At 34.3% G+C, this 72,089-nt stretch overlaps 2 protein-coding genes across 2 annotated transcripts in view; both read left to right on the top strand.

Annotated features, from left to right (window-relative positions):
- The first annotated feature begins 17,948 nt into the window (after nt 1–17,948).
- Nucleotides 17,949–55,627, top strand: LOC138693843 (neprilysin-11-like). Its single transcript, XM_069817666.1, has 6 exons — nt 17,949–18,432; nt 23,650–23,772; nt 39,388–39,585; nt 50,764–50,877; nt 50,988–51,129; nt 55,506–55,627. Exons 1-6 carry the CDS (start codon nt 18,280–18,282, stop codon nt 55,625–55,627), a joined length of 852 nt encoding a protein of 283 aa, XP_069673767.1. The 5' UTR covers nt 17,949–18,279.
- Nucleotides 55,628–65,504: 9,877 nt separating this feature from the next.
- LOC138693833 (neprilysin-1-like) overlaps nt 65,505–72,089 on the top strand; it is a 23,283-nt gene continuing 16,698 nt past the window's right edge. The window contains exons 1-2 of the mRNA XM_069817661.1: nt 65,505–66,113; nt 68,028–68,086. Coding sequence (XP_069673762.1) covers nt 66,064–66,113; nt 68,028–68,086 — 109 coding nt within the window. The 5' untranslated portion in view covers nt 65,505–66,063. The remainder of the gene's footprint in view (nt 66,114–68,027; nt 68,087–72,089) is intronic.

The raw sequence follows: 72,089 nt of genomic DNA, 5'->3' as shown, positions 1-72,089 counted from the left end.
TTTACGTGGAAATATGAGATAATATTGGGTAGCGCGGTGTGATGAAATCTAAACATAATAATGTTCGCGTTCATACGGTAAACACAGAGTGTGTCACTATTTTAACTGATGATTATTCATGTTATGGTAATTGTGAATTACAGGAGCGCCACTTTTTACCTTTTTCAAAATCGCTGAAATAAACTATAAAATTAAAGTATTAAAAAAAATCGTGTTAGAAGATTGAATTTGTGTATTTTTGGTCCAGGGAGCATCCGCTTTTTTGTGCAAAGTCAATTCGTTTGGCGTGTTTCTCAATTGAAATTATGAAATGGCGTTCCTATGCTTCACATTTAATAAGTTTACAATAATAGACGTTTTGCAACGTTGTTGGATGGGGAGGAGGGAGTTTAGAAGTACATAGTACAGCTCTAGCGGGTGGAAGGTGGTTTAGAAGTACCCAGTACAGCTCAAGCGGGGTGGAGGGGATCCAACAGATGCTTTGTTCTAATGCAGGAGCGACCGTGACAATACTGTTGTTTACATAAAACGAGCAGCAAATACAAACTTTCAATGTCATTAATAGAACATTATGGTAAATTTACATTTTATGTAACAATATTGCTCCTTTTTTTATTGTACGTCTAAAAATAAACTAATGATTTTCTGGACAAAATCACACAAACATTTTTTCTAATGCAACATTTTAATCTCTCCCGCTTCCGTAAATCAGTATCATTTTTAAACAAATTCCTGGTTGTGTGACTTTGGAAATGGGGTAAGCAACTCCTAGTTTTGAAAAATCGTTGAGAATCTGCTACAAAAGTTCTCCGATTAGGTAACCTTCTTTGAGGAAAACGTTGACGGTATATCTTCTTGCCTTACTTGAATTACGACGACTTTCTCCATAAATTAATAACATATGATATTCCTAAACTGTGAATGACATTGTAAATTGTTTATGGAATATCCTGTACCGAACTGTCATCCGCTCGGCAGTAGACCTATGCACAGGGAGCTTGAACTCAGCTGACTCGTACTTACGTCTGTGCAGAGTACTGCCTGCTGAACTCGTTGCCACGTCTCTCACGCCAGAATATTAACAAATTTAAGCATGCATTTTTATTTAATTTCACGAAAACGTAATGGAACAAACAAATATTTATTTAAACTAATATTAACTCTTTGCTAGATATACCTACTGATGTAGCCTATTTGTCTTCGTAATTTTACTAAAGATATAAGCAGTATAACGCAAATAAAATAAAAAAGAAATATTTTTTCTGGGACAAATATCAAGTTTTGACCCTATGTTGTATGGACATTTTTGATCCTGTAAACCAGCGGTCCTCAGCGCAGAACACCCTGGGGCTAGCGTCTCTTACCCGCGGAAAACACAGTGCACCATGGTGCACTCGTAGCTGCTAGCGGGTATGCTCTCTACCGCTTCCTGCTGCACGACGGTGCTCACGGGACGGCACCGCTTACCCTTTGCACATTCAGCGAGTGCTGACGACCACTGCTGTAAACTGTCCACAACGACTGTGAAAAGGACAGAACTTATACCCCTTACACTCTGTATTGATATTGCGTCCGAGGTTTAGAACCAAGCATTCTAATTCTTCTCTTCATTGTTTACGTGGAAATAGCCCATGAGATAATTTTGGGTAGCGCGATATTATGAAACAACCATATTAATGTTCGCGTGCAGTGTATATATACATGACACATTACACACAGGCTCGATTGACATAGACTAACAAAATCGCAAAGCAAGGAGTAGAACTCTTCTAAAAAACCTGGCTAAACGTGAAGACTTCATATGACGAATGTAATGCAGATACGCGGAAAGTTTTTAAATCATAATTGTTGTTTTTGTATAACATTGCTCGACGTAGCCTACATTTTGACAGCGAAAGGTTAATATCGAATAGCAGCAAAACTTGCTTTCATGATTATCTTTTTAAAATACTTCCTCATAATATTGTCGTGAGAGTTCTTATGACTAGGAGTTTATATCTCGTAGTAAATTTTAAGCTTTACTATTAAACAGAACTATGATGCAGTTTATTGTAATGATGTCATTTTGCTTGAAGCGTGATACTTTCCCAGTAATTTTGTACGAAGTCCGAAGAATAAAATACTGGTCGTACCTTTAGATCATAGTAGGCTTAAGTGCACAATACCGGAGCGGGCGTCTGGTAATTGCGTAGAAGATGCCAGCTGTTCACATGTGCCACTTTTGAACTACTCTCAAATCTCGTAGGCATTATTGTTTTTTTTATTACTGGGTTATTTTACGACGCTGTATCAACATCACAGGTTATTTAGCGTCTGAATGAAATGAAGGTGATAATACCGGTGAAATGAGTCCGGGGTTCAGCACAGAAAGTTACCCAGCATTTGCTCGTATTGGGTTGAGGGAAAACCTCGGGAAAATCTCAACCAGGTAACTTGCCCCGACCGGGATTCGAACCCGGGCCAGCTGGTTTCGCGGCCAGACGCGCTGACCGTTACTCCACAGGTGTGGAAGGCATTATTGTTAACTCTAACAATTTTATCTATGTTTGTTATGCATTATGTTGGTTTTTGACGTCTGTATAGAAGGGTTATGGCGAAGGTATCTTGGGGGCAGCGGAGGCTTGCCCCAGTTGTATCGTAAATGCAATGTGAATATCGTCTTTGCAGATAGAGGAAGCATTGACACACAAATATATAGGCCTATAGATAATATATAATTTTAGTGCCAGATAATATGTAGTTTTAGTCCTAGATAATATGTCATTTTAGTGCTCACCTTGTATCTAATTCACGTCTTCAGTTGTACTTTTGAATTGTCGATGTGATATTTTGTAGTAATAAAACACTATTAACATTAACCTATACGGATATTGTTCGTAAAATTGAAGTAGGTACACTGGACTGACGGTTCACTGCTCTCTGTTTACTGTTGATTTCACTCAAAGCTGGTTAACTGCGTCGTGTTGAGGGAACGTCTGCTTAAACCCTCTTTTCAATGCTCGGAATTAACATCGTTGTTGATGCCATCTAGTGTGGAATTTCTATTACTGAAAGTGTATTTATGTAGGAGATTTAGAGCAGGGTTGGGCAGAATTATGCACTCTGTGCTTGCACCACAGTCTACTATATACAGTCACGAAGCTTGAGTTTTGAGGGTGCTAGAAACAATAGACTGTGACGGTACTATTTTGCATTGCCTGTAATGAGGCGATATTAGCGATCCTAGCGGTGAGCAACCATCTAATGTTTGCATATTTACTACGTATTGAGCTTCGCGACTGTATATACTAGACTGTGCTTGCACGATGTAGGCCCTACTACGAGAAAAGTGTGCTTATATAGTGCATGAAAACCGGTTTATTCAAGTTGCGTACGTACTATATGTTTCAAAGGAAAATGTTATTCTACCAAACTGAATAAGAACACAAAGTAATGAAACACTTCCTTAAACACAAAACAAAACATGTCTGTTGCACATATTACTCAATTTCTCAAGATTTGGAGAAACTATTTTAGCACAAGCTATGCGAAGAACTGCCGTTAAAAGCCCATCATTTCTTGTTTGAGATTTGTTTATTTTCGTAATAGAAAATCACTGTTCACATCTATAAGTGGAACCAAATAAACACAAAACATTCTCACACAACTTATTCAGATACTATCAGTCCGCAAGCAATGATACGTATTTATTTATTTAAAATAACAATACAGTATGTAAAGAAATTCACTCATAAAAAGTAAGTTTTTTTTATTTTGCATAATGTGATTATGTTTAGTTTTTAGGTCTTCATGTTACCTATTATTTGCAATGTATTAGGTACTGGTAGACTACTTTTTATAATTGATAGCATTCCCTTTATTAATTGAAGAATGACTTATAAATGCAATGTAATTTGGCTATCTTTGCGCATTATATTTTGCGTGGTTACTTATGTCCTGTGGTCTAAAAGTACCGGTAAAATAATTTTCGATTCTCTAAAACTTAACGACAGGTCTATACTGATTATCACATATTTATTTCACTTAATTTGATTATAATAAGAATTTGTGTAATCAAGGTGCATGTATTTACGTCTTGTGATCTAAGAGTAATGTATGTTAATATAATTTTCGATTCTCTGAAACCTAACAATATGCTGATTAACGTAAAATTATACATTCTATAATGTGTATTGTGTAGGCCTATTTATGGATGTATGAGCATGTTTTCTATCAATTGCCGCGTACGTATTTTCTTTCCTTTAATGCTCTGACCCATATCATTGAAACTTTGAATATATTTATTTTGTCCTAATTTTACATTAAGCGTCGAAAATAGCCATAATCTGTCAATTTTAGATCATCACAGCGTTAAATTGTGTGATTTACGTACTGCTATTATGCGTCTGCTCTCCATCATCATGGCGGCAAGCGCAGCGTTCAATTTGTCCCGGTTTCCTCGTTCCGCGCAGCCGAGACTGTAGGGGCTTGACTTAAACTAATCTGTTGTCAAGCATTTTATATTGGGGAGAGTCGGGTGGTATCGGACATCGGGTTGTATCGGACAGTGCGTTTCTTTCATCTATCACCATATGGTAGTACCTGAATGACATGGTTACGTTTCTCTATGCGACATCACAGAAACGTAACCATGTCAATCAGGTACTATCATCGTGTGGTAGATGAAAGAAACTCACTGTCCGATATTACCCGCTGTCTCCCCTACTTCCGTTGTGTGAAGTGAAGCCTTCAGTGGAATGAGGGATGGACTTCAGAGTCTATTCCAAACTACAAAACTCAAACTTCACTGTCATTCACTTATTCAGTAGGTAATTACAACTGACCTATTTGCTTAGAAAATGAATTAACAGACCTATCGGTAAAGAAGAAATTAAAATGCATTCCAAATGATCTAAAAGTTCTTCAAAGTATTAAAAATTACCAATAAATTGCGAAAAAAATTTAAAATTGACTTATCAGTTCAAAAACATAAAAAAATGCAATATAAGAAATTATATTTTTACGTTGATATTAACATGGGAAGGATTTCTATATTAGACATCGTCCTAGTGTGAAAAATAAGAGGATGGCTTTTCATCAACATCCGCCCCCTACTTATATTCCATGATCACAGATTACTGCAGCACTAAAGTCCTCAGCATACGACAGGCAAACACCACCCCTCGCTGGCCTTCTACAGTCTACAGGCAGAAGTTATCAACGCAGACATTATGTAAACATCACCCTCTCGCTGACTCTATACAAGCAAAGGGAATCAACTCGGACGTTAGGTAAACATAGGTAGAAATCAGATCTGGAATCCACTCAGACGTCATTCATGAGGATTTGGGCACAGTCTACTATATACAGTCGCGAAGCTTGAGGTGTTTTTTTTGCATATCTCGTAATAAAGCGCTCCAAGCGGTTAGCAACTAGAAACAATAGACTGTCCATGGTCGACTTTGGACTGTGTCGTATTTCTATCGAGTGCTAGCTCGTTGCGTTTTTCAAATTGATGCTTGTGAAATGTTCGTTATTGGTTATAATGAAAATGTTAATGGCTAAAATATAATAATTGCAATAATAATATGGGACAAGGAGGAGACGTTTGTAGTGCTATAAACTGTAGCAACAGTAAGATAAAGAGGCCAGAGTTATCCTTTGTCCGATTTGCGAAACATTCAGAAAGGTTCCTGGGTTTCCACAAGAATGCTGTGCAGAAACAAAACTGTTAATTTGAAGTTCTTTGTGACTGTTAGAATACATTATATCCTTAAATTTCGCAATGAAATGTTTCAGTCTAACCGAAAGGACATTAGATACCGGTTAAAGTTCTGTCACTTAGGCTGCTAAATTTCCAGAGAAATAAAGGTTCGGTCTACTTTTTTTTTTCAGAGGATATATTTGTAATTGTAGCTATTAATTTTGTTATTATTTTTATGTGTTATTTTACTAAAGACGTAGAAAAATTAAGTTTGTTTTAATGAAATTTATTGATCACGTTTTATTTTCAATTCTGGTGGGATTATTTTGTTGTTATTTTTATTTATTGCTTTACTAGAGACGTAGAAAAAGTCTGTTACAATAAAATTTATTGATCACGTTTTATTTCCAATTCTGGTGTGATTAGTATTGCTTAACCTCATCCCACTTTTTTAACTACGTAAGCCTTCACTACAAGTACCGGTACACGTAAGTTACTCCATTAATTCATATTTCCATTATTATTGTTGTAAAGAGAAATGCAAATTAATATTTATTGGTTTCATAGTTAATTATCGCTATAATCTTGAATGAGTGAAGCTATTATAGTAAATTACAGTTCGTTTTGCACAAACAAAAATTATATTAACTTATTTCTTGCGGGTATCTTCGAAATTATGGTGGAATTTAATATACTTCATTAAAATAATAAATTAACTTTATGCATTTAATATTTCAATAATGGAAGGAAGGTGTTAATTTTTCCAAAAGAACACGACAACGAAAGTGTAACATATTTTGTCGGTTGCTAGGCGAGAAATCTGCGATGATGAGGCGATAGTAGCGATCCTAGTGGTGGGCAACTAACCGTGTTTGCATTTTTACTACATATTGAGCTTCGCGACTGTATATAGTAGACTGTGATTTGGGGATCAATCCGGACGCGGTCCTCAGAGAGAGGGGAGGCACCACAGCCCCGGACCCGTGCACGTCCTGTCCCAACGAGCCTGCTGTCACGGCGGGCAAGATGAGCCCACAGTTCCGCTCTCGGTTCCAAGTTTGCGCGCATTCTAGAATTTCATACGGAAAGTTTTTTTTTAATTGCTTATTTAACGACGCTGTATCAACTACGAGGTTATTTACCGTCGATGGAATTAGTGATGGCGAGATAATATTCGGCGAAATGAGGTAGAGGATTCGCCATATATTAACTGACATTCACTTTACGGTTGGGAAAAATCTCTGTAAAAACCCAATCAGGTAATCAGCCCAAGCGGGAATCGAACCCACTCCCGAGCGCACTCCGAATCGGCTGGTAAGCGTCTCAGCCGTCTGAGCTACGCCGGTGGCGATATGAAGTTCAAGGAATAATATAATACTCGTTTTATTTGGTTATTTAACGACGCCGTATCAACTACTAGGTTATTTAGCGTTGATGGAATTGGTGATAGCGAGGTGGTATTTGGCGAAATGATCTCAAGGATTCCCCACAGATTACCTGACATTCGTCTTACGGTTGGGGAAAATCTCGGATAAAACCAACCAACTAATCAGCCCAAGCTGGAATGGAACAGAGAACAGAAGAGAACAATGGAAAACTAAAAAAATGCCGAAAGTCTTCGTAAATATTTAAAAGTAAATACGAAACAGGTTATACAGGAAGGCCTATATACAGCACTACAACTTATTTTATCACTAATGAATGAATGTAAGTTCTTGTTTGCTATAATTTTATGATAATCTGTAGCCTAAGCTTCTTCCGAACATGAAGCTGAACAGAGGGTGAGCGGTGAAGGGTGGGGAGGGGATGGATAAGGCGTGGTTTCCCTACTTGGATTCCTGTCCCTCACTTAATCCCAAATTTCGATAATCCGAACAGGTCCCTGTCCCAATTGGTTCGAACTAGCGAGATTCTACTGTATAGCAGTAGCGGCCATTCAAATGAAGAAGGTGAAGAACATTTCACTTGTTAATTTGCGAACCATTAGATTTATATTTCATGTATTAAATTATTCAATTTAAAAACTACAGCGCTATAAAACAATAAATGTCAAGTACAGCATCACCAGGCTGTTTTAATATTCCCGCTGTTCACGTCTCAGTTCCTTGAGTGGCAGCGACGAGGCAATGATTCTCAGATTTAAAATATTATTTTGTTCTTCTATGTTAGGGTGGTTGCTATGACAACGACTGAGACATTTCCCTCCGTACTTCCACATTCTTCAAGAAACGGATGTTGCTGTGACGAACATGTGTTTGGTCTTCAGCCCTGCCCATGCGCTTTCTATAATGGGTGACACGGAGATTTACGACTACTTGTCTGTCCAGCAACATGGCCCGTCCTAAAGAAAATTCTTTCCTAAAAATTCTGCTTTGTCAATTCTTCTTCCTATATAGGTCCTATTATGTTTTATGATTTTAATTTTTGTGCTGATATCTTCATTCCTTTCATTTTTTATTCTTCTGGCCACAATTTTACTGTTCCTCATAGGAAAATTCCATTAAAAATTAATACTTTGAAAGCAATGGAAAGAAAGTTTGATATTCTGAACACAGCCTTTTTAGTGGAAGTTTGAATGAATCAAGAGGGCTTGAAGGCCTCTTGGAATGAATGTTTGCCTTTCCTCAGTCTGTTTTTCGTCGTGTTTTGTGTCGGTAGGGCCATGTCGAGCTATTCAGTTATGATAGGCCTAATTTTTAAAATATAATTTATTTTACTTATCACTTTATTAGGTGAAGATATTAAGTGCATTTCAGTTTTTAATTAATTTCTAATAAGTGTGTTAGGACCTACCATATAAGTTTTTGTATTGTTATGTTGCAATGTGTAAATGAATCCGTTCAATGACACAGTGTGTACAGTAATTCAAACCTCGTTTAGTCGCTGGTGTGAGCAGTATAAGAGATATCTATTGTTTTTAGACAGTACTCAACCAATTTTAGACATAAACTGTAAAAAGTTAAACTCACAAGCTGGTAAATCATACGAAATTAATTTTAAAACTTCATGGTACTGCAAGCATCAGTGAGTGGTTGTGTGGGAGCCACTACATTGAAATACTATTTTGTTAGTCATGCCTACTACTTGAGTTAAAAAAAATGTGTGGAATGAAACTGGATTCAGTGGTTTTCTAAAATAATGTTAGTCTTGCTCTACAAAAACATGAAAATTCGGCGGAACATTTTTTAAAGTGCGTGCTGCAGTTCAAAAATTTACAGAAAAATATGAACACTATTGGGAATAACCTGAAAAAAATGCTAGGCTATTGTTAGTGCAATATATTGAAAATGTTTGTTTAAACAGACATGTTATGCGGTCAGTCATCGACACTGCTTTGTATTTAAGCAAGCAGGAATTATCATTTCGGGGTCATGACGAAAGCACTTCTTCGCTTAATGTGGAAATTTCAGATGGCCTACTGCACTATGCTAGAATTTTGAACGTAGCAAAAAGTAGAAGTGAATTCTCAGGGAGAAAGTACAGACTCGGCTACAGTGGAAAAAATGATATAGAACATGATCGTAATTACAAGATATTGTTCTTTGAGATCACTGACAACATCATCATGCAGATCGATAAAAGATTTGGGGATTTAGAAAAACTTCGTTTCGTCAGCCTGGCTGATACTTCCAAATTTGACAATTATTACCTATAGTAGAAATTTCCCACACGATCCGCTTTTTTTCACTATAAGCTAGCTATTTCAACCGTTGCTTACGAGATTATATCCTGTAAGCAACGATTTCAACATATTAAAAAAGACGCAGGTTCCAAAAACTGAACTTGAGTTTTATACCAGAACAGTGAATAGCCTACAGGAATATACCAGTTAAGAAAGTGCTAGACTTCTTCGTGACACAAAGATGTATTTGGAGAAGTGTATAAGTTATATTCCCTCATTTTGATACTACCGTCTTACTAGCGTACCAGTCGAGAGGAGCTTCTCGTGTTTAAAACGAATAAAAACAAAACAAAGAAACTCAATGTCACAGTAGAGACTGTCAGCGTTAGGGAATATTTCGCTCCAAAAAAATATGTTGGACAAGATGATGGAATCACAGCCCCTCCATGAGAACGTTATTGGCAGGTTCGCAGCCCCGAAGGAATGGAGAATCAACTTAGTGTACAAGATAGGTAAGCAATAAGCAAATGAAGAGTCCACTGCAAGAATGATGGATGTCACTTTCTTGTCGAAAATGAACCAAGACTGTCAATGTATAGCTTAAGACATATGGACTGTACATAGAGAGTTATATGGCATTAACACTGATAGTTATTGTCCAGTAATGATCGGAAAATCACAGTTAAGCTTTGAGCGCGAAGCATTTCAAACTTTCAATTGCTTCTCCTGAAAAATGTATTCCAAATGGCATCCATCATTCTTGCAGTGGACTCTTCATATCTTAATTTACATGTACCGGTAAGTGTATTGATAACTGGCAGAAATAAATACAATGAAATCACTTTCACGATTGAATATGATGGGAATTTATGGGAGAAAACTTTGCAACAATTTTGTGCTTCACCTACTTTTTCAGGCACGAGCCGCTACTGCTGTATACACCCCATAATAATAATTAGGCTTTGTAATTCAGCTACCTATAAACTGGAATGAGGTTGTCTGATACAAAGTATATGTGACGTCACAGCGCAGGTACAGGTACGTTGGTATACAAAATAGTTACGCATCCTCTCCTCTCTTCCTCTAGAACAGCGGTGACCAAAGTGGGTGTCGTGATTACATCGTGTAATCATAGACATTCAAACGGGTACGAGGAGTTTCCTGTACATTGCTGTGTGTTTCATTCACGTACTGAAGGTAAGCAGTGGTGGTATCATGTCGCTCTACAAACTATCCCTACAAGCAGTAAGAGGTGGTGTCGTAAAGAATGAAGAACTTTTTTCTTGTTCTTTCGGACAAAATGTAATAGGCTATTATGTTTACTTTGCTCAACGGTTCAATTAGGAGTATATAGAAACATTAATTGCCACGCTGAATAATGTATTATTATTATTATTATTATTATTATTATTATTATTATTATTATTATTATTATTATTATTACTGACCACTAAGTAAGTGTTTCTATAATTCTTATGTACGTGCATGAATATTGATATTTTTAGATCTTCTCCCTAGAAGGGTAAAATTATTAGGTTTTATCTCAGTTTTAATCTATTTAGATGAGGGTAACTGTTACAACTCTAAAAATTTCCTACTAGGATATAAATGCACATATAACAGTTTTAAAGTTATGCTATTTAGTCTTTTTTTCAATTGGAAAGTGTTATATTTTACGTTGTAACAGTTTTCCATTCTCAACTGTTGCTAAAAGCAATGTTCCATTTTAACTTTCGTACTGAAAATATCCATGCTTCGAGTTTAGATTTTGCACACCTTGCAGTACTTACAATAATGGTAGCATAATGCTGCCTGCATTGTTTAAAATCAATGTTGTTATTAATTTTGTCTTCACAATCGACGTAATATTGAAATATTAATCATCGTGCATGTTCTTACACATCAGTATTTAATTCACTTTAATCTTTCATATTTTATATCCCTAAGATAGATCAATGTTGTGTATATATACTGCATATAAGAATAGTACAGAAACAGAGAAATTAAACCTGCAAGAAAGTTATAATGGGTCATTCCATATCAAATCAACAAGGCGCTCAACCCGACCGACTCAGATTTCTTTCAAAATTTGAGGGTTTGTTTTACCTGCCGCGCTAACTACAAATGCCGAGTTTCATATGTCCTATGCTTTTCGTTTTCTGTCAGTGGCGTTTCAAACCTGAAGAAAAATCATATTTTTGTAAGCACGCTGCTTCAATTAAAATTATATATCTCAACAACGTCTCCAGATAAATTTACAAAAAATGAGTGGTACATTCTTAATATGTGATAGTTTTTATTGCTTATATTGTTTTCTGCATATATTCAATTACACTAAAAAAAACATGGTGCAACAATTTTCATATATTCATATTTAAAAATGCGGGGGTTCTATTTTAAGCAAAAAAAATATATAGTACGCCTCAATTAGTGATATAATGAACTCATAAGTTTCAACTTGGAATCATCATAGGTTACAAAGATAAAAATTGTTACGTCACTGCAAGCGTAAGCTAACTGTATAAGTCGCGATAATTATGTCCCACACATTCGTTGTATTTAATTATATTTGATCATATTCTTGAATGTTGCTATGTAATTTAACATGTAGTACATAATTCGAATTTTTTAAATTATTACCTCAAATGAATTATTGTCACATGGATTTAGTTAAACCTGAAGTTCTGTAAGAAATGCTTACTTTCATTGCTGAGATGAAATAGCCTGATCATCTTTCCAAAAAGGTTGCTCTGTTGTTTCAGCTGCATTTTAAAACTGCTTAGCAAGTATAATACCCATCCTAAACAGCAGGACTGTATAAAACTTGTGTTCCAGGCACTGCGGTGTATTTTGCAAATTGAAGAGCAAGCATTTTTTCCTCTTCAGTATAGCTTTTTTCAGTCACATAAACGGTATTAATGTTTGGGAGATGATCCCTTGTCCAGTCGTACAATTCCCTAGGTGTAGTTATTTGTTTATCGGATGGTCTCTGCAAACTAGCACGAGCTGCAAACATTTTAAGTGTCCCACCTACAACGTCGCATGCTCTTTTGCCATGCGATATGAAAAAATATGCAATTCTGCTGGAAATCCAAAATCTTCTTCCTGTAATGTGAGGTTCAGGAAATTTTTTCTATTTTCATACTGAGCAGAGAATCCATCAGAGAAATTTAGAGATATAAAGGAAAGAAACATCAAGGGCTACAAAGACTAAAGATATTGAATCAGCAAAACAGGCTCCAAGCAAAGTTTTGTGCTACTCTGATCTTCAGGTAGTAGGCTACTTCTTTCATCTTGTGGTGAGTGTTCATCTTTATATTATAAAAGAAAACTGTCCTGTTACAATCTCACAATATATGAATATGACCACCTCTGTGGTGTAGGGGTCAGCATGCTGGTCTCTTACGCAGAGGGCCCGGGTTCGATTCCTGGTTGGGTTGAATTTCCTGGTTGAGGTTTTTCAGGGTTTTCCCTCAACCGTAAGCCAAATGCCAGGAAATTCAGGCCACAATGTCTTTGAAAATCACCGGCCTCATTCATCATCTAAATCGCATTTATAACAAATCAGTAATACATATACAGTCGCCATCTAGTTCACAACAATAGAACCAGTCTCAACAATAGTACACAGGCCTTCGGGATTTCACCCAGAAGATTAACTCGCGATGTCACCAAAGATGTTAAAGTGAGTATAAATAACAGCGGGGGGGGGGGAATTTATATATATGAGGCGTTCAGAAGTCAACATGATTAACTCCACTTCTGGTTATTTCAGAGTTTCTAAGTTGGCAATGTATTAATTAAATTGACCATATTTTCAGTGGTCAAAGTGAGTAACTCCATAGTTCAGTAAAAAGCCCACAGAACGCAATATTATTCTTGACTACAACACAGAATCAATTGTGTGTATTCAACTTTAACCTTGAATATCTCAAAATCTTTGGAAAAATGAGTTAATCATGTTGACTTCTGAACGCCTCATATATGAATGACAACACAAACAGCCAGGGCCATTGTTATTTTTGACATAAGGGCTTGGCCAAAAGAGGTTCAAATCAGATTGATACATGTCTCTATAAATTTCTTACTTCTTTGCCCAACACAGTACCAAACCAGGTAATTTTGTTTTTAGACAATTGTGCTGGACAAAACAAGAATAAATTCATTGCCTCATTACTTTTGTACTGCGTAACTAACCTGAGTCATATTAATGTCATAACTAGGGAAAGGAATTTCATGCATTTGCATTTTGTTCTCTATTGTTATGTGAATATGCTGAAAGATTATCTACATGAATCACAAATTTCTGAATACAATGATATTACTTTTATTGTGCATAAAAGTGCATATTTTGCCTTTATTTATAAAATCATCGTATTTTAACATTTATGCAAGGAAACTGCATATTATGTATGTTTATTTGTCTTTCCCTCATTTTTAAATGTGTGTAACCTCATAAACATAACTAATTTATGTTTATGAATTTTGAACATAACGATGACGCCCTCATAGAGAGCCTCTCAAGTTAGGAATTGGTATTCCTTTACTGCAGTCTTTACCAGATTTCGATAGAACAATATTCAGTTTAACATCAGTTCCAGGAAATGTAGGAGTTAAAGTGAACGAGAAAACAGCAAATATTTTTCCAAAAACCGTGGCTATTATCAACTTAAAAAAATTCAAGATATTCTCGAAGGAAAAACACCCCAAAAACCAACAAAATTTTCTATAGGACAGCTCCCAGCTTTTGTGCAAACCCCTCTTACTTCTTGTGACGTAGAACGAAGTTTTTCGCACTGCAAAGCTATGCTAAGAGACAACAGGCGAAGAATGACAACAGAAAACATACGTCACTGCTTAGTTGTGAACTGTAACAGCATAAATGGAGCATTCAGCAATGAGGGAACCACTTCAAAATCCATAGACTAAACGTAAGTTACCAATACCTTAATATTCTGTTAAAATAATCTCAGATTGATAATGCATATTTTGTAGCATATTTATCTATTTTTACGGCATAAATGCATACATATTCTTCACGTTTTCAGGGCATGAACTTCCTTTCCCTGGTCATAGACAGAAATTTTTAATCACAGGCCATATCTAGAATGAGAATGACTCTGTGCATTCTACTATTAAACGATGGGGGTGGGAAGAGTTCTTAAAGGAGGACCTATTATACTGCCAACGCAGTAGATACCAGTACTGAAATTGGTCAAGAGAAAAGGCAGTATGTAAAAAGTCAATGAACTAGAATACTAGATACACCAGACATCTTAGATTTGAAATACTTAACACAACAAAGGAAAATAATTTTTCCAGAAATGAAACTAGTTATAATGTAAACTGGTCTAAGATGAAGATCGTGGAGGTGAGAAACAGGATCCTTTTGCCATCACTTTTAAGCACTTCTATGAACAAGATGAATTAAAAAAAATAAGTATTCGACAAAAAAGGAAAGGTAAGTCTTCTTTAGCAATACTAAAACCAGCATTTTCTTCGCCTCCAGGGATAGATTCGGAGGGGGGGGGGGAGAATTTGCTTGTTGTTTGTAAAAGTGGTATCATTCCAAGCGCTCATGCTCAATTTTTATAAAACTTTGAAAGTTTCCAATGGTGTTGAAGAAAATAGAGCTACATTTGACTAACAAATAAACACATGCTTTTTCTCACTACAAGATGCAATTTATTTATTATTATTGTTGTTGTAGTCATCCTGGTTGGTGTAATTTATAACTTGTAATAATTCTGATACCAACCAATCTCATTTTGTTTCTAAATCTATATTTGGCATATTTTTCCATTGTATTATCTGAATTTATTACATAGTCATATAGTCCACACCTGTGAAGTAACGGCTAGCGCGTCTGGCCACGAAACCAGGTGGCCCGGGTTCGATTCCCAGTCGGCACAAGTTACCTGGTTGTGGTTTTTCCGGGGTTTTCCCTCAACCCAATATGAGCAAATGCTGGGTAACTTTCGGTGCTGGACCCCGGACTCACTTCACTAGCATTATCACCTTCATCTCATTCAGATGCTAAATAACCTAAGATGTTGACAAAAGCGTCGTAAAATAACCTACTAAAATAAAAAAAATAAATACATAGTCATATAAGAAAAAATCAGTTGCATATAATAAAATATTATGTAATACAGTTATATCTGAGAAGTTTTGTCTGGATATTTTAATGCGAAAGTGTTACAACTAAAAAAAAAATTCACATAAAAATTACATAAAATAAATACCGACAAAATTAATATTGTAATAAACTTCTATAACAATAATGAATGTATATACCAATTTTCATTGCTGTGAGATGTTTATCTGATTTACCATCTACAATGGAAAACTTTAGGAATATGTATTATATATCTTTCACGTGTTAAATATTATAGTACCTGGTTAACTAGTTTCAGAGTTCTGGAGATGGCCCATAACATGCTGGTACTAGTTAACCAGGTATTGTACTATTTAACACGCAAAAGATATATAATACATATTCCGAAGTGATATAGTGTTAAAAGTTGTGTAATTAAAATGGAAAAGTTTAAATGGCTCTACTGAAAAATCTCTATTTCTGAGTTGTAACAGTCTCGTTCTGAGTCATCAAGTTATTTTCCAAGATGATATCATTAAAAGCGACATATGCAGCAGATTAAATCGGTTAAAGCACTTGCCTGCCGATCCGGAGTTACGCTTGAGTGCGGGTTCGATTCCCGCTTGGGCTGATTACCTGGTTGGGTTTTTTCCGAGGTTTTCCCCAATCGTAAGGCAAATGTCAGGTAATCTACACTACTGTCTTAGGCAGGTAATAAAAATTGTAAAAAAAAAGAAGAACAAAAATACCATGAAAAATAAAGTATTTATTACCAAAGTATTTAGAAAACACAGAAAAAAACAATATCACACACATGAGTCACAGAGTAGGTTCATGACACTAATATGATGTGCGGCCACCTTTAGACAACAATATCTCTTGAATTCTCTTAGGTATACTTTCTTGCAATTTCTGGAGAACTGTGGCAGGAATATTCCTCCACCTGCCACAATATAGCTGCAGACTTTGGCTACTTTTTCACCTTCTCTTTGCCCAGATAATCTCAAAGACACTCGATAATATTTAAATCTGGACTATGAGGAGGGCAGTCCAACAGCTGAACATCTCCTCTACCTTGTTTTTGCTGCAAGTAGGTTTTCACTATATTTTCTGTGTGCTTCGGATCATTTTCCTTTTGAAAGACAAAATCTCTTCCAATTAATTGTAAACCTGATGGCATTGCATGATAAATCAATATTTGTTTGTATTTAACAGCTGTCAGCTTACTTTCAATTCTTATTAAATCACTCACTCCATTAACTCCATATTTTCACACTACCACCCCCGTGTTTCATAGTTGATTGCAGACATGCCTCCTTTAATCGTTCTCCTTTCTTCCGCCTGACATACTGCCTTCGATGACTTCCAAAGATTTCAAATTTTGATTCGTTGCTCCAAAGGACTTGTTTCCATTATTGACTCCCTATAGTTTGTGTTCTCTTGCGGATGATAATCGCTTCGTCCTATTACCCTTCTGTAAGAAAGGTTTTTTTTTGCAGTAACACGTCCATGAAGACCATTTTTGATGAGTGACCGTCATACTGTAGATGCATGTACTTTAGTATTACTGTTTTCAGAAAGTTCTGCTGCCAGCTGTGCACTTGAAACTGCTCTACTTCTCAGGGCTGTCACTTTTAGATATTGTTCATCCCTTGCAGTCAATTTCTTGGGCCTGCCAGTCTGCTTTCGATAATCTAATGTCCCCAACTGTAGCTTTTCCCTCAGAATCTCTTGTACCGCGCAACACGATACACCAGTTTGTCGTGCAATACTTGCTTGACAATGATACCGCTCACTCAAATAATAAACTTTGTATGTCATTTCAACTGAAATTTTTACCATAGCTGCATTTTTTTTCTTGTTCAACCTGCTAAGAAGAGACTCAGTCTATTACTAACTTCAATGTTGTTCTATTCTTAAAGAAACACATTCATTTCATTTAGCACACAGTATTGACTGCAACTTGTTCTGTTTATATGCAATTTGTAAACACAGCACTCAATATACCCGAGCGAGGGTTGTGTCATGGCCATGGGTCTATAAAGGAATGTGGTGTTTCCATGGTTTTACATTAAGCTTGGTTTTGATGACGGAGACGAATTCTTGTACTTATTTCACCAGTAAGACTTCATTCTAACTTGTTTTAGACTACTTTCATTCCGAATTCTAGGAACTAGAACACAATATAAACATATTGCATCGGGTGCCTAAGACTTTTGCACAGAAGTGTATGTCGAATCCTCGGCCTCATCTCGCCAAATATCATCTATCACCAATTCCATCGACATTAAATAACATCGTAGTTGATACAGCGTTGTTAAATAACCAAGTATATAAATATGCAGCAGATTAACTGATTTTCTTTAGTGTGCCAATTGACATTATGTTCAAATATTCAGCCCGATATTGACAAATTGGTGAAAGCTAAAAGTTATCAGCATTCCTCTTTAGAACATGTCCATCACGAATAATAATATTATGCGGCTGTCTCTATTATATTATTATAGTGTTCTGAATTGTATTGTGTTACTTACAAACCGCCTTCAAATACGCCACTGGCATCGACATAGCCAGCGGTGAGTCAAAGTATATCTCACCCCTACTTGCGAGTTTCGCAGCCCTGTACTAGACCCTTCAGATTCATCCACTTCATCTGATGAAGAATACATAATTTTATAAATTTATCGAATAACTGTTTTCAAAAATTCTTTTTCTGGCACAGATGGACCTATAAAATTTGCTCACTTCCTTCTTGTTATTAACTTACTGTTATCTTATTTATTTTCTCATAGATATAGTGCTACAGTGCTGGACGATCAATAATATCTATTAAAATATTGTAGACCTACATGTGAAATACTTTTTGTGGAGTGGCCAATGAGTATTGTAATTACTCTTATTAAATTTGTAATATCAAATTCTGTATATTTTCAGAAACCTAATCTTGAACATCATACTTCATGTACCGGAACTTCTCATGAAATACCAGATAATAGTGATCGGATATTGACTTCTGATGAATATAGTCAGGTATGACCAACATTTTACAATGTGACTCAATTAAAGTTCTTAAAATATTGGCTAATGTTGTATTAAGTTGTGAAATAAGAATATTAAAATTACCAACGTAATTCCAAATATGAAATAAAAATGTCTTGAAAATGATGTTCTTTGCCATTATACAGCAAGGTATGTTAAATATTTGTCCATTGTAACTTGCAAATCCAGTTTTCTTCCATTGTAGTATTTTCTCTCTTTGCTGTAATCCTTCCCCGAGATGAATGATAAGAAAGATGATGGTTTGTTTTTAGCCTCCCCAAAAATATATATAGACTGCTAAAATTTCTCTCATTTCAATTCCTCAGGATTTGTAAGAGGCTTCTCAAAATACACGCACGCACGCACGCTCACACACACGTGTTCTGCCCAAGGGCACGCCTTTCACTGCAAACCCAGCATTCTCAATTCTTTCCTATTCTCTGCCTTCCACTTAGTCTCTGCACATGATCCTTATGCAGTGTATAACAGTGTTGTTCGTACACCTCATATACTATTAAAGTGACCTTTGAAATGACCTTGGAATTAAAAATATATCAATCAAAGTAAATTCATTATTAATATTTGAGGAGAAAAATTTGCTCCGGTGTTGGGGATCGAACCCGGGTCCTTGGTTCTACATACCAAGTGCTCTGACCACTGAGCTACGCTGAATTCAATCCACAGCACCGGATCGAATTCTCCTCCCTCAATGTTTCCTTTTATGGCCTGACTCCAAGTTAGGCATATATGTTGACGTATATGTCCAATGTCAACTGCCATTATACTAGGAGCGCACTCAGCTGAGTGACTTATTTGGCTGGGATTCAGCAGTTAAGTGCACAGTAATCTGTGCAGACATATGCACTGCTAGCTATGAGAATATTATAGATTTATTAATTTGTCATACAAAATATTCTCTGTATTATTGACAATTAATATTTGAGGAGAAAAATTCGCTCTGGCACCGGGAATCAAACCCGGATCCTTGGTTCTACATACCAAGCACTCTGACCACTGAGCTACGCCGAATTCAGTCCGCAGCACGGGATCGAATTCTCCTCCTTCAATGTTTCCCTTTATGGCCGACTCCAAGGTAGGCATATATGTTGACGTATATGTCCAATGTCAACTGCCATTATACTAGGAGCGCACTCAGCTGAGAGACTTATATCGTCGTTGTTTTTGCAATAATTCCTATGTGCAAAATACACAATTTTTCAGTAGGAGAAAAAAACACATTTATTCATCATCGTACATAGGGGATTGTGAATTCTTACATTTTCGAAAGAAAGAAATATAATTACATATAGGAGATTTTATTATTTGCTGTATCACTATTTAAGTTATTTAATAGAAAAAAACTGAAAATCGATAAATATGTCACATAGGAGTTATTGCAGGAACAACGACGACATGTAGCTACATACTTACAGGGTTTCCAGGTGATGAGTGATATTATGGTAACATGATACTGAAGTTATCCTTCTCTACCAAAGATTATAATAAATTCTTATACTACAAAATATGCAGTTTGTATCAAAACTTTATTTTTCACTAAGTAAACTCAACCTTAAACCAACAATTCTCTTTAAACCTCAAAACCTTTGATTAAACCAGTTTCATAATGTTGAAAAATTAGACAAGCTAAATGTACAAAATTGTGTTTGTTTTTGAGCAACATTAAACTGACACTGAGAATTTATTTTAACAAAAACGATAAAATTAAAATTCAGTCATTCAACATTATTCATCACCTATCTATATATAATCAGCTCATGATCTTTGTTATTCTATCAGAATAAATCACAATCTTAACTAATCATTACAGCATGCAGACTTACGATGTGGATTCGTTTCAGCCTAGCAAAATCTTTAAGTGCCACGGCCGATCTTCAAAGGAAAAGGAAAACATCTTTTAGAATTTAAATAATTTCACCAAAATCTCAGTGGGCTATAATTTAATTAGTTTTAGAGAAAAATCCAAGTACAGTGGCCAGTTTACCTTCACATCATAGGTTGAGATATATGGTTCCCAAACACCGACACCAAGCCTTTCCGGTCTGAGCTGATGGCTCCAGCTCTAATCAACTCAGAATGACTCAGTCTGCACCATCGAACTGGCGGCCAAAGGGCCATCGATGCATGCACGTAGAAACGAGAAAACATATCAGAATTTGCCACATCGAAAATCCTTTTCTGAATGCACATGTTCTAAAATTATAAATAAACAACACTCATACATGTCATTACATCCTGCCGGATTACAAAGACAAATCATTCATACACATACCATTACAATATTAATATTTATAAAGCAGCTGATGCTTGGATTGTTTTTTTTTTTTTTTTTTAACAGCAGGTCTGCAGTTCTAAGCTAATCATGTACAACAGATGGCGAGGGATAAAGATTTTTGTTTGTCATGTAATTCAACGTTTTAGTAGTTACATGAAATTCTGTCCCAACGTTGTATGCATTGAAAGTAAATATGTCGGTTGCTACATTAACCATTGTACTGTATCATTTGCTACCCGTAGCTTGTACTCCCACTCCCCTTTGCGCTGTGTATGTCTCGACATTGTGAATTTTCTCTCTTCATTCAATTGCACTTTGGAATTTTTTCAATTTAACTTGTCGACTATTGATTGTTTCTCAATTGGGATTGTAGCCTGGTTCATTACGAATCATTTACACAATTGAGGAGCATTTTTGCTAAACTCGATAGATACAAAATTTTGCGAAAATGAGTTATATATCACAATCATATGATGTTTAGCTTCTGTATCACCCATACAGTCAGATTTTGCACAACTCGGTTCATACTGTGCGTAGAGGATGATTAGAAATATCTCCTTCCCACAACATAAACTGTGTATACAATAAAACTCGTTTTCTGACAAAAGTAGTTTTGTGCATCGATCGAGTTTAGCAAAAACGCTTCTCAATTGTGAATGTTCTTTTGCTTCGCATTCTCGAGTTACACTGCCAAGGCTACTATGGAACCTGCCAATTCGTGCCTAAACTTCCCCTTTACCGCAGTGAAGATAGATGATGTCACTCACTCCAACTCAATGATATGTTGGATACATTTATCCTTCTCTTGGTCTCCATTTACTTTATTGGAATGTGCCGTGTAGTTTAGAAATTATATGCAGACAAAACTGGCCTGAAAATGTATCTACCAAATTTCTATATTACCTAGTGTTGAACAGAACTCATACACGTTAAAAAAAATAAGAATTGCTTTACTATAAATTTTCTGGCTTAAACATATAGGAGATCTGAAAGTAGGCTCTATTAATATCCTTCCAACCTGTTACTGACCAGAAGAAACACAGGGAACAGATATTCAATTCAATATCATTAAATGATACAGTGAGTCTACTAGAGCTTAATATTCACAGAGTGAACTGTAAGTAATATCAATAATTTCAGGGAGTTGTTTGAGATATTTCAAACAAAACAGTCTAATACAATTTTGCTTGTTTTTGCTTTCTTTTGGAGATAAAAATTGTTTTATATGAAACGTTTCATAGCATGTTTTGGGAAAGGCACTGATTTAATTCCCAATATGCTCAGTCAATTTAAGAGGGCAATGAATTATGGTAATGAATGATTGAAAGAATTTTATTTTTGTTCTTTAAATGTGTTGTTTTATAATGCCAGGCATTTGACAAAGTCATTTGACCTCTTGCACTCCAATATTTTTCAAAGATATTATCATGGTCAGCCACGGAAGCACAGATTTTGAGGTGTTCCGAATCCATTTCTTGGTTTGAGTTGCGCAATGGGCAGTTAGTGGAATGATATATTCCAATTCTATGCAGGTGATTGGCCAAACAATTATGGCCTGTTGCCAATCTAAATGCAGCTACAGACGATTTTCGTGGTAAATCGGGAATTAACTGTGGATTATGATGCACAGAGTTCCATTTTTTTCCCTTGAGATTGTGTTATCAAATTTTGTTTGTTGAAGTCTAAGTGTGTAGATTTAATAAATCTTTTCACAAAGTAATATGTAGATTTAGTAACAGATCTGTAAATAGCAGTGCTGCCTTTCTTTGCTAAAGCATCCGCATTCTTGTTTCCCAAGATTCCACAATGGGATGGTATCCATTGGGATACAATTCTTTTATTGAGTGATATTAATTGAGAGAGCATTTTAGTTATTTCTGCTGTTTGAGATAAAGGTGTCTGTTTAGAGACTATTGATAGAATAGCTGCTTTGGAGTCTGACCATATAACTACATTCCTAAATTTATTAATGTGGCACAGAAGATTCCTGAGACTTTCACTTATTGCAATGATTTCTCCATGAAAACTTGTTGTTCCATATCCAAGAGATCTATAAAGTGAAAAGAGACAGCAAGTAACACCTGCACCGGCACCTTGTTCTCTGGAGATCAAGGATCCGTTGGTGTAGAAATGAAGCCAGTTTTGTGGAGGGTACCTAATATTAATTGTCTCTAAAGACAATTGTTTTATTATTTCAGTGTTTACTTCTGATTTCAGTATTTCTTCTGTTAAATTTAGATTATATTCTATATTTAATAGAGTTAAAGGGTTTGGTTTAATTTGTAAGTTTTCTTTTAAATTCGGAATATTGATTTTCTGTTTTAATTCTTGAACTATGGATATGAAACTTTGAGTTTTCAATCTACAGAGAGGACTGTATGAATGCCAATTGTTTCCTGGTAATCTGATAAGTTTTTCAAATTGAATTAGTGCTTTTTCTTCTATTGTCATTTTGATGCTGTTAATATTAGTGAGGAATCTCATAGAATCTATTGGAGTTGTTTTGATTCCACCAGTAATGAGCCTGAGAGCTTGGTTTTGAACACATTCTATTTCGTTTATGGAAGTTGAATTAATTAAAATTTTTCCGCAGTATGTCAGCACTGGCGGTATAAACATTTTGTATGTAGTGTTTAAAGTTTTCCTAGAGCATCCCCATTTCTATCCTGCTAGATTGTAAAATTCTTTTGCTGAACGAGAACGAGAAATTAATGACATTATTTACGGTCCACTCTGTATAAGGAAAAATACAGAAAATTGATTTAAAAAAGCAATGGAATATATGAGGCACTGCGTATAGTAGGGGTGAACTCAACAAAGAATCACGATTTCAAGTTTGCTCCTAATACAAAGTATCCACAACGCCTCATACTCTTTCCAACATAATTAATACTGGTTTCTTTTTTTCTTCATAGTTACCGAGTGGTGCATTGCAGTTATCTGATTCAAAGGAGGATCTCCTACAAGATATTCTGCACAACAGTCTTGCTAAGGAAAACAAGGAGATTCTAAGACTGAGAAAAGTACCGGTATTGAAAGTAAGTAATACTTTAGTATACATAAGTTACATAAATCAAAATGTATGTTGTTGACAGACTTTTTATAATAAATTGTTATAACACTGGATCTTCATATGACAAACATTTATTGAAATCAATTTTTAAACACATACTTCTTTAATTTGTAGAGAAGATATATTCATATCAGCTTTGGGACTGTAAGCTTTCCATTAAGAACTTTATTTTATTCCACTTCCACAAGGAAATAAGTATGTGTTATTATCATCTGCTTTATACCCACCTTCCTTTTAGTACATAATAATAAATTGACACACATATCCGTAGAGCATGGGTTTCATGTAATATGAAAATGAGAAATATGTACATAAATATGTGGCTAAAAATGGCAAAATATGTAGATAAATATGTAATAAATAAAAAAAAAATATGTAATTTAAAAATTAAACTTTATTAGATGCATTTTTGCACACTAATGAAAAATTACAGGTGCACATGTGATTCGACCCTAATTAATTATTGTTTGGTGACGCAATTAATAATTAAATATTTTTCCATATTTTTGCTGTCATTGATCGTCTCATCAGTGGCAACCCATAAGAAGGAATCATCAAGTTCAGCTCTAATCGTTTCCATTGTGTCAGTGTAGCAGGAGTTCAAATAATTTTTATGGAGTATTGATTCATGCGAAATATTGAAGTTGCAGTATTTGCATACGAAAGCTTGAAACTTTGGAACTCCAAATTTATACCATGGTATGTTTGCAGCAACCATTGCCATGCACAAATTTTTATTAAATTCACTGGTACAAGACGAAGAATGTTTCAGCACCACTTGTGTAAGAAGAAATTGTTTCTTTTCGACGGAGCACATTTTTTATTTCTCACATGAAGTTCAATTTTTAAATTCTGTTCTAATTGTGACTTCATGGAGCACCCATTGCATTTGTCACAAACTTTGCACAGCACGATTTTACCATCGCAGTAAGGGAATCGTCAATTGAAATCCAATCTTTAAGCTTGGGTGTGAATAGCAGTAGACTAGCTATTTGTATCACCTGTCAAAATAAGCTTCTTAAGAAAACAGAAGAAATTGTTGTTTTCTTTTAGAGTAACTGATTAGAGATGTTTGTGCGAAATGGTCATACCCACAGGGTAACTTTCACTTTTTCCTTCACCACGTTAGTACAATGACCCCCCTTCGCAGTGGTTCCTACTTTACCGTTACTTCTTAAGGGATATACACACTATTAGCATTGCAAACAAATGTCCATTTTATCACAGAATACGTTATTGTTTTAATTATTAAATTATATTTACCCACTACAGATGAAGAAATAAGCTTTATAAACAATTTTGAAACGTATAACTTAAGAATTAAGTAGAGGGAAAATTGGTGAAAAAAATGTGTATTCTTTCAAAATATGTAAAAATGTGTAAAATATGCCAAAATATTTATTATGCACCAAAATGTGTAAAAATATGTAACTTTAAACTTCGGAATAATGATGTCTTTGATATGATTCGCCGGCATTTTAGCTTTCCTTATAGCTACATATTTAGGAACAAAATATGTAATTACATAAAATTCGGGCTCTACATATCAGTGATGAAGCTAAGGTATAAATATTGGGTAGCCTAAGCTGAAAAAATTTGCTTCCTTTATATATTTTTATAAAGCAGAAGATTCTCGGCTTTTCTATCTTTTTTTTTTGTGACAGACCCCTCAAGAAGGTGAAGTCCACTCATTTTCATCCCGAAACAGAATACATATATATTTGTTGTTCCTGCAATAACTCCTATGTGCAAAATATAAAAGTTTTCAGTAGGAAGAAAAAACACATTTATTCATCCTATGGCAGCCGTACATAGGAGACTGTGAATTCCTACATTTTCGAAACAAAGAAATATAATTGCATATAGGAGATTATATTATTTGCTATATCACTATTTAAGTTATTTAATAGAGCAAAAACCTGAAAATAGATAAATATGTCACATAGGAGTTATTGCAGGAACAACGACGATATGTCTCATAACACTCTGTTAGCGAAGGATATTTCTTATACCATGAAAATTGAAAATTTATATTTTGCTTTCCTCCATGTGCTTTTTTAATATGTAAATTCGGTGTTGATCTTCTGTCTTTGTAAGCACATTTTGTTTCATACGTCCAACTTGAAAACAGTTTCTCTTTTAATTCTACAAATAATGACTTCAGTGTGCCATTTTACACAAAATTAATATGCAATAAACAACACATATTCACTTTTGATTAAACTAATACTCAAAACGCAGCTCATTCAGAGAACACCAATATGGTTGGTTGGTTGGTTGGTTGGTTGGTAGCCAAAGTTCTGGTATCATGGCAATGAAGCCATGAGCCATCTTGCAGTGCAGTATTTTTCCGTAATGTTGAGGTGAACAGGCAAGGCTTCTCAATCTTCCAGGTGGTGCTTATCCATGATATCTCCAGCCGCAAAGGAAACATTATTAATAAAGCACCAACTTATCTTACAATTGAAAATTACAAATTTGAATATGTAAAAATTGTTATATATCTTGGTTCCATGATCAATAATGACAATGACATCAGTCTTTAAAATAAGAGAAGAATATCTATAACAAATAAATATTACTTTGGATTACTGAAATATACTATTAAATCGAAATTCTTAACCATCTCAACTAAAATAAGAATATATAAGACGCTTATTAGGCTGGTGCTGATGTATGCCTCGGCAACTTGGACTATGAACAAACAGGACATCAGAAGACTTAGTATCTTCGAGAGGAAAATTCTGAGAGCAATTTATGGACCCGTCAAAATAAATAATGAATGGAGAATTAGATATAATAAAGAAATATACGATCTGTTTAAGGAGCCAGATATTATAACAGTTATTAAAATTGGTCGATTGCAGTGGGCTGGACACCTGGTAAGAATGGACGATACTAGACTCGCTAAAAGAGCCTTTACATCCAATCCTGGAGGAAGCAGATCCAAAGGAAGACTGAAGAGCTGGTGGAAGGATAATGTATACGAAGATGCCAACTTTATTGGTGCACGAATGTGGACAGTCAAGGCCAAAAGTAGAGACGGCTGGAATAAAATACTGAGGAAGGCTAGGACTCTCAATGGGTTGTTGAGCCAATGATGATGATGACTTATCCAGGATTACGTTCTTTCCACATAACACACAATTGGGTGAGAGGGAGATGCCGATTCTATATAAATGAGCTGTCAAACAATCATGCCTGGCCAGAAGGCGGAAGGCTGTCACTGCTGAATTTCTTGGTTCTTTATGGATGATGTTTAAATTTTGGGGGAGGGGTTCCCATGATTTATCTTTAGCTGATTCCTTTATTCTGTTCAAAAATTGTTGTTTGTATTGAAATTTTTTATTTAATGTAACAGAAATAAATGATATTTGAGTAATATGTTTTTGTATTAGGGTGCAGCCTTTCGCAGCCAGTTGACCCACCAATTCATTATCTGTAATGCCGCAGTGCGCTGGAACCTATTGCAGAACTATTTTCTTGCCAGTTTTTGGAGCTGCTTGATCAGGGTGCAGTACTCAGAAGTTGTGTCAGTTTTCTATGAACTAATATTAGCTATAGCTTGTATAGCTGCTTTTGAGCCGATGAAGATTACAGCTTTGGAAAATTTATTTTTTATTTGTAGTAGATTGGTTAGAATAGTGAATACAGCTTCAACTTCTCCATCAAAGTTTGTGGAGTCCTTCCTGACTTCTTTATAGAATGAGAAAAATTTACAAGTTCCTCCAGCTCCTGCGGCATCAAAATCGTTTTGTAAAGCTCCATCACTGTAAATGTGTAGCCAGGTTTCACAACGATATTTGCTATTAAATGTTTCTAATGTTAATTGTTTTGCTCCATTTGGATTTGTATCGTTTTTAACAATTGTTTATTGTTGTTTATTGTTAGTAAAATAACATGTACAAAAATGCAGTCTTAATTTTTCCCTGATGGAGTGAAAACTCGTGCTCAGGGAGTTATCTACACACATACTTAGCACAAACAAAGATAATTATTTGACACAAAGTGGGTCAAGGAAAACAAAATTATAGGCATAAATTAACTTTAAAAATACAATTTCAATTTTAACAATTTAAATCATACAAATACATACACATATTAAATCAACATATTATATTCTTTAAACATTAAATTCCTAACGCTACTTTTGAAATTACTGATACTAAAATTTTCCATATTTGGGTATTTTTCAATTATTTAATTATATAACCTTGGACCAAAGTAGGTACCATGGCTAAGAGATGTGCTTGTGAAACACTTTGGTCGTATAAAATCGGATCTTTTAGTTCCATATTTATGATGATACAATTTGAATTTATTACGATTTTTATGTATGAAATTTAATAAGGCAATATAATAAATCTGTTTAATTTTCAAAACATTAAAATCAGTGAACAAAAGCTCGGATGAGTAACCAATTGGTTTATTAAGGCATATTTTAATTATTCTTTTCTGAATAAGTATTAGATCTACTAGATCTACAGTGCAAGGCTCTGACAACATAAACATTGTTTTTATTAATAAATTAATCAATATCGTGCTTCCTGTGATAACACATATTTTTAATTCTTCCATCATTACTTCTACCTACCAAAATCTTTGGAAAACGGTTTTAGTGCATCCAATACCTAAAGTAAACACACCTACATCTCCTAAAGACTATCGGCCAATCTGCATTCTTCCCGTTCTATCAAAGGCTCTTGTACGTATTCTCCATAAGTAATTAAGCAAATATCTGATTGAATTTAATATTATCGACCCCTTCCAATCTGGATTCAGAAGCGGGCATAGCACTTCCACTGCTTTATTGAATTTAACTGAAGATATACGAAAGGCTATGGATAAACGGCCAGCAACAATATTAATTTTATTGGATTATAGCAAAGCATTTGACTCTGTTGACATGGATCTACTATTAACTAAACTTCGAGTGTTAAATTTTTTTGACACCGTTATCACCTGGATGCACTCCTACCTCACTGGCCGCCAGCAGCGTGTTGTCTTTAATAATCTGTTCTCCTCCTGGCAGACAGTAGAGTCAGGATTTTCCCAGGGTTCGGTATTGGGTCCATTGCTTTTTTGTCTCTATATTAACGATATCACCAAGTCATTTAAATATTGCAGATATCATATTTATGCAGATGACGTTCAATTATACATTTCCACCAGTCCTGACAGACTGTGATTGTATTAATAGACTCAATAAAGATCTCGAATTCGTTTCATCTTGGTCTCAACAATTCGGACTTAATTACAGATAAAATACAGATAAATCACAGGCTATCTTATTTTCGAATAAAAGATTAATCCCCGATATTAATAAGCTGAACCTTCCTCCTGTGACTCTGAATAAAGCAATCATTCCATTCAGTTCAACTGTAAAAAACCTGGGAGTTCATTTTGAATCTAATCTTACCTGGGACACGCATATCAAACACACATGCAAGAAAGTATTTTCCACTCTTCACTCATTAAAAAGATTGTACCATTATCCAGCTAAATTAAAGCAGATGCTTGTACAGACTCTTATTATGCCTCATTTCGATTATTGTGATGTTTTATTCAGTGATCTCAGGGTGGATTTATGCCAGAAACTGCAACGTGTTCATAATGCGTGTGTTCGTTTCATTTGTAATGCCCGCTACTACAATGTAGATTAGAAAAATATCTTATGATGAGTTGCCAGACCTAACGCATTGCAAATATTTAATGGAATGTGTTCCACTGTATTTATTTTTATATATTTTTTTGTTTCTTATTTTTATTACCTAAATCGTGTTTATTTATCACTTAACGCCAATATGTATCCCACTGTGTTGTTTTTTTATTATTAATCTTTTTTTTGTGTGCATTTTATTCAATTGTCGGTTTCTGGTTTAATTATGTAAATCCTACTTAATTGTAATCTAATACTAATATGTATACTAATGTGTTTATTTTTTATTTTTACTGTGTACACTTTTTTATTGAATTATCGGCTTATTTGTTTATGTCATTCATATTTGATTCTAACAACATTAATATATATTCCACTATGTTTATTTTTATTTTATGAGGTAAATTTTATGTAACGACCTCTTTTGATCTCATTATGTACCTAAATTGTATCAGTATGTAATTACTTAATTCCGATCCAATTTTATGTTCAACTGTGGAAGCAAGTTTTAATCCTGGTTGAGTGTAAGAGAAGGCCTTACAGCCTTAATTCTGCCAGGTTAAATAAAGCCATTATTATTATTATTATTATTATTATTATTATTATTATTATTATTATTATTATTAGTGGAGAGAGAGTAGAATTACAAGCATTTCCCCATCCTAAAATTCCATATTGGAGAATGGATTGAAATAAAGCTAAATAAATGAGACGTAAAATATTAACTGGTAAATATGACGGAAGTATAACAAAGATATAAATTGTTTTACGTAATCTATTGCATAAAATATGTAATATGTTTATTCCATCGTAAATGTTGGTCAATTGTAATGCCTAAATACTTAACTTCTGAGGGTTCGGTTAATATGGGATATTCACAATTTTGAGAAGAACAATCAGAATGATGAATTTTGAGCCTAAAAGAAGATTGAGGAGATTTAAGACAACTAGAGCTTAGTGAAAATGGAACAACAGTTGTTTTGGATGTTTTTAAGGAAAGAGCCTTTGGTCTTGGTTTGGTTCCAATAAGTTGTTTCCAGTTTGAATATTTATGTATTACAAAGGATTTTGTCGGATTTGTGACATTTCAATGTTAGTTTGAGGAATGAGATGCGTTTGTAATCGTTTAACTTTCTGCATAAATCCTTCTTGTGTGTTTAATTTAGTAGGCAAGATTTTGTATTTTCTCCAATAGTCTGCATTAGACAGTCTGATTAATTTCTCATACCGGATTTCTGCTTGTTCTTGAAACTCGTGTATCAGTGTTTTTTTTTTTTTTTGAGTAAGTTGTCTCATTGGATCTATTGGTGTGGATTTCACTGCACCTATAATTAAACGTAGTGCTTGGTTTTGAAATTGTTCTATTTTATTTCATTGCTGTGGGGTGCATGTGATGGGTGTTTCATTACAATATTTGAGGATAGGTTTCATGTACATATATGCAGGGCCGCCAACAGGATTTATGGGCCCCTGTGCAATATTGTGCTCGGGCCCCATTGAAAAAATAAGTTAAAAATTACAAGTTACCAATTATTCTGACCATAATAATTATTTGCAAAATAAATAAAAGATAACCCCATACACAGATACAAATCTAAAAATATAGCCTACACTTTTATTACATTGAAAACTTTTAGCGAAACTTCACATTAGCACAATATATTACATTCATCACACTTCTTCTTCAGTAGGGCCTACATACGAGGCGCATCCATAAAGTAACTTTCCCACTCGTCCCACAGCTAGCAAACCATATGTTGCGCGAAGCGACTGCGTGTACATGATAGAGTAATGTCCTGGCATGGCGCATGTGCTAGCGGAACTTCCCGAGTGCTCTCAGTAGCTTTGTTGCATTGATTGAAGATAGATGTTCCTATTCGAGCTCCCGCCGAGTGTGAAATGCGGTCAGTGATAAAGATTTTGAATGCACAGGACATAGCGCCAATTGAAATTGATCATCAGCTGTGCCAGGTCTATGGGCCTAACGTCATGAGCAAGCAGATGGTGCGTTGCTCCACAAGGTCGTCTGTGATGATGGTTGGCCTCCTACTGCGCTCCTCGTCATGCATATTTTTGCGTCCTGCTGAAAATTGTCTACAACAGCAACTCACCATCTGCTTGCCCATAGACCATAGACGATCGCTCTTCAGACTAAGAAAGCCAAGGTTACTCAGTCTTTCCCGACACATTGTTACTCTGAATACATTTTCATTTCCTTCATTTTATTTGAAGTTGGTGTGAAATTGAGCGTTGTTAGTGAAGGTGCAGAAAATAAACCAATCTCAAGCCCGTCTGTTCAGGTTGTCAAAAATGAAGATAGTTGATACTTAGAAGAGAATACTGATGATTGTGGCTGTCTAGAAAAAAATTCTGATAACAGTAGTATTGAATCAGAACAAGCAAACAATAGTAAAAATGATGTGTTAATATGTGCAAGTGAAATAAATTTACCCACACCAGTTCCTAACTCTGAGTCATGGCAAGTAACATGCGACCTTGGAAAAGTAAAAAGTGGCAGACAAATTGTAAGTGTCATTCAATGCGTTGTTCGAAAAAGTATCCCCAACCTGCCTAATAACCTTCCAAGAGACGGAACAAGAGCCTTTCCAGTATTATTTTCAAAACCCAAGAATGAAGAATGTGTTGCCAGAGACTGACTAGTGTGGAGTGAAACAAATCAGTCACTGTACTGTTTTCTCTGATTTGTTTCACTGTACACTAGGCAATCTCTGGGAACACATTCTCCATTGTTGAGTTTTGGAAATACTGTATTACTGTTTTTGGAAAGGCTCTTGTTTTCGAACAACACATTCAATGACGCAATTTGTCTGCTACTTTTTAGTTTTACAAGGAGGTCAATTTCACACCAACTTCAAACAAAGTTCTACTCCCTTCCTTAATATGTTCCAATTTTTCTGTCTCTCCTTGCACTTCTCAACTCACGACTTATGCTTCTACTTGTCCATTGTCCACTCGTAACACTAATGAACAGAATTTACTAGACAAATGACAACGAAAAGACGAAAGATTCGTCACGAAACATACTATGTAGCCCCTACTGAAAAGGAAACGTAATCCTCCGGCTTGGATTTGGGAGAGTCCACTAAGAGGACAAGCTAATTGAACGTTTTCGGTACTGTACAAGTGACGGGAACATATTTCAGGCAAATGCCGGAGCCGTCAAGTGTCGTGTCGATGATTGCTAACGTGGGAAATCTATATTCTATTATATAAAAGTTAAACATTCACATAATGAAGTGGTAATTTGTATTAATTCTACTATTGTTGGTTAATATGCCACATTCATGTAACAAATGTTCTTACAAAATTTTTAGTACCGGTATGTATCTGTGAATAACTATTTGTGATAATAAAAAGTAACCAGACTCACTTAATCTGACGGGCCCTTACTGCTCACGGGCCCATATGCACTTGCCCCCTTTGCCCCCCTTCTCGGCGGCCCTGCATATATGTGGAATTTAGTGTACGTCTGGCTTCCCCATTTGCAGCCAGCTGATCTTTTTAACAGATTTAATCTCTTTTGGGCTTTTTCTATTACAGTACAGGTATTAATATGATCTTTTCAAGATAATTTGTTACTGGTACAGTATCAAATATGACTCCTAGATATTGTGAATTGATTGCTCTTTGTAAGGGAAGTCCATTAAGCTTGATGTTTATGTTAACTGGTTTAGTGACATTTGTGAATATTTTATATTTAGTTTTGTCTGGATTTACTTGCATTAGGTTAGTAGAGCACCAATATTCCAAATTAGTCATAGCTGTGTTAATTTGGGTTTCCAATGACTTGAGCTTATTCTTTGGTTTTGAAACCTAGATGACGAGGTCATCAGCAAATAATGCAAACTTTACTTCTTTGCCAAAAATTTGGGAAGATCATTGATAAATATATTAAATAATGTTGTACTCAACACTGCTCCTTGAAGTACACGCATAGCTGTTTGTTTGTATTTTGAAAAATTTGACTGATATTTAACTATACTGAATCGCTGTATGATAAAGTCTTGTAACTAACAGAGCATATTACCTGTGGTCTTTTGTCCTTGTTATGGGAATTTTTCAATCTTGTCATCTAATTTTACAATTATTTACCCTATTAACATAATATATTCCATTTTCACTGAACCAACGTGTATTATACCGGTAGACTGTATTCACTTATTTTCATATATATAACTTACAGAGAGTTCTTATACAGCAGAAGAAGTTTTACCTTTCTTCAAAATGGGTATAATACCGGTAATGCTTTTTTCCAGTTAGCAGGTACTGTAAAAAGTTCAGCATGGTTTTTTAGACTTGTCTCCAAGGTTCTTGATAAATTCTGAATGAATTAAATCTGGACCAAGGACTTCATTGGATTTAAAGAGTCCCAATAGCTGCATCTAGTTCATGGATTGTGAAACTATCAACAAACACTTCTCTTGTATTTCATGTAAAAACACTTCTTTTGTTCACCTTCATATTTTTTTCATGTTTTTTTCTAACTTTTTGTGAGTTGTTGTGATTCTATGTATTATTGTAGGTATATGTAAGGCATTTGCAATAACCTGGGGGTCTGTTAGTTGTGTATTTTTGTAAATTATAAGTGAGTTACTTGGTGGATTACTCTTTGTGATATTAGATATACATTTGGGTAAGCTTTTATACCATCTTTTCTATAGTCCATTTTAGAGATGAAATTGTTAAAACTTTGCCTTTTGACTGAGAGTACTTCTTTCTTAAATTTGGCCACTTTACAAGCTTCCAGTCTATAAAATTGTCTCTATTACTGTTCTCTTCTGCTTGTTTTCTGGCTGTATCACGAGCTAATTTTAATGTCATTGATTCTGGTTCACGTTGACACTTTGTTTAAAAAACTTAAAATTGTTTAACGACACATTAAAAGTGTTAAAATTTTTTTAAAAAGTTATGTACCTTAGACAGACGGCCCGTTTCGACACCGGTTCTGTGTCATCTTCAGTGTCCTATGAACTACTGATGTTCCTGTTGATCTTGCATACTGCCATTTGCATTCGTCAGTTGTAGGGGTGGGGGTGTGTTGCTCCTATGGTGGGGGGTGTTTGTTTGCGTGCTGTGTATCATGATATCGAATAATGTGTGGGTATTAAACTGTAATTGTGTATTAAGTACCGTATATGTTGTGGGTTTGTTATTGTATGTTTGTATATTTCGTATTGTTCTAAGATGTTTAACTGTGGACTTTTTGGTGTGATGTGTAGAATTTCCATATCTGTTTCTATATTATTGTAGTCATGATTATTGTTGATAATATGTTCTGCGTAATTTGATGTGATGTGTGGTTTGGTTATAGCTTTAAAGTGTTCTTTATACCTTGTTTGAATGTTTCTTCCTGTCTGTCCTATGAAAAAATGTGGGCAACTATTGCATTTTAGTTTGTAAACCCCAGATGAATTATATTTATTTGAATGTTTAATGTGATTATTTCGATATTTCTGTGTTGTGTTATTTGTTTTGTAAGCTATCTTGCATTTTAGTTTTCTGAATGAAATTGCAATTTTGTGAGTATTGGTATTGTGATATGTTAATGTTATGTATTTATTCTCGCGTGGTGTTTGTGTTGGTTTGTTCTGTTTTTGTTTTGCCTTTCTTATTAGTGTGTCTATCATGTTAGGGTTATATCCATTGTCTTGTGCTATATATTTTATTGTGTTTAGTTCTTCAGTATAGTTATCTTGTTCATTGGGATGTTAATTAATCTGTATGTCATTGTACGGAAAGCTGCATGTTTATGTTGTACGGGATGGTTTGATGAATTGTGTATTTGTGTTGTAGTTGTGGTGGGCTTCCTGTATATTTTGAATTCGTGTCTGTTATTTGTTTTGGTTATGGTGATGTCTAAGAAATTTATAGCTTGGTTATGTTTTGTTTCTATCGCATACTTTAATTTGGGATGTATTTTGTTGAGTTATTGATGTAGGTTCTCTATTTGTCTTTTGTTTCCATTATATAGGACTATTCCGGTATGTCATCTACATATCGATGCCAGTACATTATTCTCTCTGCGTGTTTGTTGTTGTCAGTGTTTAATATGTGTGTTTGTTTTATATTATGAATGAAGATTTCATCTAATATACTTGATATATGTGAACTCATTGGTAATCCTTCAGTTCGTATATAATATTTATTGTTATGTGTGAAATAATTTTGTTTTGTAATAATCTTTTTTTTTAATGTTTCTAAATCTTTTGTCCAGAAAGGTTTGTAGCTTGGGATCTTTCCTCGGGGCACCCATTTCTTTGCTCCTTTTAGTACCGGTGTTATAGTTGCACAAATTATATTGTTACATTTTTCTGGGGATTCGTTCATATTAATGGAGAGGTTATTTTCTAGGTCTTCTCTGAATTTAGTCCAATTGGATTTTTTAAAATTCCAAGAACATCAGTTATAAGATCTGTTTGTAGGTTTCTGATGGTAGTAAAATAGAAGTAACAATGATTCTGTGGCCAAGTCCAGGGTCTTCCAAAACTTTCCTGCTTGCCTTGTTATATATGTCTGAAGATATTAGAGTTAAATCTGGATTAGATGTTTCATGGGAATGAAGAAATGTTGGAGGATCTTCTGGGTTGAATAATAATTGGATTGATTGGGTGTTAAGAAAATCTTCTATTGAATGACCAACAGAATTGATCCCTAAATATCCCCATTCTTTAGAATGACCACTGAAGTCTCCAATTATGAGAGTCTTTGGTGTAACTACTATATTGTCCAAATTGGGTTTGTTATTAGGGGGTTATATATGCTATACATTTTGAAGTGTTATTTATCCAAAGTTCTATTTTACAAATTTCAGATTTGTGAATAATTTCAAGGGAAAAATTGTTCCTGGGCCGGGTATCGATCCTGGGACCCTTTGCTTAGTACATGAATGCTCTACCGATTGAGCTACTCCAGAAACTATACAAGACACCGTCACAATTCTTCCCTTTATATCCACACAACTCAAATGGGCTGACAAGACGCCAGAAACCCAACTTTGAGTGCACACAATTCTGTGTGACTTAAATTGTGGCTTTTTGTTAACGTACCTACAGTAACGAATATATTAGGCCTGCTTCACAGGGAGCTTCTACCTGAAAGCCAGATTTGCATAATATATTCGTTACTTCAGATTTGTCTTCCTCAGTCATTTTTTTAATAATGTTGAATGTTAGGCCTAAAGTTATTCCTCTTTTGATGCCAACTAGTATGCCACTAGCTCTTTGTCTTGCTTTAGGTTGTGGAAGTGTCATTTGCAGAATTTGTATAACAAATGAGGTTCATAAATTCACACCCTTCCAATTATTGCATTTATACTGGTAACAATAGAGTTATAAATTCCTAACAGTGAGTAGTTTCAATACTAATGTAGTAAACGTCACAAGAATTATTTCCTTGATGTGAAATATTTCATGAGAATAAAATAAAATTCTCATAGTAACAGCTAAAATGCCGTGTTGATACTAGTTAAGTATTTAAAATGGAGCACGATTATGTACAGATGAAGCACTGTTTAATAATGTAATTGAGAAAAAAAATTAAAGAAACATTTGATCCATGCTGAATCTTTCGTACACTACTTTTAACACTTGAATATAAATAATTGATTAAATCATCAAACGCACCCACACAACAGGCAGTGAAGTTTGAGATGACGCTGAGATCTAGTAGGTTCTGAGGATGATGTGAAGAAGCACCGAAACAGCTGTAAGCCGTACATGCTTACACAATTAACACGAGTAAGATCGGCATTTAATCAATTATAAACATTTAATATTATCAAAACTTCTTCATTTATGTCCTTTATATTTCCTTATACAGTGAAACCTCTCCTTACGGACGCCTCCAAGTTAGGACACTCCTCATATACGGACAGATTTTTATGTCCCAACTGAAATAATATAGAAATAATGATCAATTTAACTCTCTCTTACGGACACTCTCAGACATGGACACGGACAGCTGTTTCACAGTCCTAAAGCTTGCTTTACCTCCTGACTGCAGACAGAACTTGGATTTCAAAATCTAATGTGTTACAAAAATGGAAAATTTAGTTTTGAGAACTGTACAGAAATTCCTTACCATGAAAGACGACAATAAGGGTCTCATAGGCTACCACTAGCCCAACCGGCTACCCCTTGTTGCCTGGAAATGGGTGGATAAACAAAGTCATAAAATTTAACCTGTCTGATGGGTCCAAGGTGAAATTGTATTCGACACACAATAGGGCTAGTAGGATTATTTTCTTCACTTCAATCAGTTGTTCTGTTTCGAGAGACATGGCACCTGAACGTAATGGTTAAGTTGAAAACAGTAAATTACAGTACTGCATAACTGTAGACATAGAATAAAATTGCATGGCATAGTACTGTATTTTCCTTTTTCAGTCTTATCTACTATAGTTCAAAGGTGCAAAGAATTTACTGTAGTATACTATATTTAGAATTAAACTACAGTAATACATTTCATTTAAAGCGTGAAGGGATATATAATGCATAATACAAATTTACTGTTAGATTGGAGAGTCTCCCTCCCAATAAAGGACACTTCCCAGATGCGGACAGATTCTATTGGAGTTGTTTTGATTTCATTACTGGTGGAATCAAAACAACTCCAATAGATTCTATGAGATTCCTCACTAATATTAACAGCATCAAAATGACAATAGAAGAAAAAGCACTGATTCAATATGAAAAACTTATTAGATTACCAGGAAACAATTGGCATTCATACAGTCCTCTCTGTAGATTGAAAACTCAAAGAAGTTTCATATCCATTGTTCAAGAATTAAAACAGAAAATCAATATCCCGAATTTAAAAGAAAACCTACAAATTAAACCAAACCCTTTAACTCTATTAAATATGGAATATAATCTAAATTTAACAGAAGAAATACTGAAATCAGAAGTAAACACTGAAATACTAAAACAATTGTTTTTAGAGACAATTAATATTAGATACCCTCCACAAAACTGGCTTCATTTATACACTGACGGATCCTTGATCTCCAGAGAACAAGGTACCGGTGCAGGTGTTACGTGCTGTCTCTTCTCACTTTATAGATCTCTTGGGTATGGAACAACAAGTTTTGATGGAGAAATCATTGCAATAAGTGAAAGTCTCAGGAATCTTCTATGCCACTTCAGTAAATTTAAAAATGCAGTTATATTGTCAGACTCCAAACCAGCTATTCTATTAATAGTCTCTAAACACACACCTTCATCTCAAACAGCAGAAATAACTAAAATGCTCTCTCAATTAATATCACTCAATAAAAGAATTGTATTCCAATGGATACCATCCCATTGTGGAATCCTGGGAAACGAGAATGCAGATGCTTTAGCAAAGAAGGGCAGCACTGCTACTTACAGACCTGTTACTAAATCTACGTATTACTCTGTGAAAAGATTTATTAAATCTACATACTTAGACTTCAACAAACAAAATTTGATAACACAATCCCAAGGGAAAAAATGGAACTCTCTGCATCAAAATCCACAGTTAATTCCCAATTTACCACGAAAATCGTCTGTAGCTGCATTTAGATTGGCAACAGGCCATGATTGTTTGGCCAAACACCTGCATAGAATTGGAATATATCAGTCCCCTAACTGTCCATTGTGCAACTCAAACCAAGAAATGGATTCGGAACACCTCAAAATCTGTGCTTCAGTGGCTGACCATGATAATATCTTTGAAAAATATTGGAGTGCAAGAGGTCAAATGACTTTATTGTCAAACGCCTGGCATTAGAAAACAACAACAGATTGTTACGTCCCTTCAATGTCCGTAAATGAGAGGTTTCACTGTATAGGTAATTCTGATTGTCTTGAACCATTCAGGATATTATTTATTTTGAATTCACAAATATTCACATAATCTAAATATTTAATCTGTTTTCAGATTGACCAGTCAACATTGGTACTACCTCGTTCAATGCTTGTTGACCCATACACCTACGGAAATCAGCTGGAAGCATACCGTCATTGGTTAATGGGATCTGCTCTTGAAATTATTAAAGCTCGCAATGCTTCGATTCCAGCAACAAGAGTCAGTGTAGATGCATTCGAAGTGATAGAATTTGAGATTGAATTGGCGCATGTAAGTTTTGCAAATTGATCAATAATTATGAATCTCTATTAGTATAGCATGCCATTAATTATAGATATAAAATGAAGTTAAAATAATTTATTGGATTTAAACTATTAAAACGAAGACACTACAATAGAGTCTCGATTATTTAGCCTAAATGAGATCAAAAGTTGGATAATGGAAATTTCCGAATAGTCGAGTATCATATTAAATTTTGAAATCATATTTTCATAAATGGATTATTACGTATGATTAGCCCACTAATGAAACAATATAACAATGCTTGAAGCGTGGAAAATTTTATTAGTCTAGTGATAAAAATAACTAGAGCTGTTGATCGATCAAAATATTTAATTGACTATTTGAATTTAATCGATTAATTGATAGATTAATCGAGCTTTGATCAATTTGAAGAAAGTTCTGATATACTGTAATACACAATTATTATTGTTAAATTTAATTTGTGTTTGGTGATAAGCATAAGTATAAAATGTATCATTATATTATAAAACAATACTATTTTATGTATGATTTGAGGCTTTCTTGGCGTTGGTTCGCTAATATGTTTTCGCGGGATATCAGCTGAGTTAAACTTCCCTGAAGATGGCTGCAGAGATAGCAGTTGAAAGCTTGGAACATTCCAAAATTTTAACTCAGCTGATATCCCGAGAAAACATATTAGTGAATACTATTTTGGTTATTTACTAACATATTTATCATGTAGGCTTATAATTTATTGTGTCAATTTCTCTGGGGATTTTTGAGACAAACACAAATAAAAAAAAAAAATATGAAGATTCACGTAGTTAATATTGCTTCATCCATAATTTTAAACATGTAAGTGCATTCACATGCTCCGAAATAAGTGCCATTCTACGTTTACTATCAATGTTTCCTCTATCACTTTTCACACAACACAGAAATCTGATTTTTTTCTATAGCAAACTAAACACACAAGCTTAATTTATGAACTCAGTAAAGAAACTGCAGTAGTCAAAACAGCAGATTGGTCCCTATTGTAATCGGATTACAAAATTTTAGAAAGAGAAGAAGGTAGATACTCTCTCAATTGCACACAGTGTAGCCATGGCTGAGGGGTGAGGGGGAAAATTCCAGAAAAGTGTGTATTTCATATACTAGGAATTCGAGCTGACAACCAGGTGGAAGTTTTCTTGGAAAATTTTAAAACTTATCAAGGGTTTCGCATTGTGTTTCAACTTTCAATAGGATTAGACAGGTCATTGTCCTCATATCTCCTTCTCTTTCTGAAGTGTTTGTGCAAAGATTTGTCCTACGCTAGTTACAAAATAATGGTACTATTGTGCTAAGTAATTTCTGAGAGACGAATATAGTTGGAATTTTTAGTCTGAGTTCGCATTAACAAAATAATTAATATCAAGTACAACCGATTAATTTTAATCTATTCGATTATTTGATTAAATATTTTTGATTGATTAATCTTATAACAGAAATTGATCGATTAATAGATCAGATTAATAGATTAAATCCAATAACACTAAAAATAACAAATCTTTAATATGACGACGATCAAATGATTCTCCAGTAATAGATAATTCATGATCTCCACGAAGGTAGAAAAAGACTTCTCTCTGCTTTCCCTCCTACGTACAGTATATACAGTGCCGGAAAAATTAATAGCAACTCGGTTATTTTTTCCTCCAGATTAAGTTATGTCATGTTTTAATGTGACAGGTGTTTAAAAAAGTTAAACGATTTATATATTTTCTGAAAGGGTGTTTTATTTCCTTTCTAATGGTATGTAATAAATTCTTTTATGGCTGTTTATATGGCAATCTGTGTAGCGTTTGTTAATTCAAAGAAAAATACCAAAATTTTGCATTTTATGGGTTAGTGTGTATTGTGCTGCCAGATGGCAGTAAATGGCACGAAATCACTTTGCAAGTTTTATTCATTGTTCACAGATGTTTCTGTAGTGCATACAGTTGCTAATGTCTACCTTCTGTTCCTTCTTGTCTGTTAATAATCCCTATGAACGTTCACAGGAATTTTTCGTGATTACCTGTTGTGTTTTTGCGATTGAAAGAGTTTGATTGACAAATTCTAATTCAAAAACGCGTAAAAATATGATATAACACCAAGAAAAGCTACACAGATAGTGACATTAAGTGAATGTGGCAAAACTAATAGTGCGATAGCTCAAATTGTGGGGGTGAATAAAAGTACAGTTGGGAGATAGTTGGCTAAGTTTCGAGAGAGGGGTGCTGTTATGAGTAGTAGAACGCGAAAATGTGGCAGAAAACTGAAAACTTCACCCAGACCCGACAATGCTTTGCGTCGTTTATGTTTGGAAGACAGATTTGCTAACTCGTAAGAGCTTACAGAAAATTGAAAGGAAACTTCTGGGGTTAATATTTGTTCTAGAACGGTAAGGAAAATATTGCGAAAATTTGATTTGGTGTCCAAGAAGCCACTGAAGAAACCATTGCTCACCAAACAACGTATGAAGCTTTCACAGGGGCTAAAGAACATCAGCACTGGCCAGCTGAGCAATGACGTAAAGTTCTCTTCAGTGACGAATCTAAAATCAACATTGGTGGAAGTAATGGGGTTGTACAGTGTTTCGGAAGGCAAGTGAAACACTGAATCCAGCATGTACTGTAGAACTGTGAAGTTACCTACTAGTGTTATGCTTTCGGGAGTGTTTCTCATAAAATGGTGTTGGGAATATCGATGTCCTGAAATCTACCGTCAATGGAAAGAAGTACAAGAAGATTTTGGAGAAGATGTTACCATCAGTAAGGGATTTGTTTGCAGAACAACCATTCACTTTTCAGGATGATTCAGCACCCTGCCAACGTGCAAAAATTGTCAAAGAGTTCTACGTGAGCAAGAATATGTCACAGCACTGTCTTGGCCTGGCAATTTACCAGATGTAAATCCTATTGAAGAATTGTGGATGATTTTGAAGAATAAAATAAGAGAAAGGAAGCCCTGAACAAAAGTGCAATTATTGAGACCATTGTGAGCATCTGGTAGCAAGCATGCCCATGGAAACTCTCCAACGACTAGTAGAGTGCATGCCAAGAAGGTATCAAGAAGTTGTGATGTCCCACCAAGTACTAGTGCCGAGATAAGAAACTAATCCATGAAGTGCAAAATTTTGGTCTTGTGCTTTCAATTCACAAATGCTACACAGACTGCCATGTAAACAGACAGAAATGACGTTGTTACATACCATTAGAAAGGAAATAAAACAAGCTTTCAGAAAATATATAGATTGTATTATTTTCTAAACACCTATCACATTAAAACATGTTATAACTTAATCCGAAGGTAAAAATAACCGAGTTGCTATTAATTTTTCCGGCACTGTATATGTTTTATACCTGAAGCCTCTTAAGCAGTTGTACTGGCTGTTTTTTTTTATTGTATGGAGAAGGAACCTGAAGGCTAACACTGCAGCCTGAGACTTATTGTGCTTATCAATCCTATCCTTTGAATGATTGGGTAGCTGACCAGCCTTTGCTGTTGTACAAGTACAGTACGCTGCACCATGAAGTGAACCCAGGCTGTGGTATGGATGATGATATGTGAATTAATGATGGAAAAATGAGTCCGAGGTTCAAGTTACCCAGCAATTCTGCTTCAATTGGTTGAGGAAAAATCCCGGAAAAACTCCAACCAGCTAACTTGTCCCAACCATGATTTGAACCTGGGCCTGCTTGTTTCACAGTCAGACGCACTGGCCATTACTCCACAGTGGTGTACGTACTGACTGTGACATTGCTTTTCCATTGGTGAAAAAGCATCTATTATTGACAGTCTGTCATTCAGTCTATCTGTTTGTCTGTCCGTCTTTAAAATATTGGCCATTTGATTAGGATTGTTGATGGATTATGGCATAGTAGCTATCTTCATAATCTTCGTCATATTACTTTGCTAGACCTATGTGGAATGTTTTGTATCAGTGTAATATCTTCTTCTTGCATCCTGTTGTTCCTAGGTGGAACATAGGGCAGCAGTAAAGTTCCTCCAGCGTACTCTGTCACCAGCCATCTTTTTCACCTCTTTTCAGCTTTTCCCACATCTCTCTACTTCCTCCTCTATTGATCGTTTCCATGTTTTTCTAGGCCATCCTCTCTTCCTTACTCCTTGTGGATTCCAATCAATTGCAGTCTTCTCAATAGCTCCATCTGGCTTTCTCAGCGTGTGGCCTATCCAATTCCATTTTCTTTGTTTTATTTGGTAACATATTTGTGATTGGTTAGTTCTTCTCCACAGTTTTTCATTTGCTATTATTTCCGGCCATCTTATATATATAGAATACGTCTCAGTCATCTGTTGACGAACGTCTGTATCTTTTTATTTATTACATCCGTAATTTTCCATGTTTCACAATCATAGAGGAAGATTGATTTTACATTTGTGTTAAACAGTCTGAGCTTTGTCTTCAATGAGATGTTGTTATTCCGCCATATGGGATATAGCTGTACAAATGCTCCATTTGCTAGCTGAATACGTCTTTTCACATCTTCTTCCGCTCCACCTGTTTTTGTAACTACACTTCCCAGGTATAGAAAAATATCCACTTCTTCTATTTCTATATCATTTACTGTCAATTTATTTTTATTATTACAATTTACCCTCATCTGTTTTGTCTTAGAGGAGTTTATCTTCAATCCAACATTTTCTACTTCCTCTTGTAATTTCTCAACTTTAGCTTCCATATCCCTAAATCTCTGTGGTAGCAAACATATCATCTGAAAAGATCAGTATAATATACTTATGTATATAATGCTGGGAAAGGGTCTATAAGGTGGATCTTTATTTTTTCTAAAAAAAAAAAAATATATATATATAAATATAAAGTAAATTCATTATTGTAAATGTACAATGTAGTATAATTTATAAAACAGAATAAACAAAAACAAAATGAAAAAATAATTTTTACGATAAACTATATTTTGAATCACTGTTATTGAAACGCAAGTTCATAAATTTAAGATTGCTATGAAACTTATAATTATAACAGATCCTACACCATATGAACTACTGAAGAAAACGGAATTAAGCCTATCTGTTTTCCGTACACAGATTAATCACCACTTTTACTACTGAGAACTTTTAAACAGTATCATTCAGGGGGTGAAACTGAGAGAGGAATTTCCAGTAGCAAAACTATGCAGGCTGTTGTTTTGTTGCCCGATCACCAGAAGCGCTAAATGTTTCAATGTAATTTTCTGATTGGATGCTAGTGGGAATCACCGTTGTATATCATAGGCAACAAAAAGCCACACAGAACAACAAAATAGCCGCCATATTTCTTTTGAGACTATTTTATGAGTCGTTTGTATCTTTATGTTATTTAATTAAGAAAATAAGTTAAAATTTCATCAGATCAACTAATATTTATTTATACTTGTTCTGTTGAAATTTTTACTTATTATTTTAATAACATAAACACACAACAATAATAACATTTATCTTTAACAATCTTTATAATTTGATCAACAGAACCACCAACATCGTGCTCAAATTTTCAAATGTTAAGCTTCACAGCCAGACCACCAGGAGCGCAACATTTGTTCTCTGCTTCCCTGTCATAACATGTGCAGTGCACTTCTATTATTTTGTTGTTCTGTATTATCATTCATCTTACAAATATTTATAGTTAGGCATTTTCGCCTTTTCATCACAACAGGCAACCTCAGAACTTATAATTTCCCTCACCTTACTGTGAGAAGCCTTTGTGAATTTCATGTTGTTGCCATACAGTGCTTATGTCATTATGTCTTCACATAAGGCAAGAGCAAGCATATCTAACACTTCTACCAAGCAAAGCAAATGTATTTTATCCGATGCTGCCAGTAAGATTAATCACTCCTCCCCTCACATCTCTCTTTATCAATCAGTCAATCAATCAATCAATCAATCAATCAATCAATCTTCTTAATGTATCCAGCTGTTTGCTGACAACGTAAAGTCCACTGTAGTCTATTCAGTTGTTTTTCACGAGAAATGAGGGGTATTTTGATCTGTGTTCATTATAGATGCCTGTTGCTAGTGGCCAGAGTTGGGGTGTAGTCAATATATACTGTCTTCTGCAACTGGTACTGATGATTTTAATTTACTTCTTTTGTGGGTTATGGATGGACAGTATAGAAGAATGTGTTCCAGATCTTCATCATAATTATTACACCACAGACAAGTAGGATTATCAGAAATATGAAATCAGTGTAGGTACAATTGAGTGACAATGTGACCTGTTCTGGCTCTTGTTAAAAATGTCTGAACATGTCTGGGAAAGTTTTTGTACATTTCCAGGTCATTTGGTTTCTTTTGTACAGACTGTAAAATTTTTCCTTTGTCAGAAGAGAGCCAATTGTTGATCCATAGGTTTGTAAAATGAGACTTTACTGAAGCAAAAGCATTGGATATAGATATCACTTGAAGAGGTCTTGGTTGCACACATGGTGGAAATATAGTAGAGGTGTGGGACAAGCTGTGCGTGTTTTCGTTCAGTCTGCGCATGACGTCACCTTTACTGCAGGCCGCACTCGAATGACACAGTCAACATAACAGATTGTTGATGGTTAGATCTGCGTCCATAGATTTAAATGAATAAATAAAACTCATGGTTTGTGTATTCAGTAAATATTGACAGTATAGGCTATAATAGGGTCTATCTTGAAGTGATAACATTATAAAATAGTGAACAATAAATTAAATTCAAGAGTAAAGAAATAATGTTATATGGTAGTGCAACGTTAATAATTGTCTTCTGTAATATACACGTACTTTTATGATAATTATAATACATTATGCTACAAATATGCACAAAATTAGGCCCATATACCACACAAATTATATTACACATGAATTCAAGTACAATAGGAACTACCTTGAAATGATAACGTAATAAAATTATGATCTATTACATATTAAACTCAAGTTTCAAGAAACAATGTGATATGGCAGTGTGTCATTAATAATATTGCCTTCTGTAATATACACGTGGTTTTATAATAATTATTACAATACAATGTGTAATAAATATATACATACTTAGATCTATACAGTTATTTATAACATACATTATTTTGTACATGAATTCAAATACTTTTGAACCTTCATTAACACATGTATATGAATTTCTTGGAATAATTTGTCATTATAGTAAACAAATATTTTTATATATTCAGGCTATTGGAGACATAATATAGTCTATTACATTATTTACCTTATTATTCCACACACGACATAACATAATTTCACCATTATAAATCCCACTCTGTTAAGTAAATACTTATTCTTATGCAATCTTTTTCATTTTCTTTATAATATTTCTCTTTGAAATTCCAGACATTTTTATTATTTTATTAATTTCTTTAATTCTAATAAATGTTCTTGTTCTAACCAATGTCGTAATTACTTCTGGCGGAAGAGGAGAATTGATTTCTGCTTCGTTTTTCATGGCAGAATTAACCAAATTTACAGTCTTTTTTATTATAAATTTCTCATGAGAAGCAGAATCTTCGTGCACATCTGAGAATATACTTCAACAAGCATGGCAACCAATTGCAGATCCTTAGAAGGGAGGATTAAGTTTCCACGGGACACTGTAGTAATCCAGTCTTTTTGATTAGCAGAAGTTGACAATTTTGTGGGAATTCCAAGATTCGGGTATTGCTCCATATGTTTTGATGTAGCATATCCTGCAATATATTTTAATCCTTCCTGGGATATCCGCTGTCTTGCAGAGATTTCACATATTTTTTCTGGGAGGCCTATATTTTCTTCAGGATCTCGATCGTTGGTAAATTTAACCGGTTTCAGAATGCCTTTAAGAAATTCTGCCGTTGCACATAGTTCTTTCTGCAGATTATCATTGACTTCTGATTGGCTTGTACTAGGACCCACTATTAATGCCTCTTCTTCCGAAAGCAAATCGGAGGTGTTTTTGTTCTCACAAAACTGAGATAATGGATTTCGACCTAGTACGTACCACTTCAGTAGAATGTTTAAAATCTAAAGCAGAGGGATGAACGTTTGTTCTACCCATGCTTCTAATTTCCGAAAAAAAAAGTTTTCTACCAGATCTTGGTTAAGTTTTCTTGTGATGATATATTCAATTTTGTACTTGTACCTCATTGCCTCATACAACAATGTTAATGATTTATTATTTATTAGAATCCCCCCTTGATAAGGTAATTTCCTGTTTGCTTCTCCTACTTTAACTGTGGTATGAGAGTATAATATTCTGATCTTGAAGGTTTATTCCGTAACTATGCAGCCCACTGTGGGTACCGAATTTAGAAACGGTATTAAATAAATCAAACCAACCATTAGTTAATTTTATTGCCTTTGAAGTTTCTTTCCATTCATTTGATCTCAACAGCTCGTTTTCACCACATCATTTCGAAGCCTTTGCAACTCTGTTGGAAAATAATTGTGCTGCCAAACTAACTTTTTGTCTTTGGGTACCACGGATACTTAAGTGTAACGGAGTTAACTTGTAAGCTAATTTTGTATCAGAGGACGAGGATGCACGTAAAAGTTCATGAATTGGTTCTGATGAAATGTTCAATCCGTTCAAGTTGAAACCATGATCTAGAAAGTGATTCCTGTGTAATTTCAATAAATGTGGAGTGTCTGAAAAAAAATATTTCTCGAGTTGAATCATTTGGATTAGGAAAACTGCAATTTAGTTTGGTAGAAATTTTCAAATCATGCCACAATTTTCTGTTACTTCCACCTAAATCGCTAACTGTGGCCATAACTTGAAAACCACTGCCTTCTAACTGGCAAATTATGTCTGTTAGGATTTCTTTTGTCATTGCCTGCTCATATTTATAGTATACGGGCTGCTTCCACCTTGCAAACAAACCACGTGCAAAAACAACCTGCACTGCCTTATGAGGTCCAATTATTTGTTCTTCCCTAATGTCAAAAGAAACCTCCTCATTTAAATACATTTCATCAAATGCTAATACTGTTACACGATCTAACTCCGACATATTTGTAGCTCTCGCCTTCATCAATTTTAAGACATCATGAAGTACCCCTTCCTCAAGCGATAATTGTTTTACTGCCCATTTTCTCAGAGTTGACAAATCAGGTAACGGGTAATTTAATTTTGTTCTTAAGTATCGGTATGTTTTTGGACTTAGGTTTCGAAGTGTTATTGCAGTACCGTAATCTTCTACAGACCATTTCACCCTACGCTTTTTATTCAAAAGAGCATCAATTTGCCCAATAGTGAAAAATGGCTTCAAAATTTCAGCCACTTTAGATTTAACTTCTGTTTGTCTAATGTTTTTCAATGAAATTACATTCTCATGTAATTTTCTTTTGTCTTCTTCATGTTTCCTGTTGGAAGCTGTCAATTCCTTAATCCTCGTTTCTAGAGAGTAATTCTTCTCTTCTAATTCTTGAATTCTTTGTATTAGTATTTGGCATTCCTCTGTGACAGTAGACTCAGTGGCTCCGCGATTTTCCATTGTTACATTAGTGCTGGATGCTCCTGTTGCGCTGAAAGTTAACAGGTACAGTAGCCTACATGCAATCAGGGGCGTATTTAGGCCTCGGCAGACTAAGCAGCTGCCTAGGACGGCAGATTTGAGGGTGCGACTTTTAAGCTATTACTGTTAATTTTTTATATGTTTTTTAAATTTTATTCATAACTCTTTAAAGAGTACATGAACTTAAACGCACAATGAAAAGGATATGAATAACATTGGCAACAATCAGTACAAATTATGTATTGTAATTAATGTCTAGTTAGGTTTATTAAAGAAAATGTACTCAACGCAATGAGCTACAATCGCTGTCTGCAGTAAAGATGACGTCACACACCTCGGCCGCTATCGCAACAGCATGCGCAGTCCCACACCTTTACTATGTTTCCACCATGGTTGCACATATGTTGCCTGTTTTGCAATATTATCGACTTTCTCGTTTCCAAGTATACCACAATGACTAGGTATCCATTGAAATGTTGTTTTCTTTTGGAGTTCTTTTAGTTTACTTAGTTGTTTCTGAATTGGAATAATTCTATGTGCATGTATAGGTCTGGTACATATTTGATTATATTAAATATAGCCCTCTTGGTGTCGGTAAGTATGCAAATAGATTTTTCAGAAATTTGAGTAACACACTGAAGAGCAGCATCAATAGCTAGCAATTCAGTATCAAGACTGGAGGCGGATGAACATGGTATGAAATAACTTTCTTGACATTTTGGAATATAATACCCTGCTCCTGATGTCCCATTATTAGGATTTAGAGATCCATCTGTATAAATTTGAAGGTGATCCTTATATGTACCGCAGAGTAGTTCCATGGAATCTAACTTAAGAATGTATGGAGAATCATTTTTGGAATGACTTCCTGGAATTTGTATGCTATGTTCTGGTATCACCCATTTCCATGGAGGAATTTCGTTCACAACTGGAGTTTTAGCAATGAGTGTGTCTGTGATATAGATTGGTATTTCATCTTTTTTTTATTTTATAGAAATTACACAGGATATCACCTGACAGTTTGAAGAACATCTGAGATCTGGATGAGGCTTGCAATTTTAAATGTATTTTAGATCCTTTTGTAATATATAGTGTCTGATTGGTTGAATATTACATTCAATTTCTAGGGCAAGAGTTGATGTGGTTTTTGGTACTCTCGTGGGTACTCACCTTGTTGTTTAAGCTAACAAGTAACAAAGAGGTACCCAGATAAGCTGCATTAACACCAACGCAGTCCCACTATATTTTTTCTTCATCTATCAAGATAACTTGCAAAGACAACAATACCACATCGAGCTTTATTGTTGGATATTAATGGCAGAATGTATGCACAGACTACAAATACTTGTGCTTTGTTCACATATTCCTAATACTGTTTTATTTATTTCTTATGAAAAATTCGTTACGAATATTTAAGAGTGTAAACTATTATTTCTCATACACCTTTAAAGAAAATATTTAATAAAGTAGTAGATATCCAAGATACACTTTTAATACAGAGACAAAAGACTGAGAATAAGGAGACAACCAGCCATACGGTGGAAGGATCAATTTGTGGACTTCCTTGAAGGTGGAATCTCGCTACGATGATAACAACATAAATGTGATGGTGACATAAAATGCAGGTTACTAGAATCGTTAATTTTAATATTTTTATCTTATTGCAAACAATTTCTTTCTGCAGGTGACAATTCCTAATGAAAAAAGACGGAATGCATATCGAATGTATAATCCTATGACTCTAAAAGAGCTGCAAAACTTGACAGATTCTGTTCCATTATCAAATTCTCATGCTAAGGTCAGTATATTAAATAAATATTCCCTTAAACATATATACTGATACTGAGATATTATGCATAACGAGCTACTATTTTAGATCATTCTGAAGAAGTATGTAATTCCTTTTAGATAAATTGGCAAAAATTCTTTGAAGATGTCTTTGCTGATATTGATGTGACCTTCAACCCCCAGGAGAGAGTTGTGGTTAAAGAGGTGGAATATTTAACAGATCTTATAACACTGTTGGACAATACCCCTCCTAGAGTTATTGGTAAGTTTCCCATAAATACTTTTCTTAACTTACAATTTAATATATGGAGTACAGAAAAAAATATATATAGATATGCACGCAAACAAAAACACACACACACGCGCACACGCACACTCTCTCTCTCTCTCTCTCCCTCTCTCTCTCTCTTCCAGGTAGTCAACTTGTAAATAGTAATAAAACACACAATGTTATTAGTTAAAGTAAATAACAATATTATACTTTCTGTGTATACTGGTACTGTAGTTACAAAAATTATACAGAAATCATAACTGTCAATATTATTCTGTATTGCACATATTGAAAATTGTTCCGCATTTGAAATCAAAATAAAATGCTCACTTCGACTGAAAGTGGGATCAAGAAAAGGTTGTGGTGGAGGCAAATTTTTCGTAAAATATACCTGACAAATGCACAAAATGATACATAACTATAATTTTATTAAAAAAAATATACTGTATATTAATTAAAAGTGCTAGTGTGGGGAACTGTTGAGTTGATATGTGATGTGGGGTGACATGCAAGGGGAAAACGTTATTTTATTTTAGCTGCAGATGGAAGAGAATGCTACCGTTTGCTACTGATAAGCACAACGTTAGCTCCTAACAACCTCTAAGAAAACATTCACTAGTTGGAACAGTAAGATTTATTTATGTAATTAAATAATGTTGTATTTTTATACTATACAGTATAACATATGTCAAATTTGAGTGCCCAGAGAGAAAGTTAAGTCTTTATCCTTTCTAACAGAGAATTTAGAATTAATGTTTTTTCAGGTAGAACTATAGTCCCATCGCTCTTATTTCCAGCAGCCAATCACGTTGCAGGTCGACTACATTTAAACATGTGCGTCTTATCATCATTGCTGATGACGTTATGCACTTCCTAAGGCTCAATAAATACTTAATATAATCACCCTTCATTTTGGTTCTTTCATTTGTCACTTGCAGAAAGCACATGAAGACGTTATTTGCCGCTCAATTATTTGCTCAATTACAGTGCGTTTGATTTTTTATCATAGGAGCTACGACATGATAATGTTTAACGGTGCGGCAAATAGATTCCTCGTCTGGTAGTTCGGCAACGAAAGAACAAAAATGATGAACGATACTACCTACCTATACTTTTCCTAAAGCATAAGCAAAGAGGAGGAGTCACACCGGAAATAACAGTGATGCGACTATAGCAATATCTTCCGCAATTGTGCTTACTTGCTCAAGGACATGGCTCCACAGTGTGGCCATGAATCATCTCGTTGGCTTGTAATTAGTATTATTTATCTTTTTTCCTATTTCTCCATTTTTATACAATTACAGAAAGAGAAAGTATTGTGATACTACAAAAATTGATTCTAAATTTTGACTAAAATAAACTTTTTTTATACCTCACATACCGAGAAGTTTGTTTCTGCCATGTTGTCTGTCTTTCTGTTTGTGTATAGCGATTTCTCTCAACCTTTGGACAGATTTTATTCATTTAATATCGATTAGGCAATTCACGCATGAATATTGTAGATTATATGGAATATATTCATTTTTAATGAAGAAATAAAATTAAATATAACAAATAAAATGCTGAACTACAAGAACTTCTGTGCCAGAGAAATTAATCATTATGTGCAGAATTGTACATAAAATCGGAAACTTATTCAGTTCAAAGTTTTAAGTTTTAGGTTCCGGTATTACAGAGGTCCACATTAATTAACTTACTTAAAAAAAAAGATAAATCTAGCTGTTAACAAGGTACCGTAGTCGATATGGCAATATTCAACTACTGTGGAAATAAAGACTTCACATGTTGATATGCTTTATGTGGACAAATACAGTATTTATTTATTTATTTATTTATTTATTCTGGTGTAGTTAAGGCCATCAGGCCTTCTCTTCCACAACACCAGGAATACAAATACAATAATAGAAATAAACAGAAAAAAAAATACACTATAATATACAAAGTAAAGCTACACAAGAAATAAAGAGAGAGAAAAAAACACTATAAACAAAGTAAAGCCACACAAAAATATACAGGTTGCAGTCACACAAACTTTAAATGAGTGATTAAGTATCATAATTAATTCCATCCTAACTAATTAACTAACATAAACAAGAAACTTGCAATTTTAATCTAGGTTAAAAAAGAAAAAGAAAAAAAACACAAATCAATACTTCTAGCAATACCTAAAAAACATTAACTAAGACAAAATTTTCCAATTTAATTTTGAATTGTGATAAAGTCCGGCAGCCCCTGACATCATTAGGTAACGAATTCCAGAGGCGAGGTATTTCTACAGTATAGGAAGATGAGTATAAAGACGTTCTATGATGAGGGATAGAAAGAAGTGCTTGATGTCGGTTTCGAAGAGTTGTAAGAAATTGAAAGCGCGATAACAGATATTTCGGAGTAGAAGTATGCATGATTCTAAACAGAAGAGACAGTGAATGTATTGTTCTTCGTTCCTTCAGACGCACCCATGAAAGTAACTGGAGGGAAGGTGTTATATGGTCAAATTTACGAGTATTGCAGATGAATCATATGCACACATTATGAACACGTTGTAGTCTCTCAGCTAAGAGTGAACTTACATTAGTTAGCAAGGAATCGCAATAATCAAAATGGGGCATTACAAGCGTCTGAATAAGATTCTTTTTTAGACTAAGTGGTAGAAATTCTTTCATATGAAACAAGGAGTGAAGTTGAGAAAATATTTTTTTGCAAATGTGTGTTACTTGAGTATTCCAATTTAGATCGCTATCCATAAAAATGCCAAGATTTTTAACGGTTTCACTGTATTTAACAATAATCCCATTCAATATTATATGTGGTATAGTACTGCTATCAAGAGTGCTTCGTAGACGATTATGCCCCATTACGATTGCTTGCAATTTCTCTGGATTTAACCTTAATCCAAATTTGTGTGCCCACAGTGAAATCGAATTCAAGTCTTCGTTTATTTTGTTTACTGCGTCACTAGTCTCGTCAGGGTGGAAATGCAAATAAATTTGCAAGTCGTCAGCATACATATGGTATTTGCAGTGTTTTATCATATTAGTCACGTCATTAATATAGATCATGAAGAGTAAAGGTCCGAGAACTGATCCTTGTTGAATTCCAGATTTCACGACACACCATTTTGAAGAATAATCGCATGCAATGACACATTGTTGACGGTCGCGAAGGTAGGATTCAAACCAAGTAACAGAACTTTCAGAAAGATTCAGAAGTCTTAATTTACATAATAGAAGGTCCGTATCAACTGTATCAAATGCCTTACTGAAGTCAAGTAATGTCAGTAATGTTAATTTACGTTCATCCGTGGCTTCACGTATATCCTCATTCACTTTTAGTAGTGCTGTAGTCGTACTATGTCCATTCCTGAACCCGGATTGGTATTCATCCAATAAGGCATGTTCGGTTAGATAGTCCATTAGTTGTTTGTGAACAATACGTTCCAGAGCTTTTGATAGAGCAGGTAGGATACTAATTGGACGGAAATCATTTGCACATAATGGGGTTTTGATTTTAGGGATCGGACAGATAAAGGCTTTCTTCCAGAGGTTCGGGTAGGTAGAAGTTATGAGTGAGGCGTTGAATATATGTGTTAATGTCGGCAGTATTATGTCCAATATTTTCTTCAATAATATTATACTAATATTATCCACACCTTCAGCTTTAGAAGTAATACGTTTTATTGCCGCTCTTACTTCATTTTCTGTGACATAAGTGAAGAAAAATATTTCTCTATTCTATAGGCTGTTCAGAAAAATTAAAGCACCACTATATTTTTATTTAATATATATATTTTTTTATTTTATTTACTCTCTGTCCTTTATTCTATCTTTTTCTTTCTTTTCGTTTTCATTTTCTTTTACCTCTCTTTTCTTAGTATCTTCAGTGGTACTATTCGTCATTTCTTTCTAATTGTGTTTATTTATTTATTTATTTATTTATTTATTTATTTATTTATTTATTTATTTATTTATTTTATTTGCTTTGTTACTTACTTACTTTAACTTAGTTATTTAGTTGTTTATTTACTTAGTTAATTAGTTATCTATTTATTTATATATTTACTTGTTTACCTATTTACCTATGTATCTGTCTACTTGTCTGACTGTCTGTCTTCCTGCCCATCTGTCTGTCTTTCTGTTTATTTATTACATCTTCATGATATTTAAAGTGGTCGTCTAATTTTTTTGAGCATTAACAGTTTTTGTTGCCTCTTTTTTTTCTTCTTCTTTCGTGTTTTGTTCCTGTACTGAAATTTGACGAGAGAAAGTGAGTAAAATGAACAGTACATACGGTAATAAATGTAAAACCTCTTGTTTAAATACTTATGATAGTGTTTTGGTTCGTCTCATTTATATTTATCATTATTTCAGGGAATTATCTTCAGTGGCGATTAGTAAAGACAGTTAGCAGAGATACGACTCAGAAAACGAGAGAACTTGCATATCAGTTTGAGAGAGTTTACAGTGGAACTAAGGAAAATCTACCTCTATAAGTGTTCCATAACGTAATACATGTAATAAATATTTCACTTGTAAAAAACATATTAATAAGATACTGGAACTATGCTATTTATAATGTTCTTTCGTATTATATATATATATATATATATATATATATATATATATATATATATATATATATATATATTTTATTTGTAATATTTTTCATATTTTAACAGGTGGCGTGAATTTGTATTTATTACCAGCAGTTCTTTAAGTTTTGCTGTTGGTTATTCTTACGTTAGTCGATTCTTTGACAATGAAGCCAAGAAAAGAGTGAGTGTGTTTTGCTATTTAATAAGTAAACAACTACCATCATCATTGCCACTGTCACTGTCATTGTCCTCGTCACTGTCACTATCACCACCACCACAACTATGATGATGATGATGATGATGATGATGATGATGATGATACCGAACAAGAGAGATAACTTAGTGCTAAAACAGTGGATTTGCATTTGGGAATTCCCAGTTCAAATTCTAGGGCCGGCCAATCTGTTGGGACTTTAGTGGTTTTCTCGATCATCAAATAGCTAGGATTGGTTACTATTTTGATTACAAAAGATATAGATAATGTTTCGTAAGATCTGATATCCTACTGATTGTAAGCCCATGTCTGCTAATATGACAACTAGATGGCATGGGAGTAACCAGACTGGTTAATAGATGACAGTTATTCACCCATAGGAAACCTAAAAAACCAGATTGCCTTCGTCTCTTCTCAGAAAACATTGACTACAAGAATGAAGTTAAATATCTAGGAGTGATTCTCGACAAACGTCTGCACTACAGTGAACATGTAGAATATGCAAGAAACAAAGCTCTGGCCAGATTTATTCACTTATACCCACTGATTAGATCTCCGTATCTTAACCTTCCCCTCAAAGTAAGGCTTTATACATCGGTCATAAGACCAGTGATGACCAGACATCGGATTCTAGGGCAAATGCCTATTTTGTTTCTTTAGGAGAAAAGTAAAAATAATTATTAATATTTGTGTTTCATGGAAATTGAAAGGTATTCAAAGAGTTTTATAGTGCCCTAAAATGCCCTAAAACGGTTATTAGAGCCTAATTTGTTAATATTCGCCTAAAAATGCCTAACTCACTGTAAAGTTTCGCATTTTACTCTTACTTTTTATAATTTATACATGCATTCACTGCGAAATTTAAGGCATTTAAAAAGTGGAAAGTTTGCTTCACACCGGCCATGAAACCATTGATAAAGGAAACAAAATGTTTTGAATCTCACGACACTCGCAATAGATTTCACTGAATTTAACATGTTTGGAGGCATAAATGCCGACAAAGAACCAACCTTAGTTTTGAAGCAGGCAACAATCACAACATGTGCTGCTACCGATTCAGAGATATACTATACTATAAAAATGACTGTTTTCGGTCTGAAACCGATTAGCTGTACTGCCCTTCAGAGTGTCATAAAATCACAATTTTTGGAGAAAGAGTGTTTTTGAAATATTTATGAAAAGTCGTAAAACTGCGAATTAGTAGGGTAAATCGTTACAAAATATTTAAAAGAATGGCCCTCCTAGTGTTAACACTACCAGGAAATGCAACAATAAGTGGAACTTTGTATTTTTGTCCAATTGAATCTCAATAACAACGGTTCATTTGAATGCTCGTTAACAGTTGCTCTTTCCCTCACCTTATTTGTGTTGAGAAGTTTTGAGCGGTAGGACGTTTTCCTGTGAAGTTTAACGCGATAATGCCGAAAAATATAAGTGCAAAATCTACATTGATCCGGCAATGGCTAACAGAATATTCAGAATTCACTTATGATGGAAAAATAATATTCTGCAAGATTTGTAGCAAACAGGTATGTAACAATAGTTGAAATATATAAATTCTATTAATTTTAATGAGTAGGCCTATAATATTTATACATTGACTGAGCTATCCTGAGGTATAATTCTTTTAAGACCACTACACTTTAACCTTTTAAATTCCGATAGTTAAAGTATTTGCAGGTCATTAAAATTTTGATTGTTCGAACCCACTAACTTTGTGATAGAAATACGGCAATACAACAATTAGGATTTTATTTTAATTCAGTTTACTTTACATTTTTAGATTTCGCAAGAAAAGAAGTGCCACCTAAAGCAGCATGTGCAAGGAGCGGCTCATAAGGCTAAAGTTCAGCAGAAAAATCAACTGCAACAAACTTTACTAACACAGCCTACTTCATCCAATCTCAGCAGCAATTTCTATGCTGATTTAACCAGAGCGTTTGTTGCTGCTAACATTCCCTGGAATGCAATTGAAAATCCGGTTTTAAGAAAGTTTTTACAAAAATACTGCAAACAAAATATCCCATCTGAGTCGACTCTAAGAAAAAATTACTTAGACAGAATATACAATGAAACTTTAGCTTCCATTCGGGAGGATATAGGTGATTCTTACATATGGGTCTCTGTGGATGAAACCTCAGATCCTATGAATAGGTATATAGCAAATATGGTAGTAGGAAAACTTAGTCCTGATGGACCTTCGGTTCCACACCTCGTATGTGTTAAGGAACTTTCGAAAGTGAATAGCCAAGCCATTGCTTATTTTGTAAATAAAGGCCTACAGTCGTTATACTCAGGTAATATAGACGATTCTAAAGTTCTGTTGTTTTGTACTGATGCTGCCTCATACATGGTTGCTGCAGCTCCACTTCTTAAAACATTTTATCCTAACCTCACGCATGTAACCTGTCTAGCACATGGCCTTCATAGGTTTTCTGAAACAATCCGGAATGAATTTCCTCTTGTCAATTCGTTTATTTCTAACACAAAAAAAATGTTTTTGTAAAGCCCCATCCAGGATTTCAATATTCAGAGAGAACTTACCAGATATCCCACTCCCACCTCAGCCGGTTGTTACACGATGGGTAACCTGGATTCAGTCAGTGGTGTATTATTCTAAGTATTTTAAAGAAGTGGTCACAGTTATTGATAAATTACCTGAAACTGATAGTGCAGCGTGTGTGAAAGCAGTGAAAGATTGTCTGAATGACTCACGAGTGAAAAACGATATTGCCTACATCACATCAAACTTTTCTTTCATACCTGCAAGCATTGAACAATTAGAACGTGAAAAACAATCTCTTAGTAGCCAAACAGCAATAGTAAAGGAAGCTCAAGTGAACATACATTCTGCTTTGGGCGAAACTGGGAAAAAAAAGTTAAAAATAAGTGGGACAACGTATTAAATAAGAATGTAGGATTTTCATTGTTGGAAAAAGTATCAAGAGTGATATCGGGGGAAAGTGTAAATGTTCCAGTAAGTATTGATGTTTCTATTGTACCTAATTTAAAATTTGCGCCTCTCACATCAGTTTCGGTTGAAAGAAGTTTTTCTGCTTTCAAAATGATTCTCAGTGACAAAAGGCAAAGGTTAACTGTGGAGAATTTAGAAAAAATTCTGGTGGTGTACTGTGCAGATAATTATAATAAAGTCTGAGCATGGAACTGAATTTCAATAACTTAAAATGAGTAATCTTGATATCAATAATCATTATTTCATTAGTTTCAATATATTAAATTTGTGCAGCTCTGTTTATAAATATAATATAGTATTCTTTTTCAATGTTTAAACATACTTTTTTGTGCGTATTTTAGTGTATAAGTAAACATTTCAGTGAAAGAAATAAGTATGATACCTTGATGTGCCTAAAATGCCTATTTTCATTAAAATAGAGCCTAATTTTACAAATTTTGAACTTATTTTAGGCGCCTAAAACTGCAATTTTTAGTGCCTAAAAATCCGATGTCTAGTGATGACATATGGTTGTGAAGTTTGGAATTCCGCTCATCCAAGAATCATCAGAAGACTACATGCAATCCAACGATTAGTCTGCTTAAAAGTCACTGGTGCTGACTATATACTACATCAAATGCACAGCTCCAAGATATGTTACAGACTGAATCATTTTATGATTCAAATAACTTTTCTCGAAAGTTGCTGTATCATCCTAACCCTCTCATTCGAGCTCTGGCTACCTGAAGTGAAATTTGATTAATTAAATGCCTTCAAGAAAAGGATAACTAAGTTGGAACTAAAAATCACTTTAATATCTACTTATATTACTTTAAAGTAAAGGCCTTATTTATATATAAGGCTGAAACTTATGTACAAATCAACATCATGACAATAAAAAAAAAATAGATGACAGCAATTCAATGTATCAACAATAATAATTCAACACTCCAGATAGTTGACAGTCGCGAAATGACATTGTAGTTAAAGCAACTGTTCATAACACACAATAAAAAAAAATAATGATGATTTGGTTTATATTTGCATATCGGAAATGTGATTGAATGTATACTACTGTTCCCCATAAATGTCCATGCCATTTAATTATGTCTTCTATAATGATAGTTATGTAATTTTTAATCCATTTCATTTTGCTGTATTTCTCTGATTGCCTTAAAGTGTAACAAGCCAGTGGTCGAAGTAATTGTAAATATTGGTTGCAATCAAAATTTTGGAGATGTTTGTTCAGCATTGGAACAGTCAAACCTTCATAAAATTTTAATATTGTATTTCTACTGTACTTTTTAGTAATGAGTATTAATTTTATTGCACATATTAACCCTCCACAAGCTGGCTTGAAATGCACATGCTGTATGGTAAATGAGTACGAAGTATAAAATGGACCCCACCAGCTTGCCAAGGGTTAATTGTGTGTATTTATTAATTTTATTATAAAAAAGGTACCTATAATAATAATTTATGAAATAATGCTACTGAGATAACTGAAACCAAAAACTTCCTCATTGTTTTTCTCTCTACAATAAACATTAAAGGATTTACTCACTCTTTATTCTTCTCTCTCTCTCTCCCATCCCTCTCTCGCCCTCTTCTCCCATCCCTCTCTCTCCCTCTTCTCCCATCCCTCTCTCTCCTTCTATCTCTCTTTCTCTCTCTCTCCTGCTATCTCTCTCTCTCTCTTTCTCCCTCTATTTCTCTCATTATTTATTCTTTAAATAAAAATCTGCTCGCTCATAGATACATTATGAGACTATTTTTTAAAGCTATTATGAAAAAATCGAATGTTATTATGTTATTCTCACATCGTTTAACATGTTCAGAAGTAAAAAAGAAGCATTTTGAAACGAAGCAATGTACAGTATAATTCATGTGTCCAGAGGTGGCTAATGTTACACAGGAAAGAGTGCTATGGTGGAAAATATTCGATCACAATTCAGTTCATCAATAAATGATGTAGACTGGATGGATCCTGACACCCGCCAGGTGGCACAAGACAAAGCAGAAGCCATGAAGGAGTTGATTGGGTATCCGGACTGGTTTGCTAATAAATCAGCACTTCAGGAATATTACAAAGGGGTAAGCAATTATTATATATATATATATATATATATATATATATATATATATATATATATATTTAAAAAGTACGACACCAATTTTTGTTGTATAGACCTACCACTACTGAATTCATACAGATTTTATACAGCTTTACTGTGGCAAGTAATTGGATGTCGTAGATACTTCTTAAATTGAGCCAGTTATTCTTATAATAATATAATGGAAGTTTAAAAATATTTCCTGTCGTATTAAAAACTGTTTCATTCAGTTAAAACACTTGAAAATTTATTTCGTAAGATTTTAGTTTCAATATGACGAAATACATATTAATGCTTCTTTAGAAAAATAGAATGTTTTGATTCCCTATCTCCAAAATTCGGAGAGTTTTGTTCTTGATCATTTTACGTAAATAAGAACAATGTGTCAAAACTGTGTAAATCGTTTAGCTGTCTAGCCATCCTAGTATTGCTTGTGGTGCATCATGGGAGGTGGGTCTATCTCTAACAGAATGATGATTAATGAAAAACAATGAAATTCTAACAGAAAAAGATGTGTATACTTTGCCAAAACTTGCTTCTGATCACCACAAATTTCACTTGGACTTACGGAATTTAGCTATATATGAATCTCCTGCAAAGGAATTTTACAATGTTACATTTGTTCTGATCAAATTTCTGCACATTTAAAGAACAAAACTAAAATTCTTTCAATAGTTTATTATCTTAATACACTACACTCTTAAATTGACTGAGCTTATTGGGAATTAAGTAAATGGCTTTCACAAAACACACTATGAATTGTTTCATATAAAACAATTTTTACCTCGAAAAGGACGCAAAAAACGAGCAAAATTGTATTTAACTTTTTTTTGTTTGAAATATCTCAAAGAATCTATCTATCTTCGTAGTGTATCCAGCTATTTGCTGTCAACACGTGTTCCACTATGTTTCACTATGAATTTCCTCTTCTTACAAATGATGCATAAAAAGCACGATGCTGGTTGTATATTTCTGCAGCCACATTCCAAAGATGAAATGTATTCAATATGTATTGGAGAGAATTGTCCAAGGTTATAGGGATTGCAGATTTTAGATTAGTTCTATGGATGTTTGTGACAGGGTAGTTTAAGAAGATATGTTCCAAATCTTCGTTATTGTTGCACCAGCAACAACTACTAGAGTCAACAAGATTAAAACGGTGAAGATACTTCTGAGTGATAATATGGCCTGTCCTGGCTCTTGCTAAGAAAGTTTGTATGTGTCTGGAAATGTTCCGGAACATTTGTAAATCATTAGGTTTCTTTTGAATGTTTTGAAGTACTTGGCCTTTATTGGAAGAAAGCCATAATTCGACCCATAAATTTGTTAACTGCATAATATGTGCTGGTTAACCCTTCAGTACTCGCGTGGATTACAATAGTAATCCACTGATATTTAATCCTCTATTACGTCACTGCCTGCAGCACTGCGTAGTTGAGCGTCAATGCAATTTCTCGTCACAGTCTAAGTGAGGCATTACTGGTGTTTAGACGTATTTGCCGCAACCCTTTGGAAAGTTATACGAAGTTTTATAAAGTGATGCACAATTTTTCCGAGTGGATTACCATTGTAATCCACGCGAGTACTGACGTCAGTTTTTTGTTCAGGTAAGTGAAATAGTTTTTAATATGGTTATAAGTGATGCAATGCAGTAAGTTTATGAAAATATGTGTGACATCGTTCCATCCTCTTCGCAGTTTGCTCCAATGGGTACGGAAACTACAAACAACATTTGCACATGGCTGGATGAAGATATGGATGATGGCATTGAAAATGAAAGTGATGATGAAAGCAACAGGGGAGATCTTTAGAATGAAGTTCACGATTCTAATTCAGAACAAGACGATGATGATGATGATGATGGTGGTGGTGATGATGAAGGACTAATGTCTATAAATGATGGAAACTGCTATACGGGTAGAAAAAAGATGACAATTTGGCAGGAAGAACCAGTAGCTCAACGAGGGAGAAGACGAGCACAAAATATAGTGATTCATTTATCGAGCCCTAAAAGGGCTGCAAGAATTGCGCGGACCCACACAGAGAGTTTTGACTGCTTTATTGATCAGACAATAATCAATGTAATTGTAAGGGTACTAATATTTGTATTGAAAAAGTGAAGCGTAATTACGGACGTGACAGAGATTGCAAATTAACAAATGACGTAGAAATTGAGGCACTCTTGGGTATTTTGTATTTTGCTGGCGCCTTGAAATCGGGAAGACTGAACGTAAGAGAACTATGGGATAAAAATGGCACAGGAATAGAGTCAATTTACCTGATAATGACCTACAATAGATTCTAAATTTTGTTACGATGTTTACTCTTTGATAACATTTATGACAAAAGAAAAGGAAAGAAATTTATGAATTGGCTGCTATACGTGAAGTATTAGAGTTATTTGTTCAGAACTCACAAAAGTGCTGTAGTCCAAGCGAATATGTAACTATAGACGAGCAGTTGGTTGCATTCAGAGGACGATGTCCCATGAAGAGCATATACCTACTAAACCAACAAAATGTTGGATCAAAATTTTTGCTAAGGTGGATGTGAAAACATATTACACTCATAACTTGGAAATTTATGCTGGTATTCAACCAGACTGTCCATTTCACCGAAGTAACAGTGCACATGCAGTGGTGAAGAGGCTGGTTCATCCCATCAAAGGAACAGGAAGAAATGTGACCACCGATAACAGTTTCATGAGCGTACCTCTGTGTTTAGATCTTCTAGAAAATGACAAAATTACACTTGTAGGAAAATAGAAAGAAAACAAAAGAGAAATCCCTCCTCATTTCACAACTACTAAGACAGGCAAGTTAACAGTACATTGTTTGGATTCAATGAACGCTGCACAATTACTTCGTATGTACAAAGAAAAAAAAAACACTGTTAGCATTATCAACCATGCATTATGATAAGGCAATGGATGAGGAAACGGGAGGCAGCTAGAAACATGAAATAATATCATTTTATAATAGAACTAAATCTGCTGTGAATGTCCTGGAACAGTTATGCTCAGCCTATGATGTAAGCAGAAATTCACGACGCTGGCCTCTATTTTCTTTGACTTACTAAACATGTAATTTGTTTGAACTGTATGGAAGAAATGCGTAGGCCTGCTTAGATAATTGAATCAGATTTAGATTAGGCTATCATGTGCGTTAAATCTGAACTGCAAAAACATCTGTAAAATATTATATGTGAAGTGTGAATGATTGTTACATCCCTGAATTTTTTCATTGCTACACCCCTGAGTGAGGTATTTAGTTATCAAATATGACGTAACAAAGGTCAGCAGTAGTGAACTTGCGTTTCCTGTGGGAGAGTTTACATCAAGAGATCAGGTGACCTTCAAACAGCGAATGAGCAACAATTCTAGATAACCTATTAATTATGATGATAGTGAACTAACTCATAACTATGGTGCAACAATAAATTATGACTCATAGACACGTCCAGTGTGGAAACATTATGTAAACATGTCACTTGAATGCAATTTGTGTACTATAATACGTTTCATTATTAATATTTATATTTAATACGTTCCGTTATGCGTAACATATCCATTCTCATTACTGTAATAACTGAAAACAATATATTTCTTAACATTTAAATCTAATTGCAATGTTTAAACCATGTCTGCAAACAAAAACAAATGTGGATTACCATTGTAATCCAGGTGAGTACTGGCGTTACGAAATTTAACGCGAGTAACGAAGGGTTAAAGAAGTTATTTGCATAGGTTTAGACCCCAAAGATGTTGCCTGTTTAGCAATATTATCCACAATCTCATTTCCAGTAATGCCGCAATGACTAGGTATCCATTGGAACACTATTTCTTTTTGAAGATTTAGTTTATTTAATATTTTTTGTATAGAGATTGTAATTTGTGCATAGGAAGTTGGAGTATATTTCATGATATTTAGAATAGCTCCCATCAGGTCACTGAAAATGCATACAAGTATATCAGATAAGGTAGAGACACGAAGACTTCCCTCAAAGAAGGTTGTATATCATATACTTTTTCATATGATATACAGCCTTCTTTGAGGGAAGTCTTCACATGTAAAAGAGCTGTCTCTATGGCCAGTAGTTCTGTTTCGAGACTAGAGGGAGATGAACATGATATATAATATTTCTCGTTATATTTTGGGATATAATACCTTGCACCTGAAAGTCCATCATCAGGATTCTGTGACCCATCAGTATAGATATGAAGAAAATTTTTATATTTGTTACAGATTAGTTCCATGGCACTAGATTTTAAAACATGTGATGCATCATTCTTAGTATAATCGCCAGGGATAACCCTCTGAAATTAATGACTTTAGTTAATGTTCACCCTGTAGGGGCTATATTGTTGTAATCAAGCATTATATAATAATTATGTATACTGTGTGTATTTCAAACTATAGTACACAGGAAATTGACATTATCATAAGAAATCCATGTATAAAAAATTGAAAGTGAAATTTCATGTAGCTGGCCATGTAGAAAAGAAGACTATTTACTGATTATTGCCAACTTATCATGTGAACCTATGACAGCATATTATCAGTTTTAGGTTAGGTGATTCAGAATAATTATATTATGATGTTACTATTATAATTTCAGTTGTATATATCATTTTAAAGATTTATTTGTCATTAGGTTACACAGTTCAATAAACAAGATGTTTTCTTCTGTAGTATAATAGTCCTTTGTTTCAAGATTAATGCCATTAAACAGAATTTTAGTTGGCAATAATCAGTAGATAGTCTTCTTTTCTACAAGGCCTACTAGTTAATTACATATGGCCAGCTATATTAAATTCCATTTACAATTTTTTATACATAGTTTTCTTATGCCAATGTTAATTCCTTATGTACCGGTACTGTAGTTTGAAATACACTTGGTATGCACTGACTTCATTAAATGGGAAGTTGTGTAATTATTAAACTCAGAAACATTAATAATAAGTGTTGAACACATTTATATTTGAGTTTTTCTCTTCTTTTAGGTGTCAGTTGGAAGGAGTCACCTAAGAAATGTTGTCTCCTTGAAAACGCTGATGGTAAAATGGATTTTATCGAAGTTGCATTTGCCAACCGATCGCACTGAGTAAGAAATCGTAATATGAAAAACATTGTGTATTATAGTTCTAGTAACAGAAGCGCCTGTTCAAAATGCAATGCATACTTCTTAGGAAAAGATATAATTTGTTGCACTATTCTGATCGTAAAATTTTCATTGTCAAAAATGAGACAATTGTGTTTCAAAATACCTTACAAGAATTTGAAGAATTGAGTAGGCCTACAGGTGTAAATTTTGTATTGCACTTCAGCTGTAAAATAATTTTAAAATATTTTTAATTTTCAATTGTAACTATTGTATTACAAGACCTATTTTGTTCCATTATAAAATATAATTCAATCATGCTATTATTGATTCTTAGTCGTATCTTTCACTGTTCTTCCTGCACTGTCATTCAAAATTCAAAATATCAAAACAAGTTTATGTCATGACACAAAGGTGTTAACATTGCACTTTGGAACAGAAGGGGACAGGAGTCATCTTTTGGAAATTATGTTAGGATAACTTAAAAGGATTTGTAAAATGGCAAGCCTATAGATAACTTGCATATAATAATAATTTAAAACACTGAAAGATGCTTGCAATTTGTTGACATTTTATTGTGGCGCATTGATACTACAAAGCCGTTTTAAAAGTCACAGAATAAAAATTAAATTTTCGAAATGTTGTTCTTGTTTTCTAATGCCAGGCATTTGACAATAAAGTCAATATTTTTCAAAGATATTGTCATGATCAGCCACTGAAGCACAGATTATTTTCGAAATGTACTCTTTCTTAATGTCCTTTAGTTACAAACAAAAGATAAGAAGCTGAAGGAAAAGTTCTTACACTTGTAAAAAATGCAGAGGAAAGGCTAAAGTTTTTAAAAGTGAAATAAATTTGTCAAAAAGTTAGTCGTATCAATGGTTTTTTTATAAAATTTTGATTACAGAAAAGATAGTTCTAAATATATCAATTCCTGTTAAATGTAAATAAGAAGAAATTAAAAAAAAAAGAACCAATTACATTCAAGACTAAAGTGTACATAATGATGAAGATACTGTTGCTGCTTTTACAAAACATTTTACCATTGCAGAATCCTTTCCAAAATATTTAAAACGAAAAGAGAAATATATGAGAGAGATATTAAAAACATAATTTAAATCGTTCACTGAAAATTATATTTTAAATTTAGATTTTCCTCTGCAAGAATTCAAAAAAGCCATATCTAAATATATACAGTATAAAAAAGTTTGTATCGTGATTTGATTGTAGCAGTATTTTTACATCATCTTGGAACTAATGCTTTAAAATTATGTCTCAAAATATTTAATCAAATTTTGTAAACAGCAGTTCCTGCAATATGTTGTTGTTGTTGTTGTTGTTTACTAATGCCAGGCGTTTGACCTCTTGTACTCCAATATTTTTCAAAGATATTATCATGGTCAGTCACTGAAGCACAGGTTTTGAGGTAGTTCCTGCAGTACGGAAGAGAGTAATCGTAATTCCAAAGTCTTCTGAAAACATTCATAGCTATCATCCTATATCTCTAACGAGTGTATTAGCTAAAACAGTGAATAACATGATTTCAAATAGACTTAGTTGGTACCTTGAAACTGAAAATGTATTTTCAAAACATCAAACTAGTTTTCGAAAATTTCATTCAACAAGTCAACAGATTGCCTTACTTAAGCAAAATATTAATGATACATCGAATAGAAGAGAAACACTACTTGCAGTGTATGTAGATTTCAAAATGCCTATGATTGAATATGGAGACTAAAACTACAGTATTAGAAAAATTGTCAAATCTAGATATCAAAGAAAGAAAGCACAAGTTTTTTCAAAATATCAAATCCTATATATTTTGTTATAAATAAGTTATGCAAGTATAAAAGTACAAAATATATGTAAAAACCATTGGAAAGGTTTTAATTACAAGATATAATGTATTTTTTACAGATGGAACACCAGCCCGGATGTTGTTAATGCATATTATAATCCTCAGACTAATTCAATCAGTAAGTACAGAAATAAAATGATAGTTCACTATTTTAATGCATAACTATACTTGGGTTTTTAATCTACGAGCTGTGGGATGTGGATTTTGTTCACAATGTAAATAGACTGTTTCCCAAAGTGCTCTGTCTTTGGTCTTCAGATTAAAAATCCTATCATTACTGTAGAAACAAAATATTGTAAATGTTTATTTTCATTAACAATTAAAATTTTTAGGTAAGTTAAGTGAGTGACAAACCATTTAAACATGCCAGCTTTTTTCTTAAATTATACCATGTTAGAGTCATTCTTACCTATAGTAACGGCCACTAAATCAGACAGGTAAGGACAACTGCTCTGTTGTCAGATATGGGAACGGCAAAGCAACAGATAATTGAGAATTGCTTATCTCCGTGCACAGAGGCAACGCTGATCGTTAGGTGCTGCCTAGTAGAAGCACAAGCCCCTGCACGCCAGTCTACCTGACCACAGTCATTCGTTGTCATGCAGCTGTTGTCCTCATGTCATCATCATTATCATCATCATCATTAGAGACGAGAATTTCATGCACTATAAAATCCCAAAATATGCATGCACTATCAAACTATGAAATATGCACGATCAGGCGAAAAATACATTAAAATATGCACTTTCATTTTTGTTCCAAATTTCTTATTTCACTTCAATTCACTTTTTTTTTTTTTCACAGTTAAGTTAACAACTAACATTTCTAAATTGGTTTCTCAGATTCCTGTGCTTGTCAGTCAATATGTTTTTGTAGGTAGAGAATGATCTCTCTATATCGCAAGAAGTTATGGGTGCAAACTTGAATGAACCTTCTTTTGTTACCTAGTTTTTTTTTTTTCATTTCCTTCTTCAATTCTGATTCCTGAAGTTAAAATAAGGGACATAAAAATCGAGAAACTATGTCCCCTCAAAACCATTAAAACATGCATTTAAACTGAATATAATGTAGCCTATATTATATGCATTATTAAGCTAAAAATTGCTTTAATATGCATGTTTTTATCCCCAAAAAGGTCAAAACATGCAAATATGCATGGAAAAAGTACACAAATTTGGAACCAGAAAACAATGAAATGAATGAATAAGTACTAAGTTTGAGCTACTGTATGTTCTGTGTTCCTATAAAAACATGCATTTGCATGAAATTCTCGTCTCTAATCATCATCATCATCATCATCAATCTGAATGACGACTTTACAGATAGCGAGATGAGTGATGACAGTGACTGAGAAATTTGTAGATTACCTTGAAACGAGAAGCTGATTCCTGATACATTTTAATTTAATGTAAATGTAATTTTTACAGTAGTTTTATTATACCTGGTGAGGTTTAACTTGTCTCAGTAGCAATAAAACCAAGTCCCTTCAAATGAGGGTGGAGATTATAGGAGGGTTGTAAATTCTCAGTATTCCTTTCAAAACCTTGTTATTGTGCAGGCTACTGGAACTCGTTTCTTGAAAGACAAGCTCAGTGACGGAACTACACAGTATGAAGAGAGATATTTTGTTACTGAGTATTCTATTTTGTGCTACAGAATGTATCAACTTGTAAGTGATTTTTACATCCCTTTTAATTTATTTGTGTTATTTGTGCTTTTGATTTTGGTGCTCCTAGCTGGTGTAGGCAAACAAGGGAAACCGTTAGTCAGACACTAGGGAAATCGTATGTTTGGTGCATAAGTTCTTTGAAGAAGAATTAGACGCACTGAAAAACGGAAGAGAAACAATATCAGTATCAAATGTATTAGGTAGAATGGCGGTTGCGACTGGTGTATCTAGGCGAACAGTTTCTCGTATTTTAAATCAAAAACAACAGGCGGAAAAAAGTGGAAACGTTTTGTCAACACCAGGAAAGAAGAGACCCAACAGAACACCAAATAAAACTGTTATAGATTCATTTACCGGTTCTGCTATTCGCCGTACAATTTACAATTTGTATCAATCAAAGTTTTTGCCAAGTTTAGATAATATGAGTGAGGCTCTAAAAGAGGCGAAATTGTTTGATGGTAGCAAATGGACTCTTCGACAGATATTGAAGAAAATGAAATTTCGCTACGTCAAAAACAATCGAGGACGGAAAATGCTAATGCAAAGGAGTGATGTTGTAGTAAAGATATTTCATTTTTTGAGGAAAATAAGAGAATATTGATCTTCTAACCGCCCCATTATCTATTTGGACGAGACCTGGATCAACGTAAATCACACTAAAGATAAAATATGGATGTGTGAAAATTCTGAGGGCGACCTAGAATCACCACTACGAGTCCCCATAGGCAAAGGCCAACGATTTATCGTGCTTCACGCTGGATCACAGACTGGATTTGTACCTAATGGTTTATTGTGTTTCAAATCCAAATCTACACGAGACTACCATGAAGAAATGGACGGGAATGTTTTTAAGAACTGGTTTATTAATACTCTCCTCCCTAATATACCACAGAATTCAGTGATAGTAATGAACAATGCATCTTACCATTCAGTTGAACTAAATAAAGCTCCCGTTTCTTCCACTAAAAAAAAATAAATACAAGCATGGTTACGCTATCACAATATTCCTTACGATCCGTGTTATACTAAACCAGTTTTATATGATATTGTTAAAAGATCAAAAGACAGATTCAGAACATACGAAATCGACACAGTTGCTGTTCAACATGGACACACCGTACTGCGTTTGCCACCATATCATTGTGACTTTAATCCAATAGAATTGATATGGGCGCAAGTAAAAAGTGATGTAGCAAAACAGAACACTGATTTCAAAATTAGCAAAACTAAGGAACTGTTTGAAGCCGCGTTGGAAAAAATAACACCTGAAAATTGGAATAGTGCGTGTGAACATGTTCGGTATATTGAAGATTTTTATAGGAGCAAAGATGGTATCGTGGATGAGCTCTTGGACAGTTTTGTGATAAATTTAGAAGAATCGGATACAGGTACCGATACAGATAAGTGTGAGGAGACTGACGACATCTCTATTTTCATGGAAGCAGGCCCTTCCGCCACTGGATGTATGGACGGCATCGCTCCATTGCCCCAATCACCATAACAATACAGACGAGGTAAGACATATCTCCTTTCTCTCTCTTTTCACAGTGAGACAAGATACATCACATCTAGTATAATCATTATGAGACAGCTCAACATTTAAGGAAAAGTTGGAAAAAAAATAGAAAATGGTGATAAAGTTTTCGTTGTAGTTAATTGTGGGAAGAAGAACCAGAAAAGCTTCTTCTTCTTCTTCTTCTTCTTTTGTATAAGCATTGCCTGTTTGTTTTACACATACATTCTGTCAATGATGATTATATCTCCTCGTTCCATCTTTTTAGAGGTCTGCCTACTTCTCTTCTTCCTCTAGGTCGTAAATCCTTCACTGCTTTAATAAGTCTTGTATTGTGGCTCTGTCTACGTGAGAGTTCCACTTTCTTTTCTTTGTTCTTACAAATATCTCAACATCTATAATATTACATATCTCTCTTACATCCTGGTTTCTGACTCTGTTAAGTCTTTTTTTTTTACCTACGATGGCTCTTAAAGTATTCAATTTGCTGTTCTCATAAGCTGTTTAGTTTGATTAGTGTCTACTCTCGCATCTGCTCCATATATCATTATTATTGGTCTTACACATATTTTATAGATTTTTAAATATTTGTTTTTCCACATAGCATCTCGTAAATGTCCTGATGTTCTTGATGATTTGAAAACCTGGGTTCTTACTTCATCAAGCAATCTGCGAGAGCTAGATATGTGTACTCCAAGATATTTAAAATCCATTACTTATTGTATAATTTTTCTATTAACTTCCAATTTACATCTTACTGGGTTATATATATATATATATATATATATATATATATATATATATATACACACACACACACACACACACACTTAGTTTTGTTTGTAGACACTTCCATATTAAATTTGTCTGCTGTTATTACAAACCGATGAAGTAATCGTTGAAGCTCATCTGTTACATTTTTATAACTCATCTGATAAC

This window comes from Periplaneta americana, unplaced genomic scaffold (genome assembly GCF_040183065.1).
Source record: "Periplaneta americana isolate PAMFEO1 unplaced genomic scaffold, P.americana_PAMFEO1_priV1 scaffold_23, whole genome shotgun sequence".
In the NCBI taxonomy this organism is placed as follows: domain Eukaryota; kingdom Metazoa; phylum Arthropoda; class Insecta; order Blattodea; family Blattidae; genus Periplaneta; species Periplaneta americana.
This window is presented reverse-complemented; position numbering and strand designations above follow the sequence as displayed.

Bases quoted from the DNA above. Each gene is read 5' to 3' on its own strand.
- LOC138693843 (XM_069817666.1), top strand. From the start codon at position 18,280: ATGAGTATTGTAATTACTCTTATTAAATTTGTAATATCAAATTCTGTA. The intron at 39,586-50,763 runs GTAAGTTTTGCA...TTCTTTCTGCAG, and splicing joins TTGAGATTGAATTGGCGCAT to GTGACAATTCCTAATGAAAA. The intron at 51,130-55,505 runs GTAAGTTTCCCA...TCATTATTTCAG, and splicing joins TACCCCTCCTAGAGTTATTG to GGAATTATCTTCAGTGGCGA.